Raw genomic sequence first — 72,089 nt, forward strand, 5'->3', positions numbered from 1 at the left:
TAGTCTGTCCTTTTATTGATAATAGGACAAAACACAGCATAACATAGCATGTGACAAGAATGAGAAGCACATACTGTAAAGTCAGTTTCTGAAGGTAGTGTAGTCTATATTTTGTGTGCAATACTGTGACTCAGTCTTGGCTTTGAGATATGACCAGGTTATCTTCAAAGATAATCATATGGCTCTCTTTTTATTTAGTGCTTGCACATTGGCTAGTTTGCACCTACACAAGTTACTCTCACAGTTTAGAACATAAGAAAAAATGACAAGTTTCCCATCTCTGTTCTCTCATTGGAAGGTGAGTCAATTTAAGGGCTGAACTAGGGGGTTGACTTTTAGAAGTTGCTGGGCACATCCCCTTAAAATCAAATTCTCCAGAGGTTCTCCCCTGGGGCAACCAAAACCATACAGCCTAAGATTCCTACTAACCTGCAAATGTCAGCCTATTGCAGTCTTTTCAACTTTCAGTTTTGCAGGAGGCAAGTGTCACAGTTGTTCTGTAGAGCTCTGCAGTCCCTTCGTCACTGGGGGATCTTCCTGAGTTAGTTAATATGGGCCAGGGTGTATTGACTAACACTGCAGGATGACTGTTGGGTCAGGGTGTGGACATTTGCTGTACTGCTGTTCCAGGGTTTTGCCATGCTATTTGTCGTTCTGTTTTCATACTCGAGGAGGTTTCTTCTCCCACTCCCACAGACTGTGCATCACTGATACCATGAGCTGCGATTATGTCTTGAGGCTGGATAACACCAAGGATGGTTATTCTCTCTGTCTTGGGATTTCTGTAGCCATCACAACGTACCATAGCCCTTATGTGCTATCTCAAATATACCTAAAAAATGTACTTATCATGCAGAAAATCACTAATACATGAGTTTAAGCAGAGTGTGAAACATGGAACAATAATGATTAGATAATGGCTCCATTATCTGTGCAAGTGTAGTACTACTGCAATAGTTTATCATAAGATAACATTATCTGAAATCTGCATCTGAGATTTTCAGAACTGTCTAGGGGATTGAGGTACATGTCCACCATTAATGTCAGTATATATGTCCCCTCCATCTGTTAAAAAATTCCAACCTACATTTCGAGAGAAAATAATAAGCTAAGTACAAGATGATTCCAAGGCTGAAGGTCACAGATATCACAAGGCATTCAGGCTGGCCCTTACCACAATGAAATATCAAACACAGATGCTTTCATGGGAAACCTGCTCCAACTTAGATGCAAAATTAAATCTGTCTGCAAATTTCCTCATAAAAGGATCTCAGGGAAAAAAAAAATAGTTTATTAACAGTTTGATTGCAGAATTTTTGCTTATTTTTTGAAATTTGTTTTGAGAAACCTCTGTGTATATTATTTTTTAGCATGGTATTTTAAAATGCAGTAGTACTATCATTGACGTGGGATGATAAGATGTAACAGGTGAAGTATTTTCTTTTGGAAAATTTTTACATTCATTAGCTAGCATTGATTTAAAGCCTTTTTAAGCATCAGAAAATCTAAACATGCAACAAAAACGAATAGATGGAACTGTTCTTTTCAATATGAGCAAAGAGCATTTTTTTTTAATAAGTTAGAAGTAAACAATTTTTTTCCCTAAGCAAGCTTCTTTTTTTTAATTAAATTATTTTACAAAAAACTTGGGCTTGGAAAAATTTCTCTGCATAAAAAAACCTTTCCTGAGGTGGGCTTGGAAATGGCAATATTATTGAATATTTAAATATGACATAAAATTAAAATATGACACAAATGAAATGGAACCATTAATGTCATTTATACAGGAGCAAATCACGTGTATTCACATACACAGTGTTGTTTAAAAGAGGTTAAATACAACATGTCTTTTGGAAATCAAGTGGGAGTTGATTTAGATATAACATGATATCCTATTTGAATGGCAGCTGTGTATTCAGCTCTACTGCCCTCTATCAAAGACTTGCAAATAGAGGTGTAAAGTGACTACAGAAGGAATCTCTCCATATTCTTATGATGGGAAAAGCTTTTACTCCAGATGTATTACAGGTGAGCATATCTATTGTGTAACGGGAAGCATAAAAAGTAATAGAAAGAAAAAAGTTTTTTTCCAGGCATGTTGTGTCAGCAGCTCTTCAGCTATGTCAAATTATGCAAAGCCACTGTCTGTCTAGAAAGACATGTAACTTCATGACTCCTGCTTCTGTTATTTACCTTGTTAACTGAATGACTTAGCAAATGCAAGCAAATTAAATGTCTGATGCAGGATGGGTCATAGATGGCATTACTCTGCCTGCAGAAAAATGATGTTGACAAACTTCTGATGAAGATTAAGCTGATGGGTGCCAAAGTAAAAAGAAAAGTTTGTCAGCTGTATGGTAAAGTACTTTGTAGACCTGGAACGCACTTGTATGCATGAACAATAAAATGTTTCTTGTTGATAGTCTGCCTCACAGTTCATTTGCTTGAAAATCTCTTGGCAGCCATCTGGATCAGGTTTAAATAAAATGTAATACTGAGCCCCTAATCTGACAGTGATAAGCTGGTGACAATGATTATTCATGAGTTTACAGGGAGAGTAGACCTTGAGAGGCAGATGTGAGTCCTTTCTTTCAGGACCAGTTTCAGTGTTTTAAACATATTGGAACCACTTCAGAACATAAGGTTTGTTTTATATAAAGAAAAAAAAAAAAAAAAAAGCTACTTTAATTAGCTTGACATCTAATTGCTTCCTAATTGTCAGAAGTTACCCTAAAGAAAAAGAAACAAAGTAATTTCCCAAGGCTTTCTGCGCCTTCGCGCACACACACACACACACAAAGTTGTTTTCATTAAATTGATGATCTAAAGTTAATGAAATGGCTTGTTCTTGTTTCAGAGGGCAACTGCTGTGAAGTAGGGGGATATCACTTTACTGTTTTATAGAAATAGAAGAATTTAGGGAAGGTGTTTCAGAAGCACTTAACTTCAACTGAACTTTGGTTTCAGGGATTAATCTTCAAGACTTGGCCAATGGAGAAAGCTCTTTAACCCCCATGGGCCTAATCCAATGATTTTTTTAAGTCAACAGGCAGTTTTCCATTGACTCCCCTGCATTTTGGATCGACCTTTAAATTTACTCAAGTTAAGATGGGAATTTAGGAAATAGGTTTTCCCAGGGAAGTGGCTGAGTCACCTTTCCTGGAGGTGTTTGAAAGACATGTACATGTGACACTTAATGACATAGTTTAGTGATAGACTTGGCAGTGTTAGGTTGACAGTTGGACTCAAGGATCTTAATGGTCTTTGCTGTTAAGAGATTCTATGATTCTTTCAGAAGCTCGTGCATGATGTAAGTAAAGGGCTTGCTTTTCTGCTTGCTCCAAAAGGATACCTTCAGTTGCTTCTGAGAAGGGAGAGAAATGGAAAGCTCTGGCTTGAGAGCAGTTGCAGCATTTGCATACTCCCCTGTTTGACCATGTTGCATTATAATGCACAAACCTTATGCCTCTAAAGGACAAACAATTGGGATTCTTATGGATAATTCAAGTGCTAGAAGTTCATGGGAGAAATTTGGAGTAAACTAGGGGAAGGAACATTCATATTGGCTAGAGAAACCCTCATAGGAAACCCCATCCTCTCAGAATGGAGACCATGCACACTGCTGTCTAAGTATTGGCACTGGCTGTGGTTATTTCTATAATGATGATAGCTTGGCTTCGCGAGTGAAGATTTGGGAAGGGCTTTAACCACATTTGCTACAAACACAATGACCAAGGGCATGTGGGATATCCAAACCTGGTTGGAAAAAAAAGGCTGCTTAGGCAATCAGGAAGTGTCCGACCACGACTGTCAACTCCTGAGCTAACTCAAGCTACCCATGCCCTGATCACCCACATGCAACATTGGATCTGCAGCTTCTCATGCACCTTGTCACCTGCCGATTCGACCCTCGCCTGTCCATACAGACAAGTGAGAGTAAGCCCTTCTGGCCTGCGCAGTGGATTTTTTAGGTGAGGCGCAGTGTGTGCAGGACTGGCCGCACCCTTTACCCCTGAGGTTTAACTGCCACAGCCTAGCTAGCTAGCATAGTGACAGCATCTAGACATTCCCCCTAAGAGTGGAAGCCTGCAGAAAGAAACTCATTGTTCAAAGATGTGCTCCAAGAAACTCCAAGCTTAAACCGGTGTCAGCTGTAAAGGTAAGGTTAACAGCTTACTGTCGTCTAGCTAGGCTAGGATAGACTCTAATAGAAATGAAATTTCATGGTTTAGTGTGTGATGTCCCTGTCCGTGGCAGGGGGGTTGGAACTAGGTAATCTTGGGGTCCTTTCCAACCTTAACTATTCTATGATTCTATGAAATTACCCAAGTTTCTATCTACTGCCACAGTCCTACATGGCTTTTCAGCTCTGTTGACCTTTTCTTCCGTTTCTTTAGCTTCCCTTCTCCTCTCTTTTGTTTTTCTTTTGGACCCAGGAGCAACACGCAAGTACAAAGCTAAAAGTTCAAAGTCATCAAACATACATCCAATGATATTTTCTCAACTGTTTGCAGATGTAAGGATAAGGGGTTACAGAATCCCAGTCCTAAATGCTCTCCTGGGATCCAGGAAAATATGGGAATATGGCTGGATCCAGCTTGGATATTTAACTCTGGCAAAGGAAGTAATTTTCATACCATGTGGCTAGAAGCAAAATACTCTACCCATTTGAGCTAACAAGAAACAATGGCCCTTTTGGCCTCCTTAGCAAGTCCATATGTAATGAAGAGCTGCTTCTTCCTCTTTATCACCACAGGACATGGCTTGAGATACACAGTTTTAATCTTACTCTGATGCATGAGGTCGGTACAAATTCTGCCCTCAGCCCTCTTTGAGTATTAACAGCACTAATGAAATTACTCTGGGGCTGTCATTTTTCATCTTGGTGCTCTTATGTGGCTGATCTGCATTGCAGCACTTTTCTTTGCTCCCAAGGACTCAAACTTTGCTTTGTAGTTATATGAGTATTCAGGAATGGCCTGAAGACTCAGTAAAACCAGAATTAGCAGAGGACTGACCTTTAACACACTGGGAAAGGGAGAAGCCAAAATTAATCTTCAGACCAAGTATCTTTTTTTAATGCAGAAAGCCAGTGGGGAAACAATTCATGGTTGCTAAGGGAGCTTAGCTGAGGCTAACCAGAGCTCTCCTTTGAGCACATCCATGGCACAGCCAGTCATGAACATGGAAGTCAGTTTGAGACAAGTTCAACCAGAACCAGTAAGCACAGAAAGCTGGTTTGAAGACTGTTGACACACACAAATTCACAGTAAGCAAATCAACTGGTAGAAAGCAAGACTGATAGAAATGTCTCAGGGGTGTGAAACTGTTATTCTAAGTGGACCATTGTCCTGGGTTCAGCAGTAGCAGTCATGTTTTTCCTTTGTGGTAGCTGGTGCAGTGCTGTGTTTTGACTTCCAGCCTGGGAACAGTGTTGGTGAAGCCGATGTTTTCGGTTGTTGCTAAGTGATGTTTACCCTGACCAAGGACTTTGTGAGACTCATGCTCTGCTAGGGAGGAGGGGAAGCTGTGAGGAAGCAGAGATGGGGCGCCTGACCTGGGCTAGCCGGGGAGGTATTCCATACCACAGCACGTCATGCCCGGGGTGGGGGGTAACTGGGAGTTACCCGGAAGGACACGGGGCTTCCGGGTGGGACTCGTTTCTTGGCCGGTGGTATCGTATTCTCTTCCCTTGTTATTTTCCCTTATCATTGTTGTAGTTGGTGGTAGCGGTGGTGATTTGTGTTGTACATTGGTTGCTGGACTGTTCTTGTCTCAACCTGTAGGAGTTGCACTTTTTTTCGATCCTCCTCCCCGTTCCTCCGGGAGCGGGGAAGGGGAGAGCCCCGGTGGGGCTGGGGGACGGCCCTTGATTGTTGTCAGCTCGGCACCACTCACTGGGAGTGAGTGAACAAGTTGCCTGACTGGGTTTAAACCACGACAACCATGGAGACTTTCCTACTGCTATGTGACTTTGCATTTCCAAGAGCGCAAGAGTGACAATGGAGTCATGTCATTCCTGTTGTCTGGACAGGGAAGCAGCAGGTGCTCTTCTGGGCAAAATAATGCAGCTTTTGGCCTCAGTATCACTTCAGTTATGTATCCCCCCATCCCTGATCTACTCCTTAGGATTCTGCAAGGATCCATGTCCCAGACAGCACTAGGAAAGCTAGCAGCTGAGAAACAAATTACCCATTAGAACTCAGAATTGTTGTAGCACCTTTTTAGATGCAACACAAATTGCAGAATAAACAATAAATGAAGAATATGCTCCAGAATGGGGTGACAGGGAGAACAGGCTATAGTCAGATGTAAAACAGGAAAAAACTACAATTACCAGCGATTAAGGAAAAAATGACAATTAAATCCATAACAGGAGATAACATGCTTGCACATTGCAGCTTTCTGAGATTTTTTTATGCAAAGAATTAGAACTCCCAAAATCAGAATTAAAGAAACTTCTCAGTGAGGAGACCCTTCCTGCTAAATACAGTACCTGCCACAGGGCACACAGTACTCCCAGTCTCTAGCCCTAAGCACGTTGTGTGGCATGCAGTGCTTCATGCCAGAGCAAAGCCACCTGCCTTAATGTTGTAGATAGAAGAAAACATTTATTTCTCTCCCAAAGCTACTCATTCACTGTTTGGTACTAACATACTTTGCTTTGGTTTTATCATAAAGAAGCTTTTGGTTCTGCCCAGGCGCCTGCCATCAGCCCCACCTACCAGCCCATGGGCGCATCTCTGAAACCTGAACTAGTTGTGGTGGTACTTGGAGGACATTCAGGTGTACTCAGGGACAAAAGGCAGCAGAGAGCTTACAACTTCCAAATAGATCTTCCTGCGGGTAATTAAACAAATCTGAGACCTTTTTAGATGGACTCACAGATAGAAGTGCTTTGGAATTGTTTTTACAGGGTGGAAAGTGTTACAAAACAGTGCCAAAATTAGTTTACCAAAGCACAATGACAGCAGGGGCAGAAAGCAGGTGCAAGAGCGGCCAGCTGGGCTAGTTACTGCAAATCGGATAACATAACTTGGAGGGCTGGTGTAGATAAAAAAATGGTTGTTTCACTGTTTTTTCCTTAAAATAACAGTTCACTACTAATCCTTGCTATAATATTTACCTAAAATGTGCTTGGTTGCAGGCTTTGGATTCTAAATAACTTCTAACAGCTACAAGACAGTAATGTAAAAAGCCTGAAGTATTTAGTTATGTGGCATGTTTATGGGCCTGTTCCCTCTGAAAAGGGTCCCAATACTTACAAAAAGTTATGAAAAAAGAAAAAAGAGAAAGTCTTATTTTCTTGTCTTCTGTCTACTTTTACACTGGCACACGCCCAAGGATCACTTGGAACCAATAGAACTGGCTATGATTAAAGAGCCCATACACACACACAAACAAAAAACAGATTACACAGCAGAGCAACAAGACCAAAGACCATTTGAAATGGATTGCTTACTCAAAAGGAGCTGTTTCTTGGAAGGGACATGGCTGTGCTAGTTAATCAGTACTGTCGAAATAGACGTCTCTATCGTAACCTGTTTTTTATTTTGCATCAAGAAAGCAACAGTATCTGCACAAGTTTGGAAAGAAAACACAACATTCCAAATTGCTTTTCTAGAAGTGAAAAGAGCAGATTTATGGAGGAGACTGCTCCAAAAAATGCAATGCTATATAATACTGGGGGTGAAAAGAAAAAAAACATATATGTATGTGTGATATTGCTGACTGCCCTGCTGACAGGGCACTTGTTCTGGAGAAAAGAATTTTTACAGTGCACCCAAAAAAACACAACCAACCGTCTCCTGAGATCAGATTGGTTAGAATACAAAATCTTGAGCACAAATACAAAAGAAACTTTCCTCTGGCAGCAAACCAAAAACCAAAGGGAAGCCTCTGATTAAAAATGAAATAATGTACTTCTGAGCCTCAGGTCATCTGCATGATAGTGCATCATTAATGAAGAGCACTAAGAGTATTAATATAGTTACTATGATTAATTTCTTTTTTGAATCTAGAATTTTAAATGATCACAAGTAAAATATTATCAATTCAATATATATATTTTGAATGCATATTTTACTGGTTTGTTTTTTTTTTTCTGAACTGAAATAGCTACAGGTTTCTTCAATGTATAGAAATACATTAGTATGTTTTGATTAGCAATGTTTTGAACTTATATTTTCCATTTAAATATTTCAAAACCTAAGTACATCTAAAATGAGAATGAAATGGAACATATTTTAGACAAAATTAGAGCTAGGAAAAGAACAAGATGAAGTATTAGGAGGGGGGTTTCAACATTAGACCACTTGTTAGACTCAGTAATGAAAGTTCTGCACTCTTTGTATGTTGATGACCAAGATATTGCTGTAAAGACTTCCATAGACAATGAATAAAAAGAATTGTTTTGCATGAAAGTGTTGGTGATTCCACCACTAGTAGTATTCCACTGAGATCTTCCCTCCCTCCACCTGTTAGTGGAAAGCCAGGCTTTCACCCCTACAAGATTTTGATGACATTTGAAAGATCAAAGTCCATATCTTAGCAGAGTTAGATAGTGCGGACATTGACGCAATTTCTCAAGTTATTTTTGTATCTGCTGTCTTTAGCATAAATAAATGTTTATTGATATGGAGCTTGAAGGGGCACCTCAGTCCTTCAAACCTCAGGTGAGCACCTGTTTTGGTGCTGGAAAACCTAAATAAAATACCTGTTCATACAAAAGCATATAAAGAGTAGTATAATCTGCAAGACGGACATTTCAGAAACAACATTTAGTCCATCTTTATATTTTACACAGTGATGGCATGAATGTTCTCAATATTTAGTGTTCTCTACTAGTTGTTGCTTATGAAGTTCCAGATGTCAGTAACTCAGCAGGCAGGTTTCAAATGAGTGAAATACTTAGATTTGAGCACACATTTTCCTTTCCACATCCCCCTCCCCCCCAAAAAAAAATGCTTACTGGTGAAAAATAGATTTCTCAGAGAGACAAAAGGTATTGCTTAATGGTTACATGTGAAATGAACAGCTAGGGATGAATTCTGAACTTTTCAGAAATTTAGAATTTTTTCTTATTTTTAATATCTAACTTTAACATTTACATTAAAAAGTGTTGGTTTCTGATTTAGATATGAGCTTTTTTTGAAAATGTCTGCATAATAAGATGAATTCATCTACAAAATTTAAGAAATTTTGACACCCCACCCCCTAATCTAGTTTTTGTAAGCATACTAAGAGTAAATTTCCACACATATGTTTCAATGAGGACATCAGCTAGCCAAGTACCAAGACTGTCTTCCCTGTGATTCACAAAATCCATATTCTTGTTATATTTTTGAAACAGAAAATTAGTCCTGGTAATACCAGCACAATTATACTCTCTTCACATTATAATGAAAAGAGGCAGAAGGTCCTAATTCAGTATAAGCATTAGTTTCAATAGAAGCAAAAGAAACAGGAAAATTACTCAGACTGGGTTTTTGCACTTCACTTTTCTCCTGCCCTTTAACAAGGACCATGACTTTGAATATGCACCACCTGCGTATTGGAGAATAGCTCAAGGAATATGTATCACCTAGAGATCTTTTAGTATCATGGAGCGAGAGCAAAAATCCAAAGTTAAACATTCAAATATTAACAGAATATGATGAGAAAAAAAGGAAAAAAAGGAGAGGAAGCCATGAAGAGAAGCATCTATGAAATAAAACTTGAAAGTACTCTAATTCCTCATTAAGAAGCCATAGTCAAGGCCTGAATTACAAGCTGACTAAATTCCTGGCATATCGAATTTGGTTGGAAAGCTATATTTTACAGATTTTTATATTCTTTATAGGTAGAAATGAAGCTTACAGTTTGTATGTTCTTAAACTCAGTCGGGCATATTCATTATTTCAAACAATTCAGTTATTTATTATCTTTCCTTCAGTTTCTAAACCTTCTAAGGCTGTGGTTCACCTGCAGTTCATGCACTTAGACCAATGAATCATAGGTGTAAAGCACAGATGACTGCAGCTGAGGGAGCAGCTGGTGGCTGCACAGCATGAAAATAGCCATGGGACTCCTGATTCTAGGTCTTCCAAGCATCCACCTGTACTCCAGCATCTGCCTGTATGCTCTATGGCTCCTGTCAAGGCATGCTCTTGCTGCAGAATGTGAATGCTTTGGGCAAAGAGGTCTGGCCTAGGTGCTTGTATTTTATTTGGTTGGTTGGGGTTTTTTTGGTTTGTTGTTTTTTGGTTTGTTTTTTCTTTTGCTTTGGTTTTATTTGTTCAGGGTTTTTTTAAGTGTAAGAAAAGAGTAAAAAAAGATGAACAAAAACTTACAAAAAAAATCAGATAAGAAAATCCTATACAGCTTGAAAAAGTTACCTGAAGTTTTTCTGAGAGAAGGTTTTCAGCAAGGAATTGAGAAGCTGTTATTTGAAAGAGATTTGCTGCTTTTAGCTGAAAAACTGCCTCTGGGTTGTTCAAATCTTCCTGTTTTCAGGGTCTTCCCTAAATGTCCAATGTCTATGACCATAGGAAATACTGTTAAGTTTCACTTTTTATAGCCTGCTCCTACACTCCCTGGGGCTGCTGGACCCCAGCACTAGCAGCCTTGCTTGTGTCTCCCCCTGCCCGTGCAGGTTGCTTCTCCATCATGGGTTCCTTGCTCACCGTTCCTGGGTGGAACCTGAGGAGCCCTCATCCGTTCTTTCTCCAGCTGCTCATGGCAAGGCTCCCAGCTGACACTTTGACCATTTTCAAATGAGGTTAAAAAACGAGCATAAATTTCTAATGAAGGCCAGTCAGTGAAGAAACACTTGAGGTTTTCTAGACAGAGACTGTCTTTTGTTGGATACATTTAAACTCCTAACTTTGTTAAAAATTATTTTAATATCAGCGTCTATGGGAGCATTTATGTCTTCTGCTATTATGTCTGTGCTATTATGGAAAACAGTTATGGCTTAACTTTCACTGAAGCTTGGTGAAAGATTTTGGTTAAATAACTCTTAGAGAAATTATTCAGTGAATAGCAAAATAAATCACCTATTGACATTGAATTTCCTGAATACTTTTAGCCACATAAGGCTTAAAATAGTCTTCCTTCAAAAAAAACCCCCCAAAAAAACCCAAAACCCCAAACAACCCCAAAACACCCCCCAAAACAACAAAGGGTTGATATTTAAAGAAAATTTGGTGGTTCTGTTTTCTTCACTCAAAATAATATCTAATTTAGAGAATTTTTAACAAACTTTTTTTAAAACTGAAAAAAAACAAACCCAACATTTAAACAACAGATTTTGCTTCAGGTCAAAATGAAGCATGTAATCTGACCAAAGGTAATTTCATTTCTCTTAAAAATGTTTCCTTTACTCTCAACCCAAAATTGTTTTTTTCAGAAATACCAGCAAAACAAAAGATTCCTTATTTACACAGCTGCTTTTCTGACACATATGCCCCAGTTTCACAGCTATATTTCTTATTCCTGGCTGAGCTTCCCAAGAACATTCCACTAGTTAATAGCAGTAACGTGGGTCGATTCAGGCTTGAGATAGGTAGGTGGTGTTTAGAGGATTTTTGCCCACTGCCATTGGGTCTGAATGGATTCCATTTTATTATTTTATCAGTTTCTCAAATCTGGGGTAACATTTTATGTTGCAATCTGCTCTTTGATTCTGATAGAAGTAAGGTTCAGGGTTCTAATAGAGACAGGTACTAATACAGGTTTCCTACTTTAAAACATTTTATTGCTTCCTTACCATTCTCATTATTGTGTTTTCCAAAGTAGCATACTTGCAGAAGTCTTATTCCTGGCCTAGTCTATGTTACTGGCAATTCACGTCATCATTTTTGGAGTCTACTGCACCAAACCATTGGGGTGCTCTAAAGTTTGCCCACAGACTGTGCTCTGGTAAGATAAGTTTCTCACTTTGGGAATTTAATTTGGCTGAAGTTGTGGAGGTGGAATGCCTCACTAGGATTTAAGCTCACATTTAGAAAAACAGAGTCGATGTTTTCCTTAGCATTTAATCAAATTCACACCAAAAAGCTCTTCCTCTACATGCTCACAGCTTCTCTGAAATTTATTGCTTTTTCTCTTTCACACCTTTCCATTTCAAGTTCTCTGGACACTAGCATATACTCCAGTAATTCTCACCTTTCACTACTTTATTCACCTTCTTTCTATTTCACCATTTTCTTTTCATTTATCCACTAGACATATTTCTGACACCATTTTTCTTTCCTGTCTTACTCAATGCTTTTCCTGTTTTGAATTTCTACATTAGCTTATGCTTCCCCTGTCCCCCACCACTTCTGTGTCCTCTATGGAGATTTCTTGGGATTTATTATTTCTCCATTTCCGCTCTTGTCCTCATGCTGATATACTCCCTAATGCCTTTTCTCCTTCAGTTTGTTGTTTGTTTTTCACCAAATCCTTTACACAGAAGTTGTTCAATGCCTCCCTCAATTCCCTCATTCATAATTTTCTCATGCTTGTAACACTCTCCAGATGCACATATACTATAAACTTCACTTCATCCAAAAGCTAGAATGACCAATGGCTCTTACCAATGACCAGTTCGAGTAACCACAGCAACTAGATCCCAGTCTTCCTTTGTTTGCTGTAGTGTGATACTTGTCCTTTTAGCCTTTTCTTTCTAAACAACTATTTTATTGAGCTTATAGATGTGATCAGGACAGTGGGTTCCAAAGCACTAATAAGGTATTTTGGATAATATTTAGTTTAGCTTTAAGGTATCCTTCCTGCCTTTCATCAGAAAGCTAGCTTTCTTTTGCTTCCTCAAGAAGATCATGATTACAAAAGGGATCACTGCTCCCAGTCGGAGTACATACTTCCCATACTTAGCCAGACAGATCCCTGGGTTTCTGTCCAGATAATTTTTACATGCTGGGTGGAAGAAGGGCCATTAAGTAGTCTAGGAGCCCTCAACAAAAGGAAGTAAGTATTGAAGCTTAACTATAATTTAAAAGTATTGAAGCTTAACTATAATTTAATCGTTGCCAACAACAAATTGTTATTTACAATGTAACCAGACAAAGGAGGAACTTGCTGTATCACATAAAAAAAAAGGAGAGGGAAAAAAAGGAATATATCACCATGCTATAGCTTCCATCTGTTCAGACATGGAAGGAGGTCTTTGCATGACATTTAGAACAAACATGATATTTGTTTATCCAAAACAGAGACTATCAAATTGTGCAGCCCGTTCCTCAGGCACATCTTGCTGAGAGTGCCTTAGCTGCAGGATACTGCTCCGAAGGTGACCTCATTCTGAAAGCTGAATCCAAATGAATATAAAAATATTTGCTTATTGAAATGTGTTGTAGCAGTTTTCAAAAAGTGACCTAGTGAGACTTGCAGCCGAGGAAAAAAGGTTTATTTTAGTTACTGCTCAGCTTGGTATATTATGCATCAACCCAGGGATCCTTCTACTAAGGCTCTCAAATTGTTTTAGGAAAAAGCAGAATGAATAAAATACATACATATTACTTCCAGAGAACTGTTTTTTTCTCTTAGTTATATCAGGATAAATTCAGAGTAAGTCTAATGAAGTCAATGGTTTTCCAATAGTGTAAAAGCGAAAAATCAAGCTCTGAAGCTTCTCATGTTTTATTTGCCAAGTGTTTTCATGTTATGCTGGCAAATGGACAGTGACAGGATGTACAGGTTTTGGGACCCCTTTGGCAGGCACCAAAGAAGCCCTATTATGCCCCATGACAATACAGCCATTTGCAAATGCTACCAGAACTGGACTTCCTAGCCAGATGCAGAGCAGTTCCTCTCACTGCTTTGTTGTCCTCCCATGCTTACTTGCTAAATTGTAAGGAAAAAGGCATGCTGGACATTTTCTTGAGGCGGCAACTGGGGTTGAATGAGATTTTTTTCACTAAAACCTGTCGTGGTTTAAATCCAGTCAGGTAACTCGTTCACTCACTCCCCCCCCTTCTTTCCCTCCCCCTACTCCCGAATATGAAGGAAAAACATTAAATAAAAGTTACAAACAACCATCATCCACTCTTTTCCATGGCTTGAACAGGGGCTTCAGCTCTTTCCAAACTCCCACAATGCCCAGTATCATGGCTCTTTTTTTCAGTCAGAACGGATAATTTTCTTTTGGAGATAAGCTTTCAACTTCACATTAAATTACTTGCATTATTTCTTAACAGCTTCTACGTTTGCTGAAAGAATAGTAATTTGTCATATTTAACTTCATTTGTGCTTAATGAATTAGAGAGCCAGATCCAGAAAAGACCTTCAGCACCTTAAATGCATCTTCTGGAAAAGCTGGGTTCCCAAATCTGTTTTCAGTCCCGAAAGCACCCTCTGAATTGTCATTTCACATGAGGGTGTTGACACTTCCAAGCCACCTCCCTTTAGAGGTCAGAAAGTCCTTGCTCCCAGGCTGCCCCTCCAGCCACAAAGGGGAGCCAGCAGATCAGCAGAGCTGCCTGGAGGCTTCAGTGGAAGAGCAGTAGTTTATCCCTCAATAATGTAATTAAATTATCCCTCAATAATTAAAGTACATATCCCTCAATATGTAATACATACATAGGACACTGCTTCTGGCTAAAGTCAGCTGTGACTGCCGCTTTCTTCTAAGACAGCTGCAGGAGATGTAAGCACCCACTTTAAGCCAAGCCTATCAGCTGGAGAAACTGGTTGCAACTGTTCCCCTTTAGTCCCCTTTAGTGTCCTAAATGACTCAGCACAGGCACGTTCACTGCTGGCTTTGAACCATGCAGGAAAGCAAAAGAAGAGCCACATGAGAAATAAGTATGAGCGCGATTGAGACCAAATGGTTACAGTCGGTATGAAGAAGAAAATGCTAAGCTTGGTTTCTCCTTGAAGCATTCAAACAGCTGGAATACAACCCAATGCCACCCTTTAAGGTTTCCCGCAACATCCCCCTTGAATAACCTTGTTTTCTCCTGCCTCATGTGATTTCATGTGACCCATATCCCTACAGCATCTTCATTCCTCATGAGCAAGATGAGAAGCATTGCAAGCTACCTATGGGCGAAGTTGTTGCACAAAGAACCCTGCCAGATGGCTACTCACAAAGTGAACAGAAAATTGTAGTCCTACAAGGAGGAAGAGTCCTAAACTAGTTCTCATAGCAAGGGAAGAGACTTCTTCAGTGCTGCCTGAGCTGTCTTCAAGGCTCCTCTCTTCTGTCAGCATTGACTGAATCTGGTCAAGAAGGCTCGGAAGTTATTGCAGGGAATTGCAGCAGCTTGCTTCCTTACCCTTGTACAAAACCTCACATCACCTAAACAATGTCAAACCACTCATGATCAGCAAGACCTTTTCTGTGTTATTACTTGAGACAATATAGCACAACTGATGATCTTCATCACATCAAAGAATGCCTGTAGCTCATCCTTGTTCTGTGCACCTTGGACATGGTCCTTCCTCATTCAGCGCTCCATTCTTTCCCCAAGTGAAGTTAGAATGGGGATTCAAGAGAAAGGCTGAAAGGGTGGGGATTGTGAGCATTAACTCTTGTTAGCATATCTGGGCATCAGCTTATCACCTGCTGTTAGTGTACTGAAACACAGAACAAAGCTGCATTTCTGTAAGAGACATTGGGTGCAAAATTGGACAGAAGAGCGTCAGATTGCAGTTATTCCATTCTTTCACACAAAATGTGAAATAACATGTTAACTGCCTTCTGGGCATACAGTAAGCTTCCATTAAAATAATCACCATATGGCTCTTTTTGGGACATGGTAACTTTCATGTTATTTCACAATCCATTCAGATGAACAATTTCACAATGGACCCTACAGGACCTTGAAAGGATTTTATCAGGTTACTGGATTAAGGCTTTGATAGAGATTCTAAGGAAAAAGCAGGTGGAAACAACAGCTCACACAGTGCCTCTGCAGAGTGATTACTGGGCTGTATTCTCTGTTCAAATGGGAAAAGGAAATCCCTTGAAATAAAAATCTGGTTGATGCTGATTAGCTGACAAGAAGGAAATTCAACACTACACACATAAGCTATACTCTCTATATGTGCTACCAATAGATCCATCATGTCAGCAATTCATTTCCTTATGGTAGGCATGGGTTTGGAGAGGAATTCATTAAGAGCCAAATAAATTAATAGCAAAGTATCCCCTGCCTTGCATGATTTTCTATATACATAGTTTACAAGTCTAATTTTGGGTTATTTTTTATATTTATCCATTCCTCACTTTACTGCATTATACAGTCAGGGATCCAAATATTTTGCTTTTTCCTGCTATCAGCATAAGACTTACATCAGTTTCTCCAGCTGCAGAAATACTGGAGTAAGAATATTCTCTATGGAACACATTTCCAAATCTTTGAGTGGTTCTAGTTGTACCAGGAGCTTAGTACAAGGATTAAGGGCATGCAAGATTAAGGGTGAACTCTGGTTAACATTCACCTAAAACATCATTATAGGTTAGGTTTTTTTTAAGCAGTCTATATTATCTCTTTTTCCTCCAGTTTTACCCCTTGCAGAGTCTTTGAAATGCATTGTCTGTTGGAGGACTCCAGTTGTACTGGTGATGGTGCGTTAGGTGGCAAGTCCCATGAAGCACGCTAATATGCACTAATCTTTTAATGATGATGAATATTTGACTTTTTATAATAGGGGTATTTTTTTTTTCTGTAAAGAGGTTTTCCACAAAAAAAAAAATCATCACAATGGCTGTCACAAGTAAGCTTCCCTCCCCTTTGAAAGAACTGACTGTAGTGGAAAAGATAATTACTTAGTTCCTTTATCTCCAAATTATTTGTAATAAAACCCGAAATCGCACCACAAGGTCTTTCATGAGGATGTCATAAATTAAGATGCATCGATGTATTTGGTGCATCTGTTCAGCTCTGTGCTCCTTTGTCTTCTGCAAATAGCGCAGCAGCTTCAATACCCAGCAGACAGCATTTACGCAAATGATGTCGTGGTCTGTATCATTAATATTCAGCGATTGTCTGTCATAGACACCTTACTGTACATCTGTTATGCAAATTTATGTTAATTTTTGCTCACTGACAGCTGCCTTGGTTCCCTCCCTAAAATGATCTTTTCCATTTTGAAGTTTGCAATCTGTTCCCAAAAATGTTAATCTAACAATTAACTGAAATTGCTAAACAGAAATTTTACATGTTATGTCCAAAATAGAAACCAGTGTTTTTAAATAGATGGTGAATCTTCTTTTCACATCATTTGTTTTATATGCGATTCAGAGAAGGGTAAACATTGATCTTTGCACAGCCTGTGTTGGGATAAGTGACAATCTCCCTATACAGTAATAGGTTTTGCAGGAAATGATGCCATCTTGTTTTCACATAGGCTATGGGCATAACATAAAACTGACTTTCCCATTAAAAATGCTCTTTGTACAATTGCTTTTCTATTTAGACTTTTTGAAACAGAGAGGCAACTCTTTATTAATATGTTATTCATTTAAATCTTTGATATTGAGTAATACGACCACATTTCAAATAAAGACAGCACTTAAAACATGTTTCAGAGCAACTAAAACATGATAGCATAATGTATCAGGAAAAGTAAGATATGGAGGTCTTGGAAGCTAAGTTCAGATGGCTGAGGCAAATGCTTTGACCCAGTATGCCCCCAGCCAGGTTTTTGCTTCCAGAGTCAGGAACCAGATAAGTTACACCAGGTATCCCGCAAAGAACCAGTGGGCATGTGGGCAGATGGTGTACAGGAGAAGGTTTAAGTCTGTTAGACATTAAGCGAGGTACATGAGGAGAGCCTAGACAGTAAAACAGTCTTCACCTTAAACCAAAGTGCAACTAGATTGCTGGCACAGAGTGTTTACATGTTCCAGGGCATTACTTAGATCTAGAGCGAGTGAAACTGACAGGAGCCAAGGGAGAGCTTTGGTCAGACACACACCTGCAAGAGATGTCAGAAACACCAGGGTAGCTCCTTGTCTCAGAGAGGACAGCTCTTAAACTGGGAATGAAATGGAGAGAGACAAGTTGCAGTTGCAGACCAGGCTGTTAGGGGAGAGAATTGAATAAGAGCAGGCATATTGCCCATATTGATAAAGAAGCCCTTGAGTGTCCATATACTGAGGCCAACGGCTTCAAAGCAGAAACCTCTTAACTACATTTCCTGATGGTGTAAAATATGACCATGGTTTTTTAGAAACCTATGTGCAAATCTGAATTAGACAGAATAATAGAGAACCTGACTATAAACCACAGATGAAGACAGGCTGAAAGAAGTTAAGTTATAAACATTAGAAACAGCATTACAGCACACCACAGATTCAGTATCAGTCTTCACCACAGAAAATACAGTCAAGATACCTATCCAAGCCCTACCCTTATCAGGAAATAAAGAGCATGCTATGTCAGGCTGAGCTGTCAAAATAAGAAGAGTAGGAAAATTAAACTGATAAATAAGAGCAGCATGTCACCTGACTGATGGCATCCCTCCAGGAGATCTCTTAGAAGCATAGCTGCTGTTTCTAACAAAGAATACAGAATAGTTCATTAAAAAACACAGAATTGCAGGGTAGCAAACACTGCCCTTTCCTTCCAAAAAGAGAAACAGGGGAATTCTCAGTTACAAGCTACGAATCCTCAGAAAAGTTTTTGGAACAACTCATTATGACAAAAGTACAAAATCACCAAAATAAGAGCATTATGAGGCCAAGCTAGCAGAGCTTTTGTTAAGGAAAATTGTTCTTCTCTAGTCTATTGTAATGCATCAACAGTGTTAAACAATGGATGATGAAGACCATTTTGTAAATAAGTTCACTTGAAAGCCCAAGTATTTAATTGAAAAACTATTTCCTGAGGAACCAATTAGGAAAACAAAGGAATCATGTAAGAAGAGTGAATATTCTGCTGTAGTTCAGAAAGTGATTTGACAAAGTTACAGCAAAAAGTATATAACTTACTCCTAAATTTGAAACTCATAATGAAATATTGCTGAGCTATTTCTGAAGCTGCAATTAATAAGAGAGATGGTTTGGAAAAGGGCTAAACAGCCATATCAGTATTTGCTGGTGACAACACTTTGTTTAGATGTCCAGACAAAAGAAAGTGCTTGACACTTCGGAAAGCCTTTAAAATAAATAACAAGGCAGCACTTGAAAAACAAATTCAATGTCAAGTACAAGATAAATTTATGCACATGGGATACAAGATTTCAAGGAAGCTCCTGAGGCATCAGATTCTACTGTTTGCTGTTACAGGCAACCACATCATATAACTTCATACTGTTTATCAAGTTCCAGGTTTTGTTCTAATCAGAATGATCATACACAGTTTTGATAAACAATCTTAGAATAAAATTTTAATTGTTTAAAGGAACATTCAAGCATATAACAAGCTACTATGAAACAATGATTAAAAAGAATTAAAACTTCCTTTGACTCTAGTGTTTAATGTCTTTTAATTAACTTTATAAAGTGGAGCTTGAAATATATCTCAAATAATATTATATCATCCTAGTGTAGGGAAAACCCCTACACAAAGAGATATATATGTATATATATATCAGCTAATATTGGGGATGAGGCATTTTACAATCATTCCCTTTTTTATTTTTCGGCACCAGCAGAGAATGGAAGAGCCCTTCCTGTGGTTATCTCCATGCGGCCTTCTGTGCCTTAATGTATTTCAGCACTTCAGCCTTCATAAATACTTTTTCTAATTACGATAGCCTGAAATACCCTCCTATAGAAGTTTTGGTTGGTTGGTTTAATTACAGAAAACTGGCATGGTGGACAGGAGAGCACACTAAAGATTGTCTATCTAACACCACTTGTAATGTTGGAGTAAAGCAGTGGGATGACAGCAGGACAGTGGCGCAGGCAGAAAGCTATTAGGAGTAGTAGATGAGCCCAGGGTTACCGGCACCCTAGCAAACATATCCCTGCCTGCTGGATGCTATTCCTCAGTCCCAAAGATCAGGGCTCTGCCTCTGCTCTTTTAGCTTAGTTTTGAACTTATTTCAAACATCCTAAGTCCAGAGAGGTTGTTGTTAAGTTGAGGTCCACAAGGAGATATAGCTTTCATTGTTTGAAACAGTTCAGTCACAGTAGCTCGAACAAAAATGCCAAAGAGCAGCTACAACATTACTAATCTCAGAGTTTAAATCTGATATCTCCTTGGTGACCAGATCTTCTAAAACTGATTTCCTCTTGATATTATAATTAGATGATGCTTTTGTTTTGTTGTTTTTTTTTTTTTTTTTAAATACAACATTTTACCATCATTTGCCCAAATCTTTTCTAAGGAAACAGAATGTGATAAATTGCTTTATTTAGTGTCCTTAAATCTTGGCAATATTTTGTACCATGTAAAACTCAAATTGTAGACTATATCCTCAGCAGGAGCTCAAAAGCTATGCCAGGAATTTCCACCTATAGAAGTGAGCTGAGACAAAGATGATTTTGCCATTTTGATTTTCTCCTTTCCATTTTGAAATGGAAACCATATTTCAGTGTCTCCTGGTTAAAAAAAAAAAAAAAAAAAGCTGTCAGAAAGTTGTGACAGACTGATAAGGGTATTTTAATTCCAGAAAACAAATGTTGTATTCTAGTTCTCAAGTTTCTGAACATATTTTTTATATAGACAAAATAAGTTTTTACAGAAATGGTGCCTTAATATGAAATAAATCAAAACGTTGTTCCAGAACTGGTGAAACATCTTAATCACATTTTAAAAGTGTTTCTTCCTGACTAATTTTTAAATCTTTAATGAACCATATTTCATTCGAAGTGGTGGAAGAGAATTTCAGAGGTGCCTTTAACAGTAGATTCCTGAACAGCCCTTTCCTGAGCTCTGATGTGCAAGACACTGGATTTTAACTGTCTGTAACCAAAATGGTGAGTCTGACTGAACAGAACTCATCCTATACCCAACTCTTCACACATGCTTTGTATACAAATACCATTCAAAGATAAAGCATAGTAGCTTTCTAGGTCTTACATATCAGAGAAATGCAGTAAAAGCCTACCCAAAAGCACAGAGATGGGCAGCAATTCTCCAAAGGACCAGACTGGTATGATGGCTGTTTTGCAACTCACTGCTTCTGCACTAGGCAGCGCACAATTCCTGCTCACCATTGGTGTCCCCCGGTACCCCTCACCGCTGCACAGACAGTTTCTTCCTGCTGCCACCCTGTTATTGCACAGTGGTTTTTGGAGATGATATCTGCAGCCACAAGGACAAAGGGGGCTTGTTTGTTTTAGGAATGCTGCTGAACCAGACAAAACCACTGTTATTTTCACTGTAACTTCTTTATCTTGACATCTACCTCACCAAGACAGAAAACAAGCCTAAAAAAGAGAGACTTAATTATATTTCTTATTTCTGACAGTCACTAGTGCAATAACATTCTCTCCCACATAGGTCACAGAAAATAAGATTGGAGGGATCTGAGAAGATTGGAAGTCTGATAAATTATTCACAAGAGAAGCGCTGAGGCTCACTTGTGGAGCTGAATTTTTTCATGGGACTGAGTGACTTTCATCAGTCATTTTATTGACCAGTGTAGAAAAATGCAAGTTAATGCACATGGGAATACCCCCCATCAAAACATAAAACCTGCTCGAGCACCACAACTCTGACTGTTGCTAAATCAGTAATGGGATCTTGGAGTTATAATGAGTAATTTTGTAGATCTGTCACCTCACTGATTAATAGTGATCAAACAAGCCAGCTAAATACTAAGAGTCATTAGGAGACAAGTAACAAGAAGACAGAGGGTATCGTGATCCTACTGAATAAATCTGTAGTTTGCCTGCATCTCAGGTATCATGTTTTACACTTGGCTTCAGTTCTGAAAACGTAAAAAGATGACTGTAAAACCAGGAAATGTTCTGAAAAGAGCATAATGAAAAATCACTTTTGTGTAAGGAATGGCTGAATAAACTACAGACTGCAGACTGTAATAATGTGTACAGTCATTACTGGCATGGGTGTTTAGGAAGTGACTGTTTACTCTCTATTCTATTGCAAGAGGTCAGGAGCAAAGACGAGCTGGACTGAACACAAAGGAGGTAGTTAGCAAATTAGTCCTCAGAGAAGCCACATTTGGTTCAGAAAGCCTTCGAGCTGAAGTTGGAAAATAAAACGGTGGCTAGGGAGGACATGGCAGCAGCATATGCATGCATCCTACTGCCCTCTAGGTCATCTATTTCTTTTAAATGCAGACACAAGATATTAAGGAAGAGAAACCTTCCCTTGAGGCTTAGGTACTCAGATAAATAAGACTTCCATGTTGTCCACAGGAAAAATGAATTAGTGTTCAAATTAGGGTGCAACCCCCCAAACAAAAAACTCAATATATTTTGCAGTTTTCAGCCCTAAATAGACCACAAAACATGCCTAAAAATAATCAGCCAAGCTTACCTTCAAAGGCAGGGCTCTCTTCCTGATATAAGAAAAAAACAGCTCTTTACCTACTGTTCAGAAAGTCCCAGCACAAACTAAGCCCTCAGCCTGCCTTCCCTCCCCACCTTTATAGGCTGCAGCTCTGATCTGTGACCAACCAAAGGCTGAAAAGCACCATCCCAAATGAAAAATATTTAGGCTACAGTGTCATCACGCAACCCATTTCAACTGAGAAAAGGACCCCCTGAACTTGTGGTACTCTTGGGAACTTCTCCCAGTTCCTGCAGTGCCTCTACCTCATACATCACCCCAATTTTTCCAAATACAAGTGTTTATTAGAATGTGACTTCAGCTACAGGAAAATTAAAGTCACATGTTTCAAAAGAGATTTAGGAACTTAGTAGCTAGAGGTAATGTAGAAAACAAAAACATGGAGGTTGCTAATAAATGATGATCTAAGAGAGAGTTTTGATCACTAGCTTTCATTCATCTGTTCCTTTCAGTCCCACTTAATTTAAACCATGAACTAACTGCACATTTCTTGTATTAAGATAAAACTGCTGCTAGTCTAACAGCTGCCAGTGAATCTTGAACCTCTGCTACATGTGTTTAATTGTTCTGCTCCTTTAAAAATGCTACAGTGATAAAAGAAAAATAGAAACAAAATAAAACTGGAATAATTAACTATTATGTGGCTGGGATATGGAATAGCTTAAATTTGTGAGTGTGCATAGGCTGGTACTTCCAGAGATCTTACTGAAAATGATGCTATACCAGAAGTAGTATCAAGGGGAAAATGACACAAGATGACTCAATAGCAAGTTATGAGTACCTGCGGAGGACACATCACAAATGCTGAACTTTTTGTGGCTTTGACTGCAATAATTAAGATGATTCATGGAAAAGGATGCCTCTAATATCAGAATAATGCACCTTTAGAAGGTCATTTTGAGTGGGTTTTTTATAGGCTTAAAACAATAAAACAACTCCCTAGACTCACTGGAAAAACTTCCATTAACCTGCATAGAAGAAAAAGTCAAGCTCACAGTTGAGTAGGAATAAGTGCCATTTTGATCTAGCTAATACGAGGGTATACAAAGCATAAATGGAGCTAATTTAGATGTGCAGAAGCATATGTAAGTTTAGAATTTTGCTGAGCAATTTTTATTAAAACGAAGTCTTTCTCAAATGCCAAATATTCCTTGGGAATAAATAGAGGTGTCAATGAAAAGAACAAGAAAACCCAGATAAACTTTAAGATTAATTACTTAAGCAGGTGTGTAGGTTAGAGAAATTCACAAAGAAATTCTGCCTGTGACAAGGCATGTATTCACTTTGTGAACTGCCTGGGTTTCTCTTTGGTCTTTGTTTTCCATTAATTCTAGTAAATGGAGTTATTTTAGCAAACCAAAGAAAAATACGAATTTAAGAAAAAACGATACCCCTGAAAAGCAAATTTTCGGTGTTTGGGGACTTGTACCAAGATGTATATCCTATGAGCTGTGTTCAGGACTTGGGAGAGGTAGATCTTTGCCAGGCTCTGCCTTTGTAAAGAACATAGCACACTCTAGTCATGTGCGTGTTCCTCATGCACTGCAGTTTTCATGAAACTCATCAAACTTACAGCTAAAGTAAAATGACTGAATCCAAGGTTTAATGTGCACGTCTTGTACATTTCCATCGCATCATATTTACACTGAAAAGGTCATGAGCTGAACTGTGTAAAACGTAGCAGATCCAGTGTTGTGAATCATCGTACTGTTGGTTGTTCATTTTTACATATGAATACACTGAGCTTTTGTCCACTGTGTTTTAATACAAGCCTTGGGATAACACCTAGTTGGTACCCTGTCTACCGAGCCAAGGTATGCTGCAATAAGAAGTACACTCATTTATTCCCAGGACTTTTTGGTTAATTCATCATTCTGTGAGGAGCAAATAAACATTTCACAAGGAGATCTGCAATCTACTTCATTCTGCAAATTTTGAGGCTTAGTTCTCCATGGTACTGGTAGCTTCAGTCTCCCAAGTAGACCTATTCAGGCAGCCCTACAGCAAGTAACATGGAATGGGATTACTGAAATTATCTTCTTGAAGGTGTTTTCCCCACCCTGTATTGGCACTGAGAGTTATAATGAATTTTCAGTGTTTTCCTAGAGCTTATTACTATGACACCCAAACACCTGGGTACAGGGAGTATGCACTTTGATCTGGCTGGCTAGTGTAAGGCAATTCTTCCTGTAAAATCAAACTGCCAAGGTGGGCAGTCTCTGCCATATGGTTGGATTTTTATTACTATTATTTTACTGCCTGACATCAGGACCTCTATATTCTCTGTAATTGACTTTGTTCTATTGACAGCTGCTGCAACCATTGTGCATAACTATTGGAAAACAAATTTGAAGTGAAAACTCTCACAAAATCAGACTGTAGTAAAATTTCTTTAGAGGACTTCAATAAGCATTGCTTTTGTAAAATTGTTGTGATTCTGGGGTAAACCTGCAAGGTAAAATCCAGCTACACACAGTCTATGTGACCCTTTGGTTAGAGTGTGAAGACAATTACAACCTGGAGCAAATTCTGGAGACGCATCCACCAGATAAGCCATGCAAATAAGCCTTGTCTTGCACAAGGAGTCTTTCTACTGTCAACTCTATTTACTGTCACTGTAACATTATCCATCATGCTGTAGAAAGTGTCAGACATAAAAATAAAGTGGAAATCTATAAAACTGGTTTCGAGCAAGTAAAAAAATATCCATTTTGTGGCAGCCTTTATTAATCCTATTAACTGTCATGTTTTGGAATATGTAGGATTTCAGAAGACTCATAATGCAAGCAGTGTTTGGATTAAAAAAGGCACATAGAAATCCCACAAATGTGGATGCAGGGAAACTTAAAGACATGACTCAGTGGCTGACATCCAGTTGTGTCAAAGCTGCTATAGTTGAGAGGGCTATTCAGTCTTGTTGAGCTGGTTATCTTCTCCATGGCACCACCATGGGAAATTTTAATGTTGCCGTTTAGAGACGTAGCTTCACACAGTTGACAAAGTATTGTACAAATTGTGTTAAACACCCTTTGAAATGTTTTTCCTGTTATCAGAATAATTTTTATCTTTTTACTTTATTTGTTAGATTTAGATTTACTATTTTTCCTAAGTAATTGTGTGACCTGTAACTGACCTGGAGAGTATAGAATTAAATATTTTACAGTAAGAAATTCTTAAGGAAAAGAAAAAAGTATTCTCTCTTTGGCAATGTCCTTAGCTCTAAGGATATACAATGAACTAAAAGTCTGACTTTGAACCTTTTCTTCCCTCTGGGGAACATTTTTTCACATAAGTAAACACATTTATTTACACTGGAAGTACACTAAAGATTTCGAAGGCAAGTGTCGGATAAGAGCAGTTCAGCTGGAGCTGCACATAAGACAACGGGCTGTGAACTGTGGTTTATTAATTCATTCTGGCAATGTGACCCAGTAAGTGCAAAATAACAGTAATGTGAAATATGGTGCACAAAATGTGAATAACAGCAATTATGCTAACTGTGAATCTAATCTTTGAGAAAGCTGCAATGAGGGATGCTCAGCATCCCAGGACGTGTGCGGTTAACCTCAGCTAACTGGGTTAATCTCCCTGTGCTCTCTGTTATGCCTATGGGAAAGGACAAGCTCATTCAGACTATTATTTTAGAACAGAAGTCTAACTTTACTGATTTTTACTTACTCTTCAGGACTCTCTGTGTCTGTCTCTCCCTCTCTTTCCACACATTGCAGGAGGACACTTAGACTGTCTTAGAAAAGTGGCTCTTGTAAATAACCATCTTAGTACTGTGGTGGAAAGTAAGTTTCAGTACATAAATTAATATAAGTTGCGTATGAATTTACATGTTGAATGTCAAGATATATAGATATATATAGAAAAGTCTTCTGAAGAATTTTTACTACAACATATAGATTGCCACCAGTAATGCAAAAGAGGATGTGAATGAAGCAGGTGTTTGGTAGATTTGCTTGTTGGCAAATAAGCAAATAAACAAATAAATATCCACTGCATTGGGAAGTTCAAAATAATTGTATCAGGACAGAGAAAAAGTCCAAAGGACCAGGCAGGAGGTTGTCACAGGCTGCCCGTGGCTGTCCAGTGCCAGCACTACTGTGACCTGGGATTTGGCTTGGGCTAACTAGTGCTGCCCCACAGCATGCCCAGGCAATGCTGAAACCCAGGGAAGGTACTCAGAAGCCACCCTATTCTGTGATGGTCAAAGTGCCAACCATGCAGAGAAGTTATATCAGGCTGTTTGTCATATGGGGCAGAAGATAACCTGTGACATGTTTTACCTAATACTTAAAACCAGCCTATCTTGACAAGACTGCAGCATGGCTGCCTAATGTGATACTAATTTCCATCTCTATGACAGTTTCCATGTCCATCTTCACAGGCAATATGGACTCCTGCTTCAAAACTGCTATACACAGGTTCACCACAAACATGAAATAAAACCTCCTAACCAATACCTCAGTCCCAGCCTTGCCACAGGCATGTTTCGCTGGCATAATGACTGAATTATTCCCTTATCATTGATATATTCCTATTAATAACATTCTGCTCTAACAAACAGCTGTATTTTATTGCCATGATTTGTGGCTTTCTTGCAGTCTTTAAAAATATGAACTGAAACACTCACTCCAGGAGTGGTCAAAAAGTATTACTACTTCAATACAATATTGCAGGTAGTAAATCCTTTCACATATGAAAATTAATCCCTCTGCTTGTTTAGAAAGACACATATTACAGAATAAAACCACAACTGTAAGTGATAAGAAAATCTCCACAAACGAAAAATGAAAATCTCTGCTTCCCTGTTTTCAACTGATAGCAGAGGTACCTGGCGCAAGGAAATCTGCTGCTTTCATAGAAATATCAACCACAGTTGAGATGACATTGCTGGGATACCACGTATCAGCAGAGAGAGGAAGAAGAATCTTCATTAGCAGCATCTCAGTTAAATGGAATATGCAGGTTTGATCCTGGGAATGTTGACTTCACTTGTGACATTTGCACTCTATGGACTTGAGAGAGAAAGGCAAGTCCAGTCTGAGCTCCTAGCCACTGACAATAGCTCTGATCTCCTGATGGAGAAAAACTTTTTCAGAGGAGGCAAAGCTTGCCTGGGCAAGGACTTCCCTGAAGCTTAGTCTAAGACAGTCAAGACACCTAAAGTCTCTAAGGTCTACAATAAACATCAACATATTCAACTTCAAGTCCAAAGTGTAAATCTTTTCATCTGCCTTCTCCAACAGGAACACAAAATAGCATGCAGATTTAAAAAAAGAAAAAATAAAAAACTTCACATATTTCACAACCCATGTGTATGTAACTGAAGTACTCATACACTATGGCAATTATGGTGATAAAAAATCAATGAAGCCAGAGGGGCTGCAGCTCAGGGTCAGGCAGTGCTCCATGGGTGTGTAGCCATGTGTCCTGAGACACTTTCCCAGGTGTCTGAGTATACCTCCTGCTCTGAGAAGCAGTTATGCATTGGGCAGACTCTTTACCCTAAGCCAGGACAGCATGTCTATGTTCAATAGTCAAGTTCAAAAAATTATGCTTTTTGGAGGAATCAGTCATCTCAAGGCTTATGATAGCTTTGACCACATTCTAAAACCCCTAATAATTATCCTCCTAGTTTACTCTGCAGCACCATCATTGTTTTGGTTTATATGATTGACTACTTGAGCAAATGAAGATGTTAAATTAGTCCAATGAGTAACAGGTGTCCTCTACTGTATTCCTGGTGACCACCTCTTAGAATGGGATTTGAGCTGAGTGATCTCATACAGCTCCAAAGATAAAATAATCTGTGCAAGCAAAAAACCCCAAAACCAAACCACCAAAAGAAATGAAGAAGTCCTCTACTGTGAGAATGGTGAGGCACTGGAACAGGCTGCCCAAAGATGTTGTGAATGCTCCATCCCTGGCAGTGCTGAAGGACAGTTTGGACAGGGCTTTGAGCAACCTTGTCTAGTGTGAGGTGCCACTGTTCATGACACAGGGGGATTGGAACTAGTTGATCTTAAGGTTCTTTCCAACCCAAGCCATTCTATGATTCTATAAAAAAGAAACCCATTCCCATCTGAAATTGCAGTACTTTAATAAAAACGTGAAAGAACACATGGTCCTTCCTAAAAAATAAACCAATCTCATTTTGTAGCTTTCAGGAAAGCATATGCATAGTGTGGGAATGGGGAGATGGACACAGACTCCATCTTCAGACTCCCTCTTCAAGTCACCAGCTATCCATCCTGCAGGATGTTCTTGGATTTAGCTGCTCTGATGCACAAGTGTAACCCCAGTTTAGCTGTTTTACAGGAGAAGGCCAGTTAAGCTGGACCTAATCAGTTCTGCCTGTTTAAGAACGGGTGTTGATAAAATTGCATACAATGCAATCTAAATAAAAATAACCATTCTTTAGTAAGTTGAAATTTACCATCAAGAAAGGAACTAAAAGCAGAGAAAGCAAAGCGAGCTATCACAGAAAGCATACCACTGCCACAACCAGCCGAGCTTAAGGCCATGCATGCTTTCACTTGTTTGGTATGTTCCGAAGTGGGAACAGGTTTACAAGTTGTCCTGCTCACCGTGTGACCCCGTACAGTCTGCTCCACCCTGCCTCGCAGCTGCTCGGAGCCTGCCAAGCCTGCACCGAGAGTACAACACAGCCCCCCCGTTTCCCTCCTCTGTCAGCGCCATGATAAAGTGTTTTGGGGGTTGGTTTTTCTTCTTTTCCCCTGTATTCTGAGTTACTTCCCATTCTTCCTCAGGGGATACATAAATCCAGTCATAACGGTTTATTCCTTGAGTGCAAGGGGCTACCAGATAAAATAACACAAACTAAGGAATGTAGGCCAAGTATGTGTCCCAATAGTCGAAGTGAGTTTCACCATGGACTGCAAAGGGACTCCGACTTGGCCTTATTTCTGCAGATGTGGAAAACATTAGTGAAGCTTTAGAACATGCTTGGGGCTCTGTCCTAGGCACTGCTGAGCAGCTATAGGAAAAATGTAGGAAACATAAATTTCTCCTCTTCTCATGAGCCAGGGAGGGAGACTTGTCCAATGAAGCAGCTGTGACAGCATATTTTGAAGGTGCCATACATTTTGCAAACTATCAGAAGATATAAAATGCATGTGGCTCCCAGCAGCAATTTTAACCAGTAGGCTAAAGAGGGCACCTCATGGAGGAGCACAAAATATCTCATAAGGAGCTGCAGCCAAGACACAGTCCTGATGGGAGCTGACACCATCTCAAAGGCAGAGGAAACATCAGGCTGTGGTATTTTTCTGTACTGCTGCGCGAGCTAAGCCAGTTTAGCTCATGCTTTGTAATTACCAAAGGTGATTTATTCTCTTATTATCATCACAGAAGATTAATCAAGAGAAAGGTCATAAAAAAAGGTCGAGACTTTTACACATTTCAAAAGTCTGGCTTGACATTCTGCTATGTATTAGGAGTAGAGCTTCTTTGCTCCATAGTCTGAGCAGAACTGGACTTGGCAAAGGAGAGGATGTAATCAACTTCATTTGTACTTTGCCTTCTCTCACAGAAAGCGGGAACATATGTCAAAATAAGCAACCACGGGAGTGTCCAGGATCATGGTTTTCATTTTTCTGGAAAAATAGAACAGATGGAAGGCCAAGTAACCACATTTATTCATTGAGCGTGACTTTTTACCCCGGGTGTGTAAGAGGTTAAATATTATCTTCCTCCTGTTGTTTGCCAGTTCAAGTTTAAGGAATTTGATGTGGAATTATTCTTAAAGAATTGTTCATGGGGCTGACAAAACCAGCTAAGCAATTGGAAAAATCACTGCAGAGTGTTTGGTCATGTAACTGCACTAACTGCAAGACTTGATGAGAATTACTATGGTGTAATGCAATTTTGCTATGGGAGGGAAGTAAAAATTTCTCCATATGGTTTAGTCTTATTTTAGAGCATCATGCACGCAGACACTGTAATTTCATACACAAGAAGTGAAAAGGGTGATTTCTGCATAACAATATGTCACTTCCTTCTATCCCAGGCTGTTCTGTATTCTGATCATTGTGGCATGACCTTTCTGGTGCTGAAATCAAGCAGCTCCCTTATAGCGTGTGTGAAGGGTTTAGCTATGTTTGGTGTTCAATATAAAGATCCAGGCGTGTCATTTTGCCACGGCAAATTTTGAGCGAAAGAATGGATTAGTCATGGTAAAAATGCTAAGTATAGATGGAACCCTGCAAAAGCTATGGGCTTGTTTTCTAGTGGCTCAGTGAGGGTTGTGTCATTCTATTTATCAGAGAGGGTTTTGCTAGTGATTGCTTTTCTGTTGGTTTTGGTTTTAAACATAAGGGTAGGTGGCAGTGGAATAGATGAGCCAGTGCTATAACTGAAATGGGAGCAAAGACCACTATAAGATTAGTGACTTTAGGTAAAGATAAAAGACATGTGTTATTTACATCCATATTGCTTCACAATTCTAGCTGGGGACCAGGAGTTCATAACGGTTTGTGATGGACATGGCAAAGACCCTTAGAATCTTAGAAATGAGGTATAAGATGAGAGGGAGCACATGGCTTTAGGCGGATTGCCACAGGAGTGTGAAAAAACAGCGGCATAGATCCTGTTCCTCAGAATCATTTCCAGCAGACCAGCAGTATACTCTTCAAACATGTTGGGTAGCACAAAAAGGAAAAATGAGAGGGAAGATTTTGAAGGAGAATAGCAAAGTGAGATGCTGTGAATGTTTCTTGTTCAGAGTATGAATCAGTGAGAAATTACTCCAAACATATACAGACCAGTTACTTATTTCTAGCACAGGACACAGGACACCGCATGGCCTGAGCCCTGAGTAGCCACAATTACCTTCTGCTAGTATGAGGGAAGAACTATTTTCACCTTCCTGGATGAAGGTCAAGACCCTCCAAGGCAGGGATCAGCAAACCCATCAAGTTTAGCATTGTGAATGTGTGTAAGACTCGGATTGTCCTTTTGTGAAGTTTGCTTTCTATTTGGGACATCAATGCCCAAAGTGAATTCTGTGAAGTTCATGGAGTTACAGTGTTTAATTTTGACCTGGGAGATTAAAGTAAAATGCTCAATACTTCTGAAATTTCTATGCTCAACACTTCTGTGTGCATTCCTTTGTGTTTTGAATTTTTTTCAAAAAAGAGCCTTGATTTTCAGGTTGAGATGTTAAACACTCAGAAGCCTGGAAGTTCTAAGTTACTGTTACCACAGCAACCAAAATTATATATACCAATTAAAGACTGTAAATGTAACAACCACAGAGAGTAATACTGATTCCTAAAGGAATCTCCATTCTGGCTAATAAGAATCTTTCCTTGACTTTTTGTGGGTTTATGGAAATAGAAATGGATATGCAAATAATAACACTTCTCCAAACAAAAAGTCTTCCAATTACTGTATAAGCATTTTATTATAGAATTTTCTACTTTTTCTTCTACATTATCCTTGATTTTGGTCCCTTTTCCCAAAAGCTGGAAACCTAAACATAAAAAAAAAAAGAACAATTAATCTTAAATATTAAACAATGAGGTAATTTAGATTCTAATTACCTGTGGTTTAGTTCTGCAAACCTGATTGAAGAACTTGTGCAGCACTGAAACTTTGAAAACAATATCTGCTTAGAGCAAAGTCTTATATAAGAAAGCATGGCTAACACTGGGCTGACGGATTAATTTGTTTCATAGTGGTTATTAAGTGTGTAACAATTTATCATCCTGTGCCTTGCACTGGGAGACAGCTATGCTTAAAAAAAAATACTTCTATTAAAAATTGGAATACAATTTTTTGACAAAGAAAACTGGATGCATAGGACTCATCTTAGAAAATCAGATTCTGGAAGAGTGTGTCCTTCACTGACCATAAAATGGTCTGGCTGACAGTCTAACATGAGAAGCCTAGCTTTTACGCACTAAATTTAGGTGAAATTAATTCTTTTTTTATATGGATGATGCACAACTCTTTTTTCTGTTGTTGGAAGGAAGGTCTGCTGAAACTGACCTCTGAGTCTGGCCTCTTCATGCTACCCAGGAGAGCTCATGGGCTTTAGAGAAAGATGGAGTCGCTAGGACAATATGACAACCCCTAACAAGTGGCCATTTGAAGTTCCCATTTCCTGCCCTATAAAATGGGAAATAACATGGTCAAGACAGGCATCACAGAAGGGGTGTGCACATGAAAAGGTGACACCCTAGGGATCACTGCAGGAGGTGTGACACCCCCACACAGTACCTGTGAGTTACTGAGGTGACATAGTGCATTAGCAGCTTACACCACTTCATTTGTCTGTGTGTATAAGCTTCATTGTGTGTGTGCGTGCATGCCACCGAGCAATTAAAGCTGCTGAAGACAGGCATCACTGTAATAGTTTTAAGCTTTGCTCAGTCATAACTGAAGAGAAAAACTGGTTTTTAAATGGAGAGCAGTGATAAATAATAGATGTTAATGTTTCAAATAAAATTATTAATCTGTCAGAGGAAGCAAAGTCTTTAGGTTTCAGGAACAAAATATTAGCCCATTTCAAGGCCAGGAATGTACTTCTGAAAATGATGGGGTCTGGCATCTACCAAAATTTCACCCAAATTGTCATTTCAAGGTGTTTTTTCTTTCTTAACCATGAACTGATACAGGAAATCAAAACCTCGTAAAATAATTGCAGTTATCTAAAATATGCTAACATTCAGACACTGCTTCCTGGCTTTATGGATCATCATATCTACCCAGTTACTGGTAGTTTGTTTATTTATACTCCTTGGGGAAACACTTGTGCCTCCTAATCAGATAAATACAATAAAAATCAATGTCACATGAAAATCATAGGAATGGTGGAAGATATTTTACTTCTAAACCATTTGAAGCTCAATACACCAAGATGCCAGTCTGTGCTTCGAAGCATTGCTCCTGAGATTTCCAAGAAGGTGGTGATCCTCTAGGTGGATATTTAGCAAAATCCAGCCAGTGGCACTTTTACCTGTTGCTGATTGGAAACACCATTTGCTCTGCTTTCCCTTTTTGTGGTTATCCTGGAGTAAAAGAAAATCACATGAACAAAACCACATACAGACACTAGACGTACAAACACACAGAGATGCTGGTAAGATAATTCTCACACTGTTTTTAGACTGTGCCCAGGTTTTATATCCCCAGTCATCTATACTTTTTCCTTCACACAGACACACACCGGAGGATAGAAGTAATCTCACGTATCTTTATTAATCTAAAACTTGTCTAGTCTAAACTAGTTATATAGGTTCCCTCTGGAGCCTGCAGGGAGCAAAAGCAAGAGGCAGGCACATCCAGAGGGTAATTTACTCACCTGTGTTAGACACTGAGGATAGGATGAATCAGCGTTTAGAAGTGCTCCTCCTTTCCATTGGCTGCAGATGGAATACAGACAACCTGCCTGGGGAAAATAAATAACTGATAAAGTTGGTAAGGTGATTCCCACAAAATGCATAGGTATACCCTGCTTTTGAAGATTGTGTTGTCCTATGTTGGGATTTATCACGCTAGCAGAAGAGACAAATACTTCATTAAGACAAAACCGCAGAGTGACTGAAACCTAATCTGAGCTCATTCTGCACCTTTCTGCTAGGGAGAAAGTGTTTGGAAAACATCCCAAAATTTTCATGCACCAACATGTTTCCCACCTCAGGTTAGAAACGGAAGTGGCAAAACGGCACAGGAAAATCAACTTGGTTCTGCTGCAAAGTAGCTCCCATTAGATTTCTTCCAAGGCTGAATAACTAAGGGATGTTGGAATAGTTCAGTCAAATTCTGGGTAACTGTCAACACTTCAGGGTGCAGCAAACAGAGCAGAGCATTTGTCTTCTTCAAAGATTGCCTAAGCATTGTTTGAAACTGCAGACTAGCATAGTATATAGTAGACCAGCTACAGTGAAGGACAGGGCATACAGAAAACACAGAGCTCAGTGCATTAACCCTCAGTGCGAGGCTACGAACAGCTCCTTCAGGAATTATCACTCTGCACTTGTAGCAGTAGTATTCATCCAATAAAAGCCCAATATACCTCTCACAGAAGATGAAGCAGAGTGTTATGGAAATGGAAAGTAATTTAATATGTGGCCTCATGCTGCACACTAGTCAAACACTTTCTGGAGAGAGGACTATTCCTTTCCTCCTGCAATTCCAGACAGAGCTCTGTACTGGGTGGTTAAACATGCTACAGCAGCACCATGGAGGTATAAAGGTCAAAATCTTCACTAGCTTTCTCTGTCTGTTCTAAGGCACTAAACGCCTGATATTTTCACATATGTGAAGACGTAGCACACTACATAGCATTTATCATATAAAAGAACACATCCTGTTGATTTAACTTGTAACAGTGAATCCATGGAGCTTTCAAAAGGCAGACCTTGGATGCTTTATCACAACTAAATGATTAGAAAATGGGACAAAAGAAAAAGGTTGGATTTGGTTTTGTTTTTTTATTCATGAGCTACTGTAAAAAGTTTGGTTTGAAAGGCATCCTTACCGTGAAAAGAGAATGTAATAAAAGAGACAGACAGAGATTTCTTCATATTAGTAGATGCCTTAATTGCAAGTCTTTTACAGCAGTTTATGTATATGCTCTCATTTTTGCAAAATTTCATTAAACAAACTTTTTAGCTTTCACTCCTTCCCTTATGCCCTGCATTTTAACTAGGAAGCTGAAGAATGATTCAAGACTTCACCTACAATCTTTTGAAACTTCTGCTCCACAAAGCTTCATGAATGCGTAGTCTTGTAGTTGTTTGTTTTTTTAATTTACATGTTTCCCTTTCCAGCCAGAGAAGAAGCTCTCAATGGGGCTATCTAGCTTCCCAAAAGTCTTTCATTGTCCCTTTCTCCTTTCACTGTTCAAATTCCTTCAATAATTCATATTGTCATTCCCCCTGATTAAATATCATCCAGACTTTGCCTCATTAGGCTAGGAGAAACCCTTCTTCATTTAAGAATGAAAGTAAAGTTTCTCAAGACAATTGGTTAGGGACTCACAGTCATCAGTGCTGCAATTTAATATCAGTGCTCCCTTTAAATAAATTGTTGTTACAGCTTTTGGGTTGAGAGGTTCAGCGACTGAGCTGTACAGTTCACATTGTCCAATCACTCTAACTTGGAACTAAATAAAATCCTCAACTTTAAAAAATATGAGCAAATTTGCAAGGTGAAAATTAAACGTGTAAAGGCTGCCTTGTCCCAGTCTGATGGGAAAGTTATTGGACTGATGGTCATCTCTATTTTGCAGAAAAGGACTATCGACGGCTTAATGAGAGGTGAGGTGTCTATGGCATATTTTGGTCTATTCTCTATTAACAAAACAAACCTATGCCCTTTGTGGTTATCATCACTACCAATGATCCAACTGTAAGGAAAGCTGGAAATTATTTTCTAGCTTTAGTTCTGTTTTCTAAAGAAAAGACCTTTCTAGTCTCTTTCTTTGTGATTAAAACCTTCGACGTACAAGCTGCTAGAAAACTGATGTAACCAGATTGTCAGGATGGAAAGAAACAAGCAGCTGGGATCCCCATCTGCTGCAATAAGAAGCTAAGCTAAAAATCCTCCCAACATGCTCATCTGAGGTAAAATGAGTCAATAAAACTGCATTTTTATCCATAGAAGCACCCCAGAAATTCCTTCCTCTATTTCCCCTTACCTTACCTCTTTACAACACTATTTAGACCAGTATCATCCAATCTGGTCAAGGTTTCTAGCCAAGTCCACAATCTGCTATATGAACAAAATGCATAGCATGTGATTTACATTTAATGTCAAGGACATGATTTGCCTCATTGTGCTCAGCAATGCTACACAAATGTGTCAATTGAGGTGCTTCCTTTGGTCTCTCAATAGTTCCCACAATTGCCACTCCAGTGTGATGGTTGGTGATGGTCTCACTGGTGACACTGAGGCAGCATTAGGCATTTGGTACAGACTCTCTTGAATACTAGTCATCACTATAATAGGTAATACACAAGTTCCACTGCCTCCAGAAAATGAAAACTAGGGAATACTATTTTAAACAATGTTTTAAAATAAGATAAAAGATAGATTAAGACAAGAGATGGCATTTCATTTTAGTATGGGAAAAACAAAGAAAACCAGAAGGGAACTGAGAGTTTTAGCTAGGTATAATTAAGAAGTTGTTAATGTTTAATATTTTATATCAATCAAGTTGAAGCTGAAGCCATGTGGCCTTTCTGCCTTTGTTATAATTAATTCATTTCCTTTTCAATGTAAATAACACATTTAGTTTCTCTTCCTGGTCTACTAAAATATTTTTCTTTTAATATCTTTTTTTATTCTGTTCCCTCTATTTTAGTTTTAATCTTATTTTTGCTGATTGAAATGTTTTATTCTTTAAGTACAACTATTTCTGCCTTTTTACTTCTTGACTTTGTTTTGGTGTTTCTCACTTATTATTTCAGTTCTTATTTTCTGGATATTCTAAACTGCAGCACAACTCAGGGGATGCCCTCTTATTTAGGCTATCCTATTTTAAGAATGGAAGCTTAGAATGGAAGATATTTCTTTTCACAGAACTCTAAATTTAAGAATTTGAAGATATTAACCATAGTGATAATTTGATTAGCCTATTTGATTACGTAATGTTACATTAAAATGAATATGACAGAGACAAAATACTAAATTTTTTCCAGATAAAAATTTTATAATGCAAAACATTTTTTATTTTAACACAGAAAGCATTTAATTGCAGTAATTTTAATCTACAAGACACTCACCCTACTTCTTAGCTCTCAAAATGATTTTTCTATTTGTATTGCAAACAGAGAAGAGCAGAGAAAGAATACAAGATAGAAACAAGGGAGGAAAGTGGAAACAATGTGCAGCTTTGGGGTATGTACACCTTTATACAAACAAACAAAAAAAACAAGGTACCCAAGCCATCCTGTTTCTAGGAGTCTTGGCTTCAACGACATGCTGCCTTGTTTAACCAAAATAAATGTCAGTTATCCACATGTAGTCTTTCATCAGTGTACTGTATGCTGTTGACACACCTCACAACAGACATGGACTATGTCCATAAGATCATGTCATTATGGCTATATATATATGTTCATAAACATCAGACTAACACAATTCCAAAGAGGATGCATAGACCTTGATGTCATGACTACCAAATATTTTTCAAAGCACAGCTATATTTCCTCTCTTTTGCATATTCTTCATGACAATCTTCCCATGGTTTTCATTTTCCCCAGTTTTTTCCCCGTACCTAACAGCTTCAGCTACACACATTCCTCAAGTACTTCATCCTTGAAGAGGTGTTTAAGGATCAGCACTTTGTATGTATTCAGCAATACTGAGGAAGAGCATCAGTAGGCAGCATCTGTGCTTAATGCCTTAGCGCTGCATGGTCTACCTTTTGCCAAACACCAGCAGCAACATCTTCTGCCCAAAATCTCAGTGGTTGAATGGTAGGCAAGAGCCACCAGGCTCTGCAGCAGTGTGCGTCTCCCCTGCAGCGCCATTTGTGGTGCCACACAGTCTACCAGCCACCAGCCACTTGGCCACACAGTGAGTGTTCTTGAGCACAATGAGCACAACTCAAACGACAAAATGACAAAAAATCTTAAACAAAAAAATCCTAAAGAAGCAGCATTACCCCATGGCTTATTGGCTGTGGTAAAAACAAGCTTAAGGGGTATAAATAGCAAGCAGAACTCCTCTCTACCATTCATGGAACATTGAGGGTTTTTTTTTTAAAGTGCTCTTCAGATTTGGTGCATGAATTATCACCTCTAATAGCTGATAATTAAACCACTTCAGCAAAGCTGTGAAACAGAGAGGACTAGCAATAAAATCTCAGTCTCACCTGGCAATTATTTTGAAACTATGTTCCAAATAACCAGATAAATAAATCTGTCTACATCACAGGCAATTCTCTGCAGACTAACAATTCCATAAATAAACACACACACACAGATGCACACATCCACAGCCACATCTATATGTATAAGCTTCAGTGAAATATAGAATAGGTCTTAAAATCAATTGAACAATCAAGGAAAAGAATATGCTAAAGCTAGAGACATACTCAATGACCTCTCTTGAACACTGTGTAACTGGCTCGAGAACATTATATAAAAGCCTAGATTAAAAAGAAAGAGCTAATAAGCAGATATTTTTGTTTATGGAATCTGAAAAGCTCTCTGCAATCCTGCACATTGTTCTGTTTTAGAAGTAAACCAAACTGTTCTAGGAACAAGTATCGATTTCACCATTAAAAGAAAACTACCCATTCATAAATATTAAGTGATGATATTATCTCTTTCCATGACTGCTTCTGTTTAGGCAACAAAAGAAACATACTCCACATCCAGGAAAACAAGAAATAGCTTTAGCAGCTACAGAATCTGCTCATCCAAAACATATCTTAAATCGAAAACTGGAAGGACATTTTGGGAAGCTATCCCACTGCAGAAAAAAGAAAGAGCATCCTATGAGAGACTATAGTGCCACAGATAAACTTCTACAAACATTGAAGGGACAGTATTAGGTATTTCAAGCCTTTTGATCTGATGAAAAATGTCCTCTATGATTTTTATCTTCTAAAAAAAAGAAGTTTTTGTTCTCTATAGTTGCAGAATAAAACAAAAAAAAGCCTCATAAAATAGTGTGAGAAACTTTGCGTTCATTAGGAATCTTAACATTTAGAATCTTGTGATAAAATTATGGGCTAGAGCTCTGAATTTCCCTTGTTATTCCTTAGAAACCAGGGAGTTTGGAGTTCCTTTAGGTAAGGATGTAAAACGCTTGAAAATTCTTGATGGTTGACTGTGCAGATGTAACAATTGATTCATAATCAGGTCCAAAGACCTCTTTTGATATCTTTACCGTCTTCTCAAACCTACAAAATTTGCTTTATAACTATTTGTCCTGGGTTCAGCAGTAGCAGTCATGTTTGTTTTTTTTTTTCCTTTGTGGTAGCTGGTGCAGTGCTGTGTTTTGACTTCCAACCTGAGAACAGTGTTGGTGAAGTCGATGTTTTCAGTTGTTGCTAAGTGATGTTTACCCTGACCAAGGACTCTGTGAGGCTCATGCTCTGCCAGGGAGGAGGGGAAGCCGGGAGGAAGCAGAGATGGGGCGCCTGACTCGGGCTAGCCGGGGAGGTATTCCATACCACAGCACGTCATGGCTGGGGTGGGGGGTGACTGGGAGTTACCCGGAAGGACACGGGGCTTCCGGGTGGAACTCGTCTTCTTGGCCGGTGGTATCGTATTCTCTTCCCTTGTTATTTTCCCTTATCATTGTTGTAGTTGATAGTAGCGGTGGTGATTTGTGTACATTGGTCGCTGGACTGTTCTTGTCTCAACCCGTGGGAGTTGCACTCTTTCGATCCTCCTCCCCGTTCCTCTGGGAGTGGGGGAGAACCCCGGTGGGGGGGGGGACACGGACCTCGATTGTTGTCAGCTCGGCACCACTCACTGGGAGTGAGTGAACAAGTTGCCTGACTGGGTTTAAACCACGAAACTATTGTATTCAAAATCTACTGACTTTCAAGACCAGTTGTAAGATTTGACATTTCAAGAGGTAACTGAATTATGCTTCCATCTCTTCTTTCCAAGTATGATAGATAAAGATTTCTGCTTTTTATTTTTTTATATATATATATATATATATATATATGTATATAAAAGAGGCTATTTTCCTTTAGGCACATAGTGCAAGAAAGACACTAAGTGTGGAATCATGCAAATAGAGACAGTGAAAGGGAAGACAACACTAGAACTACATGCAGGAGTAAATTAAGAGGGGAGAGAAAGGTGTCCACTGCTAAAACATGCTATTCACAGTGTGAAAACATTTGAAAACACGTTATGGGGGAAAACCCTGAAAAAGCTCGTCACTACATAAAAGGGAACATGAGGCACAGTCCTACATGAAAGCTCAGTACTAAGTGGATGATGTCATTTGTAGAGGAAGGTCATTTGAAGCAGAAAGAAACACAGATCTACTTTGCCTCCACATAAGACTGCCCTCTCCTTGATGCTGTGCTACATATTTTTTCCCTAGAAACACCTGAGATAATTTCTTTTTGCTAGTTATGGGCATACAAAACTGCCTCAAGGGAAATTGTAGTGGGAAGTAGAACTGAGAAAGGAAACAAAAAAACCCTCTAGGAATGGGAATATGCATAGACAGACAGAAAGATAAAGTAGGATTATATTAGTTTCTCTGATTTCTCTGGAGTTATTTCTAGCATGGGAAGAAGAATATCAGGCTAAACAATTCACAGCTGTTACCTGATTCAGAATTTCAGGGTAGAAGGGAAGAGCGCCAATGAATAAAGTGTTTTCCCTTAATAATGCATACATTAATGCACTATTTTACAATCAGTACAGTCACTAAAATGAAATAGAAACCCAAATGCTTCAGATAAACCCATCATCACTTATAATAATCATGTTTCATGCAGTAGCTTTCATTATAGTGTAGGCAAGCAATGACTTTGTTTTGCTGTACCTAAACCTCCCACTCTACATCAGAATCAAGCAGACAGATAGAAGTTTTCAGAATTTCTCCACCAACAAGGGGAGAACAGCAGCAAGAACAGCAAATAAAGAACATTTCAGTTTTGAAAATCTCCTGCAAAAGCTCCAAAAAAATTTTGATTTGTTATGAAAAGCATGTTTGAGATAAGTCCTAGTGCACCTGGAAGAAGTTTTTGACTGGAAAAATCATATTCTTATAGAACTTGGATCTATTTACACATTTTAAATCCAAGGCCATATTTCAAGCATCTTCTTGGTCTTGTGAAGAATGAAGCAAATGCAAGTCGTAAAGTTATGCAGCTTCTGAGGAATTTTTTTTGTCTGTGTATGGAGGTTATGTCTAGAGGATAGGCTGCAGCTGTTTTCACTGTATTTCTTCTACAATTTTGGTGCAAGTATCAGCATATGGAAGACCCTACAATGTCATTGTTTAGTTCCTTTCTGATAAGAAATATATAGTTTTTAACTCACATTCCTCTTTATCAAATGCTTTACCCATTTCACAGATTAATGTGTTTTATACACATATTTTTTTATATTTCATGGTATTGTCTCATAAAATAGCAACTCAAAATTTAAAATAAGAGAGTGTGAGGCCAAAAAAAAAATTGAAAATAAAAAAATGTTCCAAACAGGTCTACTGGCTTTTGTTCTGGTCTCAAAAGACCAAGCATACATAAGTATGACAAAGTCATGCTATAAACCAAGGTACATTAAAGGAATCCCTGAAGAAATTTATGCCAAGAAAGTATGACCTCAAATAAGCTGCACTAATGCAAAAATTAACTACACTGGTAAATTAGACAGAGATTGATGGGTTTTACAGATGGAGCAGTGAAAAGTGAGGTGCATAGTGAGATGGCAAAGTCAGTTCTAAGTGGACTTTGAGAAGTTGCAGATCTCACAATGCTGACCATCCAAGTGGTTAAATATAAGATTAAGTTCAGTGCCGCTGAGTTCAGTGCATGTGAGAAAAACAATTTTAACTGCATGTGTACTTCAAGAGCCTCTAAATTACTTCATAACCCTCAGGAAAGAGATTTTAGACTTGTGAATGCTCTTAGAAAATGTCAGCTCAGTGCCTAGTGATGGTTCAAAGAGCAAACACCATCTTCTGAATTGTCAGAAAGGAATAAAGAGGGTGAAGAAGAACAGAAAATATTATGATGGTGTATAAATCAATGGCATACCCATTTCTTGAATCTATGTGAAGTTTTGGTCCCACTATTATAAAAATGATAGAGTAAAACTAGAAAAAGTGCAGAAAAGGGCAATAAAAATCAACTTATCAAATGGCTTTTATGGGAAAGAGAGAATAAATAAGGTATGACTCTTCAAGCAGTGACTAAGAGTAAATACAATAGAGGTCTATTACACCAGACTTGCCAAAGAGAAGTTGCAGGGACAACATATATTGACATGTTCCACGAGTCATACAAAAGTGTTATTAGACAGCTGACTTAAACCTAACAAAAAGAAGTACTTTTTCAAACAGCACATAAATTGTAAAACTCATAGCCACAGGAAGTTCTGAAAGCCAAAAATATAAACTGTTGAACTATTAGAATGGCTTTTAAATGCAGTAGTATGGGTGTGACCTCCAACTAAGACAGTCCCCAAGCTGCTGATTGCTGGGAAGCAGGAAGGCAAGGCTGGAGAGCATGATTTCCAATATGCCTTTTAAGATCAGAATATTGAGAAGGTGTTATTTTCCTTTCTGGTTGGTGAACAATAAAAATCATTACTCTGCATTTTCATTCTCTCTCTGGATTTAGCACCTATTAAAAGATTCCTGTTCCCTTTAAGGCAAAAAAGCTAAATATCTGGTTCTTTAGTTTTGTTTCAGGCTGAAACTGCCTCTCACAGAAAGAGGATAGAGAAGTAAGGGGACCTTTTGGTTCCTAAGTTCTTGCAAAATATCTCGTAAAACAAGGGTCAAAGAATCACAGCCTCCTTAATTGTTTTTAAACAAACACTGAAGGGAAAGTAACCTCCACAGTGCATTAAAGTACAACTTTCTTAGAGTATCATACAAAAGTTTTCTTCTTTTTCATGTCAGCTTCACCATTCTTTTATGACTTGCAGGAGCTTTGTATCCCTCACAGAAAACACATCTGAAGTGTGTAACTCAAAATGTTCTGTCATTATACAGCAGATAAGTCTAAACTCAAGAGCTAGGGAAAAGGGCAGCAAAAAAGTATAATATCTTCCTTAATGGTATCATCAGACAGTTTTACTTCAAGTGCCCTGCAATGCCTTGGTTTTGTCTGACATAAAGTCAAAGAGCCAGAAATAGCTTCAGAAATGTTGTCAGAAAACCATTTCTTTAGCTTTCCTGTTACGAAAAGAACAAGAATTTTCTTGTGATTTATATTTCCATTTCTGGAAGTATATGGTACTTTCTATGCTGTTCATAACATCAGGTAGAGATGACGTTTCTTTAGTCCTCTCAATATACTGATCTTAATGGAAACCTAATGGATCCTAACAGTACTTCTGCAATAAAAATGTCCTGCTAGCTATCTGTTGTAGTTTGAGTTTCTTTGCTTTAAGACCTTACTGCACTTTTTCATGTCCAGCAGCTATAGAGTCTGGACACAAACCCAGCTGAGTGTCCTGCCTGCAGCAACTCTGGAGAGGTCATTAGGCAAAGCTTACAGGGAAACCATTGGAAGGAGGCAGAAGTAACTGACTGAAAAAGCATTTATTTCTGGGCTGTGATTGGAACTCAGCCTCTTATAGAAGCCAAGGCTGTTGATTACACAGGTCTACATGTAACCAAATAGTGTTAACAGGGGAAGAAATGCATACTGAAATGCTGTTATACCTAGAAGCTGCCTTTGTATTTTAATCATTTTTTATTATCTGATAATCAACAAGGAACAACATTTTTTCTTTTTTTTTCTGCTATATACAGCTTGAGAAGGTGAAGGTACTGAGCAAGTGATAGTAAAGATGAACTTTAGAATTTCTGGACACATGCTGGGTTAGTTGCAGATTTATTCCATGTCTCCTTATGGGGATCTTAATGGAAGAGCACTGCCCTTCAGGGTACAGAGCAGTGTCTTGCTGTCCCACTGAAACCTGATGGAATGACCCATACCTTCACCTATGGCTTGCACAGCCACCTCTGAGCAACTCTGCACCTTTAAAGCAAAGAAACAGACACATCTGGGGCATGATTCATCTCACACATTCTGACTGTTTACTTGAAGTTGAGATTAATTACACTCTAAAAAGGAATTTTTTATTTCTACTGAATTTGGAGGGAGTCTGGATGACTTGCTCAGGTACAGCCATCTGTATATCTGTATAGCCATCTGTAATGACTACAGTTAGGTGAGATGGATGCCCCAGATTTCTTTTGTTTGCTTTCCTGCCAAGGCTACACCCACCAAATCCCTACTTTGGTTTCCTTTGTCCATATCTTTTTTCCCTGGTGAAAACAAAGCATCCCAATCCTGTTTTTACTGTGAGTCTTGCATTTGAGACACAAAACCTCAGTGTCTGTCTGTCTGTTTCCACTCTTAGCTCTGCAGATTCTAAACCATAATCTTCACCTGCTAGTCTGAACTCACATTAGCTTTGATGCCAGTTACATTGGTCCTCTCACAGTTTTCCAGGTGGCTGCCTATGCCCATAAAAAAGAGAGACAACAGCATGCCTTGCAATCATTCCCATTCCCCAGGGGGGCTGGTTAGACAGGCTCTGCTTTTTGCTTCCCTTAAAGCATAATTCTTCTGTCCTTAGTCATGGACACAGTCCCAGTAGTGTCCAGGAGAATTACTCCCTTGAGTTAATAGTGCTGAACCCCTGTTTCACTTCTCTTTAATCATGCTAATCTTCATCTTTTATTCACTAACTGATAACAATGGAACTGCAAGCTCTGCCATACCTTCTTCTAAATCTCAGGCAATGATATGTAATCCATTTAGGAATTCTAGAGGAGATGGGAGATTTAACTGTTTGTTAGTGATGCCATAGGTGAGTTAGTCATCTGCTGAATCACAATTCAGTAAAGAAAAATCCAGTAAGCAAAGCATTATTTGTTTGTTTGTTTGTTTGTTTAATTTTAGTATATTTTTCTGGCTTGGAAGTAATTTCTTGTCCTGCTTTGTACAATACTTAAGGTAAAAGTGGTCTCCAGACATTAGAGTGTTTTACTGGGTGACAGAAACAGACAGACTGCTTTTCTAAAATGCTGCTATGGTTATTCTGAGGGTCTGTCAGGAAGCCAATACTATTCAACACCTATATGACCGATTATACCTCAATCCCTCACCAGACAACTAAACAGATGTCACCACCAAGGATGCCTAGTGGCTACTGAATAGCATTTCTGCTGCAGTGACATGGCCTCAATCTGGAGGAGAGGGGATTTTTTCAGGGAGGTAATTACTTCTTACCGATATGAAATCTGGACGCTGAAAACAGTGAGCTCCCAAACAGTGCGGTAGAGGGAACAAATTTAAAAAGAATAGAGGCATCCGACCGTACCTACAAATGGTGAATAGGAGCCTAGCAACAAATATTTTGCAGAACTAGGCTGAACTCTATTTGAACAAATATCGTCTCAAAGTGCTGGGGATGACAAATACTATATTCTTGACTGCACTAACACATTATTCAGTCAACACAACACATTCAAGTGAAGAAATGCTCTGTGCTTTGAGCTGATATGCAGGAATGCTACCAAGACTCAGACATAGCATTCAAATATATTTCTAGTTTGTTTTGCATAAGCCATTTCTAAGGAAGAAAAAGGCTTCTGAAATACAAAATTTACACTAAAAACAATGAGCATGTTGAAGGTCTCATAACACTGCAGAATCAGAACAGTAACCTCTGTGTTTTCCCACCTCCTTGAAACGCGCTGTGATAAACGGGATGAGTTACTGTTAATGATAGTGATATGTAGCCCATTCACACAAGAAAAAATATATTCCAGATATGCATTCATCACAGCTTTAGTCAGCTCTGGAAATAAAGCGGCATTCTTACCTCTGTGTAGTCAGGTATCTTGCTAGAGACAAGAGTGGCATTTTAACTATCTGCTGAGTTTCTACTTCATTTCACTGCATTGCAACTTTGAAACCTCTTTTTCTCCATCTGACCTTGCATGGATTTTTGTTTCCTGGGCAGTTGTTTTTTTTTTTTCTTTTTTCTTTTTAGGCTCTCAGAAAACTAAGGATGGTCGATATTTAAATGTGTAAAATTTATTTGTTTAGTGTTTTGGCTAAGTCCCAGGTAGCTCTTAAAATCTGTTTTACTACTTCATTTGTACTCAAAACAGCTATTATTATTTACAAGGATTTGGGCTAAAGCTGTTTAATGTGAATGCCTAAAACCTCATGTATAAATCCATACTGACACACCCCCAACCCCCCCGCATAAAGAGACTGACTCAGAGGAGGTAAAGTTCCTCTGAAAGCAAAGGCTGTGATGAAATCCTGCCCATAGAGCAAGCACATCAAACTTCCTTCAACTATATTGGAGTGACTTACCCAAACTTACACCAAATATCTGTGGCAGAACATGAAACAAACATTACAAGCTTTAGAAATTCCTGGTTCCTGCACCTCCATGGAGAACAAAGATTTTGTTGTTGTTGTTAATGGCTTTCATATTGAAATACTTACAGAGAAAACAGCCCCTCAAGGTACAGGGTATCTCTGCAGAGCACCTCAAACAATTTTGCATTGTTAAAGGAAACTGTCTCTATCTAGCACACAAAGACTGTTGTGGCTTTGGGCCCTTTTGTTGCCTGTGCAGCACTTTGGTCTCTCTTGCTCCATCTGGGCCAGGGTGACAGGAGCTTGTGGCCAAGCAATAAGAAGGAGTCCCCATTTATTCCAGACAGTGGAAATAGCACAGACTGCTGCAGCCTGGGCTCCCCTCCATGAAACCGCCAGATCCACTTGCTGTGGTCTTCCTAGGATTGCTTGTACCATGGAGAGGTCAAGTCATGGATTGCTTTCTTTCCCTCCAGTTGCTCCTGGGTTGTGGTGGTCATTCCTGTAGACAGCCCCTGCCCACTCACTTTTATATTCCAGACACAACACATCAACCACACTTGCCTCTATCTCAGGAAAACAAGAGATAAATGTGACCTTGAAACCTAGGCTCTGCATAGCACCAGCCATCATCTTAAGGGAGTTTTGTACCTCAAAAAAGCAGTAGGATCAAGAAACTGAGACAAAGAAAAAAAAGCCTGAACCAGACTATATAAAGGCTAGGTTAATTTTAGTGTTAATTTAAACTGACTTTGCACCAGGCCCAAATTGTACAGAGCTGTCAATGAATCAGATACTTAAACGAAGTCAACTGAGAGGACCTGAAGAGGCTAAGTGCAGGAGACATTGCCAAATTCCACACATACAGCAATGTGCAAAGTTAAGAGGCCAAATGTTTCTTCAGAAAAAACAGTTTGTAGAAAATATGCAGCTTAAAGCCAACCTGTGTTACACACTAGGCGTGAATACTTTGAGCACAGAGGAAACCTACAGCTATCTAATTGCAGATCTCCCAACTCATCTGCACTGATTAAGATGTGCAGGTATTTATGTTTGACAATAAAACAGGGGCCAAAGACTGGTCTTTCAGCTATCACTTGAAAAAAACATGCCTTCTTGTTAGCCTTGCGTGATCCCTGATGGTGTGATGGAGAGGAGCAAGGGACATCTGTCAGTTTAGACTGCATGCCCAGGCACACAAATGGCACAAGCATTGAACTATAGCTGTGACAACAGGGAAGGCTGAGTCCAGGTTTACCTCCCAAGAGAGGCCCAAGGGAACGTGTCATTGCCTTTTCCACTGTTTTTTTTTTTAGGGGTTTCATAGCTCCTCCTCATGTCCCTTAGGAGCATGTCCTGCTGCCCTGTTCTGAAGATCTCCAGCAGGTCACATGAATGGGTCACACCAGGTCACCCTCAGGCACATGTCCATGTGGGGCTGGTTACGATTTCTGAGGCGCTGGGATAGGAAAGTCTACAGAGCTTTGGGATCATCAGTGCCTTGAGGCCACAACTCTGTCTGATTGTAGGTGTGCTGCAGTCACTGTAGACTTGGTCATATTACCAAAATATCATGCCACCAGGGTTTATTTTGCACTACTTATGGGCTTACTGTTGTATACATAATACAGAAAATATCTTTTTAATTCCAGTAAATATCTAGTTTAGTACACATCTACAGCAGATTTCTACAGTGAACGTCATTAAGATGATTGTGAATTAGTGAACTAAAGATGTTACTGCATCTGCTACAAACCTGGTAATGAAACACGTTGTCTTTACTGATACCAGCACAGCAAGGTTGTTGAAGAGTTGATAATGAAATTTTAGCCTTTATTCCTCAATAAAGAAATCATAACTTGACAGGGAGGAGAAGGTAGTCAGCTCCCATTACTTAAGAAGCTGCAACTACAGGAAACCTTTTGCTCTGTGAGCAGAACTATTTTAGGCTTTACGCAACACTATGTAAGAGCTGTAAGGGAGATGCTTAGCCCAACACAGCCTTTTTTAAGACTTCTGGGAGAAAAAGAGATTCAAATCGTGAACTGGACTTCAGGGCTTTGCGATGTCTGTAAGAATCTTGTACAGGCTTCGAGATGTGATGATAAAGCTCCCTTCTGAGCTTAACCTCAAATCCTTGGTGCAAAAAGACTGAAAAGGACATGCTGAATTTCTGATAGTCCTGAGGTCAAAGAAACAGACAGACACCACTTAAACATTTGCCTAAATTCCACATGGGGCCTCTGCAGCCCAGCACAGGACCCAGGGTATGACCAGGAAAGAAAGTTTCAGTGAAGAACCTTGCAACAGTGCAGTATAACTGTGCATCATAGGATGTTTTCTTCAGAAGTAAACTTGTGGTTTTTTTCAGACAAAGTAATTTTTATTGTAGGTTAAAGAAAAAGATCAGAATTAAAGAAAATGCAAACTATTTAGGAGAGATCACAGTCCTTCTGCAAGACCTGAAATCCTGAGCAGCACCAAAACATTTACCCCTGCACAGAGTAGTACACTAATGTACACAATGGCAATTGCAGTTGCTTAGCTGATTGAGCTAAAAACTCACATGATGTTAGCTGCTTTGACTTAAATCCCCGTTTGGATGGTTTCCAGGAAAGAACATAAAAATTATGGCTCAATGCTTTCTATTCTTTGTGTTCTTCTGAAAAAAAAATTTCCTTCTAGTGTTCACCAAAAATTAAAATCAATAATTCAAATCAGGCATTTTCAGTAGAGACAGAAGAATACAGATGTTGTCATAAAAGATGAAGGTAAATTGTCAACTGACTAAATGTAAGCCCGTGTTCATATAAGTCCATTTAAAGTGAAATAGGTTCTGGGAAGGGCATTACGATCAAGGCAGAAGAAGTTTAAAATTTGCTGATGGTCCTTCTTTTTAGATGAGTGACAAAGGTGATACACATCTAAGGAATGAGAAATACAACAGGTTTTAAGGAGTTAAAGAATATTTGTGGTACAGATCAGCATAAGAACACCTGTGAAAACTTTGCTTTTCCCAAGTTGTGGACCAAGTAGTTATAATGTGACTCAATGAACTGAGGAGGTTTCCTGCCTGTTGTTACTATTTTTTATTATGCGCTCAGTGCTGACAAGGCATTCTCAACTGTGCATGACACAAAGATGGCCCCTTTCCTACACAGTAGAGGGTGCTTGCAAGATTTATATCTGTAATGTATAATTGATACTCATACACTGTTATTAACTCTGTTCTCATGGGCTTTGCATACAATGAAGAGTTATTAGGAGGGCTTTGAAAGGGAAGTCATAGGTAATTTGGCAAACTCTGAATGGGAATTTGGCTTCCTGCATGTTTTCTATGCTTACATTCCACATCCATGTCTAGCCTTCTTTCCTCATTAATATAATTTCTTTCTGATTTCTCCTTGCTCCAGCTGTTCTTTTTTTTTAATGAGAGAAATAAAGATAGAGGTATTTAAAATTAGTTCAATCTCATTGCACAGAAACTAGAAAAATGTTCCAAGATACCCATAAAATAACAAGTTCTGGCTTTTTTTTTTTTTTTAAGTCATAAAAAAGCTGCTGAAACTACCCAGCTTTGGGATTTTTTTCATAGAGCCACTGTTTAATTTACAGTAAGTCAAGAGGCAGGAGGGATGATAAAGTTAAGCTCATGCTGTTGAAAACAATTATCCTGGCCCAGAGACATATGTAGCCCCAGAAGGCTGAACAGACCACCATAGCTTAAAGGCACTAAGATAAAAGGGCACGTGCTGTGTGGGCCCAGTGGGAACAAGGCCACAGCCTGCAGAGCCCACTCGGCTTTCATTTGATTTGTGCCTCTCTCTTTCCCTGTCTTTCATTTTGTGTTGGATGGGTTTTGTTGTGGGATTTTTTTGTTGTTTTTTTTTTTGTGTGTGTTGTTGTTGTTGTTTTTTTAAATTCGATTTATTTAATAAGACACTGGTGCATTCATTGGAAAGAAAAAGAGAATTGTTGCTGGGGCAGCGTGACAACATCAGTCTAGCATTTACTACAGACAAAAACAGCTAGTCCAAGAACCATGGCAGCCATTCTCTCTAAAAGATTGAAGACACTCAAGCAAGATGTAAAATAAAATAGATTAAGTCTATTTTAAGGAGACATTTAGATTCTGCACCAACAGAATAGCAGCAACTATTCTTTTTTTCCCCTGTCTCATTAATCATGCTGGTTAATTGTTGAGATAATGATTTCACAAGTTCATGTAGTACAGAAAAAGATTATCCCTGAGCTGTGTGTAACGCTTGGCATTTACTTCTACATATGCCAGTATCTCTGCAATAAAATGAGAAGATATTTTTAATTTTCCTTTCTCTACTGCCCAGTGTTCCTGGAGAACTGATTGTATGTTGTTCTCAAGGACAGAAATAAAGAGAGAAAACTTCAGATAGCAATTAATAAAGGAGATCACATCCTTTTAAAATGAAAACGGTAAAAGAGATAAAGATAGAAAAATGAAGAAAAAAGTTATGTAGTGTAAGTGGTTAACTCATAGCTCTCAAAAGGATTCCATCTTTTGTTAGGGGTGTAAGTATTTTTTTATTATTCTTTTTTTTTTTTAACAAAAAACAGTGGAATTTTTCATACCTTTTGGCAGTGAGTTCAGATTTCTAAAAATAACAGAATATCAAGACCGTCATTCCTGTGATTTCAGTTCATACTGTTCAGAAAAATATGATGCCTATTTGTCACTGAAGCTAAAGGAAATTTGCTTCTTGATGCCTGTAAGAAATGGTGTGCTTACCTGAATTCTAAAGCACTTAATGTTTACTGATTAAAAACATACATGTTTTCTACAAGCTGAGATCAATTAAATTCTTTGGATCTTTTGATTGATAATATTTTATTACTGGTTTACTCTAGTGCTTTTCCCCATTTTCATGTTGAATTTAAAATGACTTTTCTTCCTGTTTATTCTTTTTCCCTGAAGAACACTGCCAAACCCAGTCTAAACATTATTGATTCCCATTTCTGAACTGTAAGAAAGATACATCAGTTTTCTGTGCACTATTCTGAACTTCCAAAACTTCATAGTATTCCAGCAATGTGACTTGTGAGACATATTTTTTTCTAATGTAATCACCCAGAGAAACACTGATTCCACAATTTCGCAGTTCAAAACCTTCCCCTTGTAATTCTCAAACGGTACAGATTTATTGATAAAAAACCTGCCCACCAAAGGAAGCGTGGATACAATAAGAGACTCTGGTTTCTCATATTTGTACTATTTTCTCCACTAAATTGATATTTAAGCAGACGAACAGTGGGCTGTTGCTGTAGTAGTACTTTATGATGTCAAGCATAGTAAACTCACACTTCACTCTCTCTTCTTGGTGGAAAAACAACTCAGCAGTAACCCTCTCCACTAACTCTTGTGTGCTTCAAGCTGCAGTATGAGAAACTCTTTCGGGCATTTTCTCAGCTGAATATTTGTAACTCTTTCTGCCAAAAGTTTGACCCTGTGTGAGGCAAAGCAACAATCTCTCAGGGTGAGATCACAGTCACACATTTTACCACAGCAAGGAAGGAAAAACTGATAAAAACACAGCTCAGAGCGCCTTGTTTTGTCCTCTGCTTTGTAGTGGAGGCATCAGGAAATCCTTTACTTTCCCCATTGACATAAAGGTCCATTTCATGATGCAATGTAAAAGGTGTAATTTATTTTGGAATAGGTCTCAGAGTGTTCTGTCTCAAGCAATGTCTCCTTTGGATACAACCCTGTGTTAAGTATCTAGAATTAATGATTCAGACAGAAATAGTCTTGCTTGTTTCTATAATGACTCCACATTAACCTTCCCATGCAAATTATAGAGATATTAATCTTTTCAAAAGGAGAAATTCATGTTTTGTCTCAAAATGACAGATTTCACTTTGCCTCCTCACTGTTCCACCACAGCCACAGGGAGGACAAGCAACTTATGATCAGTTAAGAGTGTCATATCACACTGGGCACATCACAATAAATATCACCTCCTTCCTTTCATCCCTAAAACTTGCATGATCTTGAAGTGCAAGGAAGTTTAAAACCACTGCAGTCAGCATGTGGGGACTCCATGAGCTGGAATGAAAGTTAAATTAAAAGGCTAAATTATTTATTTCAAACTATTTGCTTAGCCCCGGCACCGGAGAACAGCGGAACAAATGGAATTGTTAGACGCAACATGTAGTAAGAACAAAGGCTGCAATCCCATTTCTAGTATTCCATGCTTAAATTTCCCCTGTGCTTTAAGAACTGCAGTGTTAGCTTTTCTCTCTCATTAAACTGCCTTTATTCTATATTGAACCTAACTTGCATTTTTTTTTCTCATTTTCAGTTTACCTAGAAATCACATGCTCTGAAAAATTCAATGGGTATAATGAATGAAAACAGAAATGGTCCACAAGGCAGAGTATACAGACATTGTATGTACAGACATGGGACTGTTTAGAGAGGGCATCTCATTGTTATTGTGGCAATATACTATAGAGGTTATAACTCAGCCAAAATGTAGATGAGCTGTTTGCCATGCTGCAGAAAACCTGCAGTGATCATGGACACAACGCAAGTGCTGTCTTTGGAAAGGTGGTGAGCAGTGAGCTGAGACCACTGTAGCAGCAGTCCTGCACCCATGCACATGGTCCAGCCCACCCTTCTGCACCTAAGGTGTCAGCACAGTCCTTTTAATTGACGAGGGAGCTGCTGCTGGTTTCTGAGTGTGGCATCTCCCCAGCGTTATGCCTGTACCTCTCGGCTAGTCTGTGTAGTCCAGCTAAGCAAGACCAGCTGAAGGCGCAGAAATCTTTCTGCAGGCCCCTAGGAAGAAGGAGGCATGATAGGTTGGCTCAGCCCCCTCTTTCTGCTACTTTTGAAGCTTTCATGATCTGTGTTATTTTTATGCACTCTCTCAGCATCTCACAGCCAAGGGAGTGTAGCATTTTAGTCATTTAGAGCCAAGCTCTGCCCTTGCTTACACCCATGCAACTCATCGCCCTGGGAGACAAATAAATCTGTCAACAACCATCATTCAAAGTTCCATTTCTTAAAAAAAAAAAAAAGAAAAAAAAATCACTAAAACAAATAGACGGATTTTGCAGCAAATGAAGTGTGGTCGGTCAACTAATACTGAGCTGAGCTTTGAGTGAGTTATGAGCTAATTTGCTGTGATACGATGCATTATAAACCCGGTAGACTACAGAGGCTTCAGGAATCTGAATGAGTATAGTCATTACTCCCAATTAATGAAAATAAACCACCTTATTTCACTTTTACATACAGGTTCTTTCTTCCTCCCCTTCTCTATAACAAGTCAGTAGTCATAGTTACAATGCTGAATTTCTTAAGGTAGAACACATGAGTACTATCACATGTCTTCTCAGTAAAAACATCTGAAACCTTATCCTAAGGATTCTCAGTAACACCAATGCTTTTAGAGATAAAGTCCCTCAAGTGTCCTGCATCAAGCATCCTTTTCACTTTCTACTAAAGAAAGCATCCCATTGACCTCAATAGGCTATATTTTTTCACGTTTATCAGTCAAGATTGTAAGCACAGGACACAATACGTATGATATCCCACTTCCAAATTTACTTTTTTACCACTTTTAGAATAGGCTTCTTTACTAAAGAAAAAAACTCAACTCTAACATGCTGGTTTGTAATGGTTTGTAAAAGTTTTACCGTTTGTAACAAACTGTAAGAGTTGGTTACAAAACAGTGGCTTTGCTCATATAAAAGCAATTTTTCGAAATGTTCTGAGCTCTGTTTTCAGGACATTCTTCCCAAGAAGTGTTGAGTATTCGAAAACTGGAATAAAGCCTCAGCCCAATGTTCTTTAACCTCTTACCAGCACTAAGATATTCAAATCCATTTTCTAAACAACTGCTGCAGGTTTATGCTGCAGAACAAAGGGGATGAGAAGGGTGGTCATTCCCTGCTGAAACCTACAAAACTCCATAGGTGTGGAGCCAAATACCTCCTACTTCAGATTAGCAGATGTGTGCATGGAAGGACTCTTTGATTCAGCTCACTGGTTATTGCTGATCTCTTCAGTGTTGATTGCATAGTGATGTGGCCAAAAAACAGAGCTTTCTGTCTCCTGCTAGAGCTACTGATGCAAAACCCTAAAAATCCTAAATTGAGTTAATCATACTGTGGTTGTGCTGCTATCATCCCACATTTATTCATTTCATGTTTCAATCTGGCATAATATTGATATTCATCCTAAATTATCACAGCACTTACTTTTATTTTGGTCTAAAGTTCCTAGTTTCAAAAAAAGGTTTTTAACTTTGGTAGTTTTGTCATAGAAAATGCCTTCTAACCAGACATTTCTTTTCAGGGGTTTTAAACACTTCATAACTCAGGAATAAATTAACAAGAAATTGAAAACATTCAAAATTCCCCAGTTGAAAGTATTATAATGTCTTAACAAGTTTGGGTTGGAGGTTTTTTTTTTTTTAGTGCTGGTAGTGCTTGTAGGATGCGTCAAACATAATTATGGAATCATAGAAACTGTGGTTGGAATAGTCCCCTCTGAATGTTTCAAGGACACCTTTCTGTTCAGAACAGGCCTCTCATCAGCACGAGCAGGATGGCTGTGCCCTTGTCCAGCTGGGCCTTGCAAACCTCTGCAGATGTAGACTCTGCTGTTTTTCTGGGTAATTTCTTCTAGTCTCAAACTAGAAAGTTTGCAGCAGAAGCCGGACATAGATATTTATGCGATGGGACAACACTGCTAATCTTTCTCAAACTGAGAGGGAGACACTTAGATGTGACCCCCAATATCCAGCTGGTTGGTTTTTTTTTGTTGGATGCTTTTTTTCCTTTGTGGTTGCAGTCTCATGAAGGCATGAACCATCTAAGTGCAAAATGGAAGGTGATCGCCAGCCTCCCAGCATTTCCACTTGTTTTAGTTTGACTTAACATCCGGCCTAGACCAACTGGCAAAATCTGCAACACAGGAAAATTTTACTCCTGCAGAATTTTAATCTCTAAAGAAACTGAGAAATGAGTATGCCAGGCTGTTTGTGACTACACTGATTTTTCTGCCACACTTTGACCATCATAGTCTTATTTCAGGATGATAACGTTCTGCCTTTTCCTTGACTTGATAGTGAATTCCTCTTTCTTTCTGAATGCCTTTTGTGCAGCTATTATGGAAAATTAATTCCAGCATAGAAGTGGCTGAATTTAGTCATGAAAGAGGGCAATTCACATGCATTTATGCACTTCAAGAATGCACACATTTACATCCACATGTGTGTGTATGATTTATATAAACACGGATCTGTAGATAAAATTGGAAATATATAGGTAGATAGAAATAAACAATTATAATTAACATGTAATTTCATATTTGTAAAAAAAATACACATTCATTAATAAAAAATTCTAAATATTTAATTGTTGAAGAATTTATTTAAATTATAGTTTAAAGATACTCACTTCAAGCAGCCACAGACTTACTCTTTCTAATTCTTCACTTCCTTTTTTAGCTTCTTCTTCCTTCTCCCTTTCTTCTTAGTCCTCTCAGGTATAAGAGAACAGTTCATGCCTCCCAAGTGCATTGAGCCATATTTTAAAGTACCCTACAAACTTGTATTAGGTATCTATAGTCATTATGTGCCCCTAATGGAAGTATAGTGAGATGCCACTAACTGATAGATTAGACTTTCCAATCAAGATAAAGTAAATACAGAAATCTTTAAGGTGAAATATGCCACAAAATAACACAATGCAGATATTTCAAGATTAAATGTGGCTTGTGCCCCACTGAGTAAAAATATACTGAAAGACAATCTTTTTTTTGTACAAAGAATATTTTGTAAAGCAGCATCCCAGAGCCCTATCTATCTTGTGTAGGGCAAGATGCTCACTTTGGGACCTCAACAACAAGCATGCTCAGAATCTAAATCTATACTGCTAAGTGTGGGTGAGCTCCAGTGGCCAAGCAAATGGTTGGAGCTATACTGCTTGGAGCTACCTGCCTCTAAAGCAAACAGCACCAGTAGTCATGTAATACATACGCTGGGTCTCCTCTGGCCCCTCATTGTCCTAAAATGTAGAAATTCCAGGGAGAAACAGGTTTCAACTAAAAGCTGTTTTACAGCCCTGTGGGGAGGTGGTGGAGAATAGATGTGGGTATCATGACAGGAGGGAACGTATGAGATGCTGAAGGACATAAAGCCTGCAATAGTCTTGTAGGACAACATAGGCTACTCAGAAATAAATCAGGTACAGTCTCATCCATGCTGCCTTTAAAAGTGGTTCTTGGAGTGAACTATCCCCAAAACTATACTTTACCTTTTTTTTTCTTTCCAGATAAAACTAGTTGATTGATTCAAATAATAAAGAAGCCAAGAGCAAACTAACAGACCATCAGACACCTAATTTTATTCACTGGTACCTCAAGGGAGGGGGGCTGGAGACAAGTTTCACCTGACCTCCTTTTCATCATGTAATTGAGTCACAACTGTTATGAACTTTGGGTGGGAGGGACAGCCAGATATTGGAAGTGCTCGTTAAGATTTCTTAATATCCCAAGCAGAACATGCTTAGTGTGGCAGCAATAAATGGACTATTCGTATGCATGTTCATGGTGATAAATAATATTCAAAGCAAAAAATTACCTCGGTGAACATATGTTCACCATCAAACCCACACTTCTGCTCAAGATGAAGGCTCATTCAGGACTCCAACTTACTGGCTGAAAAAAAAAGTTCCTGAGAAAAACATACTGAGATCCAACGTGGCAGTAACATACCCACACGTACTTTTTAAAACATACATCTTAATTATGGAAACATGACCTTTTGACTTGTATAGACATATTCTACATAGGTCATAACCCAGGAACCCTAGAATTCCCATCTCCATAACCAGATACAATAGCTGTTGATAGGGAGAGCATGGTATATCCTTTCCAATAGGACTGTAGCTTTCCTTCATATGAAAATCTCAGCAACTTCACACTCAGAAGGCTTTAAGTTTACACAATAAATGCTGGGAAAAGTAACAGCTATGAAGATAGGTGTATTCTTAATTTTCTCCTACTATATTTTAATTTCTTTTAAGAGTTTTCCATGGGCAATCTGAAACTTAATGTCACACAAAACCTAACATCAACTGCCTTATCTCTTCTATACATTGTAACACAGAAGTTCAACGTATTTCCACAGATACTGCTCAGTAAGTCTGTCTTTCCAAGAGACAAATGTTGCTCTGCTAAACTTTATCTGATCCTCAATATACATGTTGACCTAAGCTCTCCAGGCTTTACACTGGCAGAGTTCTCAGAGAGGTTTTTTCAAAGAGCTTTTGGATCATGTTTTGTGCTTGTGATTCATGAATAAAAAGCTCCCAGTCCTTCCCGTAGCATTTCACTCAAGGTTAATAATTATGTAATACAGAGAAACCCGAGAAAAAGACTCCTCTGCCTCTATATTCTCCAGAATACTTTAAATTCTAAAATCCTTGTCTTCTTCATCAAACTCCCTAATTACTTAAAACTAAAGCATGTGCCTAAAAAGCTACTGCAGGCTCTAAGAAATTTAGCTTGTAGTAATTAAAACAGTGAAGCCCTTATAACATAATACACCTGAAAAGATTCTCTTTTCCATCCCCTTTCTTGCCTCAAAATCTTCTTGTCTTTCATTTTGCTTCTTCCTAATATCTTTGTTTTTTAGATGGTTACTTCTGCATTAGCAGGTACCAAATTTACATAGCTCTTGCCTCTGTCACCTAAGTCCCAGTGTGCAGTGCTGTCTTGGGCTGGTTTCAGGCTGCCAGCATCACCTGGTCAAGAAGACACTGCTTTTTCAGGTATTTCCCAACCTAGCTAGGAACAGGACTATGAGCACAGGGCTCACTCTCCACCCATTGCTTCCCAGCATCACAGTAGAGGTCTTCCTCAAAATTTGAGGATCCCCCTGCTCTTGATAAGCAATTCAGGAGAACCCTGCTTGGGCTTCACACCTGGTTGCAGCCATCTACCGCCAGGCAAATGAAACCATTTCCACTTCCTCATCTCCCTGCTGAGGTTAGTGCAAACCAGCACCCCAACATATACTGAGGTAATTACCAATCTACATGACCAAAGAGTTAATTGAAAATCACAGGCTCTTTCAGCTGGTATCAAGCCTGCAATTCTCCAGAGTATCCAGAAATAGTAATTACTCAATGAGCATTTTTCCCTGTGCTCCACCCCCTGAGGGTGACCTTACTCTACAAAAAAATCCATCCATCTCTTGCATGCTTTATGCATCTTCCCCACAGAGTATGCATTTTATGTAACAGAAAGATTAATTCTTCATCTCCACATCAGGGAGAAAGAATTCCTTGAAGAGACAAAGCAAAAGGATTGGGGTGATGCAGTCCTTGCTGAAACAGACTTTCATGAGGCTTTACTTTGTTTTTGTGTTTTGAGTTGTTGTTATGTGAATGGACTTGATGTTGGTAATTCAAAAACAGAGGAGGTTTTTGCCATGCTATTTGAAGATAATTGATTTTCAAGTTGTCCTACTGAGTATTTAGTGCCTGCTGGGCATTATGTGATAGACTCTGTGCCTGCTCCTCATGCTGATTTTACCTGTTTACAAAGCTATGGTGTACCTGACTCTGGTATTAAAAGATAGTCAGCATGACTGATCCGTAAGAACTTCAGCCCCATGTAAGCTTTAGTTGTTTCACTGGAATTAATGCCACTGAAGGGATTCTATTTTTATGTGCCCTCAGCTCACCTTCTGCTTCTCCTGAATATTTAGCCAAGAGTTTCATTCACGTAGATTACTATCTACAGTCAGAGGGCTGTCTCAATATGGGAGCACTATCTATAACCTTATTCCATGCATTTAAAGAAGCATCTAAAATTAGGCACCTAAATTTGCATAGTTATAAGTGTCCTGAATGTAAAAAAATAGCCCAGCTAAATGAAAAAAAAAGGTATTTACTGGCTTCAGAGAAGTTTAGTGTCTTTCTTTCACACTACTTGAAATAAAATCAGTTGTTTATCCTGGGTCACTCCGTGCTGTGATCAGCAGATCCTTCTTGTCTTACCCACCTTCAGCAAACAATACCTCTTTCTTGAACCTTGGTATACTCACAAACCCCAGATGCTTCCTGGCTCAGGACTACAAAAATACATCCTATCAACTGATGAATGTTGCAGGTAGGAGCTCCTGCATACAGTCATTCATTGCAGATACCAAAGATATTTGTTCTTAACAGCTTCTGCAGGTGCTATCACAGCTAGACTGTTTCCAGTACCTCATCTAAATTGCTAACATTTCCAAACCACAGTCCTCAATGTAGACATGCCCCCAGAATGAAAAGACTTTTGAAATTGTGTGGGAAGTCTGTGCCAGAACAAAAGCTTAAGTTTATATCTCCTGATACTCATTGCAGTCCCTTAATCCACCACTACTAGTTTTATTTAAAAAAAAAAAGAATAAGAGAAAAAAAGTATGAACAGGCAGAAGAGTAAATGCACCTTAAGTGAATTCTCAGTGTATTGTAAATTAATTGGAAATATGCTGTGCTAACTCAAGTAACTTAGCTTATTAAGCTCTGCAGTCTGTGTACTTATTTGTTCTTAGATTACGTTACCCTTCTTTTCTGCTTTATTATGATGAAATTAATTTTTTTATTTAATTCTGAAGGGAATCGTTAGCAGGTTGCTAGTGCATTTATATATTTAAATGCATTGTGTTTATACATTTATATGCATTGTAGGCAACAAAGACACCACATCTGTTCTATCTCTTTGTCACAGCATCTAGGAAATCTCTACATTCTTCATCTGGCATGACTTACTGCATGGCACAGCTCAGGGCAGATAAATATACAGAAATGGTATAGAACTTCTTGGGTGTTCACATCAGCTCAGAGTCAGCATTTTGCACAGTCAGAACCTACTCTGAATAGATTATTCCTGTGATACATGGATTAGGCACCTATAATCAGTACTTATTTCTGTTATTCAAATAGACCATTCACTAAAAACCAGGAATGCTAATGCCACCCTGGATAATGTGTCCACCCTGGGTATGTGTACATTGTGCAATGTCAGCAAAGGTAAGTGAGGGTCTCATCTTACAGTGTAAACCTCATTGTGTTTGAGCTTAGTTTCCTTTAACCTCAACTTGTTTAGAGCGATACATCTTCCAGTCTTTCTATTAACAAATATCAGTTGAACAAATAAATAGCAGATTTTGAAATAAAATATCAACATTAAATGTAGTTTTTTACTACATCTTTACTAAAATCTTTTGCCAGATTTTACTTGGAAAGTTATTAAAACAGAGCATTTGCACCTGACCGTTTTCACTTCAAAACGTAAAAGAAGCTAAAGCAGTTATAGGGACATTATTAGCTGAAAGACTGAGGCATAATTTAACTTATTCCTGTGAAACATCTCTAAGGCTGTAGCGACCTCAAAGATCAGCAGTTTTGTTCTTAACACTTAAATCTAGTGTTAAGCTAGTATTTGTCCTCCAAGAGAAATGCCATATTGTAGAGTGAAAAGTAAAGTATATTTTCTCATCTAGAAGAATTTTACATGATATATTCAGAGTTATAACACTTTTTTAAATTTCATTTTTGCAAAGGTGACTTTAAAACTGTGTTTCTTCCGAAAAACAGCTGAAGGTGGGGTCCTAAGAGTTTGTGGGACATCATTAATTTATCTGAAGAAGAGTCAAGAAAGTTCAAACTGAGGTCCTATACATAATAAGTCTCAGGGCTGTTAAATAATTCCCAGTAGACAGTCATGAACATTATTAATGAGGCCTCATTAATAGTTTAGAAAACCCTTAGTTGAACTCTACATGCAGTTCCATTCATTAATTGCAGTAATTAACATTAAGGACTGCAAAAGCTTAATAAATGGCTTTTCCATTAATACAAATGATGCTTATAGTGAAGTCAGGTACTTAGAGCCATAACTGTGGAGTGCATTTGAAGCAACAACAGCAACCAAATAGAACACAAAACTTGCAGATTATTCTTTGATATTTGCAGAAAGAGAAATCATATCTGTGAAACTAAAGAGGCTTCCTATCACACTGGTAGCTTAGCAGGATTTATCTTTCCATCTGTTCCTGTCTGCAGTTACACGACTGGGGTTTTTTGCTAATATAATGTGTAAACTGCTGGGACAACTTGGTTGTCCTTCATTTCTGCAAATCATCACAATTATGACAATGATTGTAATATGGATTGGATTTTTCATTATTTGAACAGAATGTAAAGCCAAGGCAGAAAACAGCTCAACTGAGAGCAAAAAAAAACCCCAAACTTGCTGCATAGGTTAGGCAAAACTCTTCAAACAGACATGGAAAGAATTAAAGGTTGGAGACTACCTTATCAGTCATCAGTACAAAAAGAAAGGAAAACCAAACACCAAAGAAAACATAAACCACATTAAAAGAATAGATAGAATTAGCTTAGTTGATTTTCTCTAAAGACTATAGAAATCTTAGAAATATTCCAGCATGTAAAATAAAGGCAACAGGCAGTATTACCACCAGAATGAAATGCTGGGTGTCATTTTGACTGGTTCTTGTTTAAATGCAGAAATGCATAAATGTCTGTGAGAATATGATTATAGAACCCATAGGATATTATTAAGACAAATTTAGAAATAAAGTGTTAGGAGTGAAGATTCTTCTTATTGTGAAGTTGAATTATTTCAATGAAAAAAAAAAACCAAATCCCTGATGTAGCCATTCTTTTTAAGGTATTTCTAGTCTCTCTAATATGTAGATCCACCACTTCTTTAGAAAAACAATAATGTTAATTATAAGGTCCCACTCAAATTCCAACTGGATAATTGCATTTTGTCTACTTATGCCAAAGCTGTGACAGGAAGAAGTTTTATTCACCTGCTGTTTCAAGCTTTTGTGTATTTTTACTATTGATTAGTTGCTACATTTCCCCCAGAAAAAGCTGGATTTCACAAGTGGATTTCAAGACTCCTGGACATTCTTTGTACATATATGTATAGAAGTGCTTTGATCCTTTAAAGTATATGGTTGTAAGATGATTTTAATTAACTTATAATTCTGAAAAGCATTTATCTGGTCCTTTGAAAGCTGGAGTAGCTTAGGAAATGGAATCTTTTTCTTCTTTAAAAATCTGAGTAAAGTACTGTATGCAGTAGGTATTTATAAGCAGATCCCAGCTACTAATAGAAAGATGAGGTATCTATTCCTGTTTTTATTCAGTTGCTGTGAAAAAAAAATATGGGAATTGAAGTATTTTTACCTACTTTTAGTTCTTAAGCTCATATTCAGTACAAAGATTTAGCACATTTTTACTCCATTAAAGTGACACAGGTATTTTTCCTTCCAGTTTAGGGGTTAAATATTTCCAGAATAATCACAGCAAAAGAAAGCAAGTATATCTTTCATTAAAATTGATTCACACAGTGTCAGAATATAGTGTCATAAAATCATCTTTTCACTACTCTCTAGAGAACGTAGTGTTCTGGGCCTTACAAGTAGCGTTGTCATCTTTACCTTGTTATGCCACAGCTACTTAGACATCACGTCGCTTAAGCAGAGCACTTTTGTGAGATTCAGAAATCTTATTGACTGCAAATTAGAGATGAAATGGTCATAGAAACTAGCAGTCCAGGTTGATACAGACATTACTAGATTCTTATTAATACTTCATCTAAGTATTAATCATCTCTATTATTCCGCATATGGATTCCTATCTACATAGAAAACTTAGTTCCTTCTTAGGTTTGTGTGTTTGTAACAGAATTTAAATACTGAAGCTAACAGCAACAAAACTCTGTTTCCCTGCCAATATAAGGAGAAAGATGTGAAGGCCTTTGAATTGAGAAAATCACAGTCATTATGCGGTGACCGGGTGATATCTAATTTCAGTGCATTTTTACAGAAGCCAAGATTCAAATGAAAGCTTGTGAAAGGAAAGTTCCTTCCACTACTGCCTCAGGTAATACGCGATTGTCCTGGGTTCAGCAGTAAAAGTCATTTTTTCCTCCTTCTTAGTAGCTGGTGCAGCACTGTGTTTTGACTTTCGGCCTGGGAACAGAACTGATAACACCAATGGTTTTAGTTACTGCTCAAATGCTTACTTTGACCAAGGACTTTGTGAGCCTCATGCTCTGCCAGGGAGGAGGGGAAGCAGGGAGGAAGCAGAGACAGGACATCTAACCCAAGCTAGACAAAGAGGTATTCCATACCACAGCAGATCATGGCCAGGGGAGGTAACTGGGATTTACCCGGAAGGGCACTCTCTCTTCTCGGTCGGGCTCCTTTCGGTGGATGGTATCGTATTCTCTTCCCTTGTTATTTCCCTTATCATTATTATTACTGGTGGTAGGAGTAGTGATTTGTGTTATACCTTAGTTACTGGACTGTTCTTATCTCAAGCCGTGGGAATTACATTCTTTTGATTATCCTCCCCATCCCTCCAGGAACGGGGAGTGGGGTGAGGGGAGGGTAGTAGAAACTATGTGGCTGACTGTGTTTAAACCACAAGAGTATTTTTGGCACCCAACATGGGGCACGAAGGGTTGAGATAACGACAGATCTGACCGGAGTGTGTCTAATCGTATTTGTGATAAGCATCCATTGTTTCACATATATTGGCTCTCAAAGTTGTTTCTCTTGATCTCACAGTTCCAGCATATTGTACCTTACTTAGAGCCAGTATTTGCTATGTGTTTATTGGCTGGGGGCCTTGGGCTAAGGGTCTTGTCTCATTGTACTTTATGGTAATGACTTGTAATACAATAGAATCATTGATTGCGAAACTGATCTGGCTTATGTTCCCAGCGTGGTCACCACCTTTATACTTTGGGAGGTATATAATAGAAGTGGTTAGCAATTACACATCTTTTTTCCCCTTCTCAGGTGGTCAACCTGTGAAGGAGACATTCTCTTATCCCCCCAGCAACACCCCCCCCCCCCCTACTGTTTACAGCATCGTTTTGAAGATTTTGAATGGCCTTTTAATACTGTTGAGACCTGTTTGCTGATTGTGATGGGGATCACCATGTTGGCATGCATACAGAGTGTGTTTTGCCCATGACCATTTTGTCTTATTTCAAGAGTTAAGCAGAGTCAGGTTAGGGGCTTGTCTGGGGTTAGATGACAATATAGGAGGAGCAAGAGATTTTCCCTGAGGTTGGACAGCTATGAGTGGCAGGGTGTGTGGGATAGTATGGGCAAGTATCTAGGTCAGTGGGCCCCTCCAGTACTTTGGAACTTCACCACCGAACAACTGCAAAATCCGGAAAAGTTAATAAAGCACTTAAATGAGGTGTGTGGTCATTCTGGCCATACCAGAGACGGACAAATCATGGCAACATGCTGGGGCTTGGCCTATGCTTACAGGGCCTTGTAAAACACTATCCAGAACCTTCAAAAGGAAAAGAATGTCCCTGGATCTGAGGGCAAAGCAACAGACAGCGCAGCTTCACCACCCCCAACAACAAGTACAGTTACTACTCAAACTTTGACTGCAGCAGATAGCACAGCTACCCCAGCAACAAGTACAGCAGCTACTCAAACTTCGACTGCAGCAGACAGCGCAGCTGCCCCAGCTCAAAGCACAGCAGCTACACCACCCCCAGCGACAAGTACAGTCACTACTCAAACCATAGTGATAGTGATAAGACGAAGAAGAAGAAGAAGAAGAAGAAGAAGAAGAAGAAGAAGAAGAAGAAGAAGAAGAAGAAGAAGAAGAAGAAGAAGAAGAAGAAGAAGAAGAAGAAGAAGAAGAAGAAGTAACTTCTCGACCTCGGACTTTAACCAAGCTACGGACAATAAGGCTGATGGTCACGAACTAGAAGGTACAGAAGCCAAGCAGCTGGGATCACGTGCTAGAGAAGGGGGAATTGACAAAGCAATTGCAAGAGAGAAAACGTCCCTCAGTCTTTGGAGGCGGCTCTTGACAGCTGTGAAGGAAAGGCTTCCATACAAGGACAATGTTATGAGTCGTTCAGCCAAGTGGACTGCTATAGACAAAGGCATCCAGTCTCTGAGGGAATCAGCCATATTAGAGATGCTCTATCACATCAAGCCGAATAACGGGGATATACCCATAGACCCAGATGAAGTCAAATGTACATGACCCATGTGATGAAAACTTACACAGAATGCACCATCATCAAATGCCCATTCATTGGCAACAGTAACCTGGAATGACATAGTACCACTAACAGTGGATGAAATGATTCATAAACTCTGAGAGTTTGAAGACAATCTCACCCCTTCCATCATCTCAGCTGTGGAAAAACTGTCCCAGGATATCAAAAAATTGAGGGACGATTTCTCTGATTTATCCAGATCCTCACGTGCACCAACACACGTCTCAGATATTAACAAAAGGTGTCCTATTGTTCAAGAGAGGAGATACAGGAGGTATACACCATGGGGTACCCTATGGTTTTACCTGCAGGATCACGGAGAAGACATGACAAAGTGGGATGGAAAACCTACTTCAGCTTTGGAGGAACGGGTGAGTGAATTGAAGAGGGGAGCAAGGGGCAAGACTGATCATCCTATGAGGTCTGCAGCTTCAGTCTCTGGTGAGCAGGCTCCCAGATGGAGTGGAAGAACTGATTTTACTCCAGCTCCTGATAATGAAGAATAATGCCTTTCAACATGACTTAAGTGTCCAACGTTGTGATGACTATTAGAGGGGCCCCGCCTCCAGCCAGGTGGAGGTAGGAGACAATTGGATTTACCGGACTGTGTGGATCAGATGGCCTGGCACATCAGTCCCACAGAAGTATAAGGCTCTAGTAGATACTGGTGCACAGTGTATCCTGATGCCATCAAGCTGTCAAGGGGTGGAACCCATCTGTATTTCTGGAGTAACAGGAGGATCCCAAGAGTTGACTGTGCTGGAGGCTGAAATCAGCCTGACTGGGAGGGAGTGGCAAAAGCACCCTATTGTGACTGGTCCAGAGGCTCCATGCATCCTCAGCATACATTACCTCAGGAGAGGGTACTTCAAAGACCCAAAAGGGTACTGATGGGCTTTTGGTATTGCTACTTTGGAGACTTAGGAAATTGAGCAGCTGTCCACCTTGCCTGGTCTCTTAGAGGATCCTACTGTTGTGGGGTTGCTGAAGGTGGAAGAACAACAAGTGCCAATTGCTACCACAAGAGTGCACCGGCGGCAATATCGCACCAACCGAGACTCCCTGATTCCCATCCATCAGCTGATCCATAGACTGGAGAATCAGGGGGTGATCAGCAGGACCCGCTCACCCTTTAATAGCCCCATATGGCCAGTACAAAAGTCTAACAGAGTGTGGAGACTAACAGTAGACTATCATAGCCTTTATGAAGTCACACCACCATTGAGTGCTGCCATACCGGACATGCTAGAACTTCAGTATGAACTAGAGTCAAAGGCAGCCAAGTGGTATGCCACGATTGATATTGCCAATGCATTTTTCTCAATTCCTTTGGCAGCAGAGTGCAGGCCACAGTTTGCTTTTACTTGGAGGGGTGTCCAGTTCACTTGGAACTGACTGCCCCAGGGGTGGAAACACAGACCTACCATCTGCCATGGACTGATCCAGACTGCACTGGAACAGGGGCAAGCTCCAGAACATCTACAATACATCGATGACATTATTGTGTGGGGCGATACAGCGGAAGAAGTTTTTGAAAAAGGGAGGAATAACAGCAATGTCTCCACCAACTAATAAGAAAGAAACGCAAGCTTTCTTGGGTGCAGTGGGGTTCTGGAGAATGCACATCCCAAATTACAGTTCGATTGTAAGCCCTCTCTATCATGTGACCCGGAAGAAGAATGATTTTAAATGGGGCCCTGAGCAGCAACAAGCCTTTGAGCAAATTAAACGCGAGATAGTTCATGCAGTAGCCCTTGGACCAGTCCGGACCGGGCCAGATGTAAAAAATGTGCTGTACACTGCAGCTGGGGAGAACGGTCCTACCTGGAGCCTCTGGCAGAAAGCTCCAGGGGAGACTCGAGGTTGACCCCTTGGCTTTTGGAGTTGGGGATACAAAGGATCTGAGGCCAGCTATACCCCAACTGAGAAGGAGATACTGGCAGCCTATGAAGGGGTTCGAGCTGCTTCGGAAGTGATTGGCACTGAGGCACAGCTCCTCCTGGCACCCCGGTTGCCCGTGCTGGGCTGGATGTTCAAAGGCAGGGTCTCCTCTACACATCATGCAACTGATGCTACATGGAGTAAATGGGCTGCGCTAATTACACAAGGAGCTTGAATAGGAAATCCCACTCATCCAGGCATTCTAGAAGTCATCATGGACTGGCCAGAGGGCAAAGATTTTGGAATGTCACCAGAGGAGGAGGTGATGCTGAAGAGGTCCCTTACTGACATTTGGGCCAAAGAGCATGGCATTGAGTGAGTATATCACATCCCCTACCGTGCACCAGCCTCTGGGAAAATCGAACAGAACAGTGGGCTGTTAAAAACTACACTGGGAGCAATGAGTGGGGGAATTTCAACCACTGGGATACACACTTACCAAACGCCACCTGGTTGGTCAACACCAGAGGATCTGCCAACAGGGCTGGCCCAGCCCAGTCAGAACTTTTACATATTGTAGAGGGGGACAAAGTTCCCGTGGTGCACATGAAGAATTTGCTGGGGAAGACCGTCCGGGTTATTCCTGCTTCAGGTAAAGGCAAACCCACTCGTGAGATTGCTTTTGCTCAGGGACCCGGATATACTTGGTGGATAATGAGGGAAGATGGAGAAGTCCGATGTATACCTCAAGGGGATTTGATTTTAGGGGAAAACAGCCAATGAACTTAATTGTATTCTGTTGCCTGCTGTGTAATACTTTTATAGCCCGCCAACTAGATGTCTTCAGGTCACCAGCGACTAGCCCTGACTTCCCTCCAACCATCATCCCAACAGAGAATGAGCTTTGATAGAATCAGACGAGTTGTGTGGTAAAGGAACGATCAGCATCAGCAGGCAAGGATCCAACACTGCACACAGCCTTTCCTGCCCTGAAAGACTGTTACAAGAGTTGGAACCTGACATCCTGGACCGAATGGACTCGGCAGCATTATAGGGATTGATCCATGAACTAAGAAATGATCTTTTTCTCTCTCTCTCTGGTTGTGTGGATGTTCATATTTAAGAGCGATGGTGTATTGAAAATGTGGGATCTGAGCATGATGTGAATGGTATGGAATAAGGGGTGGATAATGTCCTGGGTTCAGCAGTAAAAGTCATTTTTTCTCCTTCTTAGTAGCTGGTGCAGCGCTGTGTTTTGACTTTCAGCCTGGGAACAGAGCTGATAACATCGATAGTTTTAGTTACTGCTCAGATGTTTAGACTGGCCATAGGACTTTGTGAGTCTCATTCTCTGCCAGGGAGGAGGGGAAGCAGGGAGGAAGCAGAGACAGGACACCTGACCCAAGCTAGCCAAAGAGGTATTCCATACCACAGCACGTCATGCCTGGGGGAGGTAACTGGTATTTACCCGGGAGGGCACTCTCTCTTCTCAGTTGAGCTCCTTTTGGCGGGTGGTATCATATTCTCTTCCCTTGTTATTTCCCTTATTATTATTATTATTGGTGGCAGCAGCAGTGGTTTGTGTTATACCTTAGTTACTGGACTGTTCTTATCTCAAGCCATGGGAGTTACATTCTTTCGATTCTCCTCCCCATCCCTCGAGGAGCAGGGGAAAGGGAGGAAAGAAAGATGGGGGGGGGGTAGTAGAAACTGTGTGGCTGACTGCTTTTAAACCATGACAGTGATTTACTATCAGTTGATTATTTTTTTTTTCTGGTAATCCATGACAGTTTAGCCTTGGGCCAGCCCAAAGACATAATGAATCCAATGTGTTATGCACAGCATGCGTACAGTCAGTCACTACCAGTTCCCCAGGTAACTAACACCCTCTGTGGACTTAGGTACTGCTCTCATTTGTATGTCTTGGCCTGCGAAAAAAACACAAGACCTAGCAATCTTTCTGCTCTATTTCAGTGATTTGGGGATAATGTGTTTTGAAGAACTACTGGAGGCCTAAGTTTAGAGAGGATTTGTCCTCCAGGATATTCGGAAGATCTATGGAATAATTGTGGATTGCAATGTGGATTACAGCTGCTTTTTACCCATGCAGATACAGCTCAAACACTGCCTAAGGTACGAGACTTATAATGGTAGGCATTGACTTAAATCTTTTGGGTCACATCCAAACAGAGGGTGTGTAAAGGCCAGATGCTTCAGCAGAAAGATGCTGTAGGTCTGGCTGTGTAAGCCTAGGCTGTGCTCTTGGGATTTACTTTTGACTTCAGAGATAATTCTCATGCCAGTTGTCATGGTCACAGACAGCCAACAGTGCTGTGCTCAGAGTCCTAGAACCTGAATTCAGTCCTGCTCTCCATGAGTATTCACGCAAGTCACTTCCGTCTCTGCTTCATTCGCTGCATACCTCCTATCTGAGTTATGTCAGCTGTAACATCAACTGTGTCAGGTTGCTTTCCATGCTTACATGCAAGAGCTTCGCACAGCAGAGAGCTCTGTGCATGACTGGCACTGGCCTAAAACAAGTGCCAGCATCAAAATACAACGTTGTTCTTAGAGAAAAATTCTGTTCCTTCCTCTCCTCTAAGCTTCATCTGAAGTTTCTCATCTCATGAGAAATAAAGGGTTAATGTCATGAAGGAAAATAACCTGTCACCCTGGAGAATAATGTTTTGTGAGGTTTATCTATTCCTTATCAGTGTTGGCACTTAACTAATGTTAACTGAATGCTGATCAATGGCAGTAGATCTTCATGGGAGCTGTGACTTGCACAGCACTATTTTCCAACAAAAGTTTTCTAGATCTCTATTTATTTTATATCCTATTCTTCTTACCTCTTCTTTTTCTTTAGCAGCTTTTATTCATATGTGAGTTTCTGGCAGTTTCAATATGTTAAAACCCATTTAGACAACATCAAGACTGAGAATTCTCCACTGTATAAATTTAATTCAAATTACTCTTATTCCCTTGTTATCTGCTGGTTATAATGTGAAGTACTTTCAAAACTGGCACATTAAAGAAGCTATAATTTGCTCAACAGCTGTGCAAACTGTGTTAATTAAAGGAAAAATTAATTGGTTTTATTTTGATGTTTCTTTTATTATATTGCAAGTATGAGAATTTTCTCTTCAAGGTAAGAAGTCATCAATTCTCATCTGTCCATCCATCTATATACATACCTCAGCATCACACTTCTCTGAGCACCTTCCAAAAATGAAAATGTGGAAATCATCTTTATCTCTTTTTTTCTCTCCTCAGCCTGTAGAATAAATGGATTTTAAAGTCAACAAGGACCACTAGGTTATTTAGTATGAGATCCTTGATCAAGCATTGCATCTAGGCATCTCTTTATTGAGCACAATGATGTGATTTCAACTCAGGCAATTCCAGACAGGCAGGCAGTTTTGATATGAAAACTTCAAGAAATGAAAAATTCAGCAATTCCTTCAGTAGTGTCTTCCAATGTGTGCTGAGCACCCTTGTGCCTTCTTTCTGGTTGAATTTCTACCTGTTAGTTCTTACAGCACCTTTCTCCAGTAGATTAGAAAGCTCTTTAGCAGTGATTATATTCCAAATGACATACATATCAAATCAAAGCTTATCTTGGTTTCCTTTTAATTATGTTTTAATTTCTGTCATTTCCATTATAAGAGAACTTTCAGACCACAGGTGAAATGCATTGAATATCTTACGCACTTTTTAAAATTATGAGCTCCAAAACTAGAAGCAGCAATTTGATTCTGTACAATTACTACAAGGTGAATGGGCCAAACCATTTTCCAGCTCTAATTTCTGTTCCTTTTGCACATTAAGGGGCGGTGGGCCTTTGGTGTGGCTTTAGGCAGGTTGTTCATGGGGAGCTGTTTCACCTGCATGATTCCTAAAGCATTTGCATTTGAACAGCCCCAACTTTCTCAGCCTATCTTCATATAGGAGGTGCTCCAGTCCCCTGATCATCCTCATGGCCCTCCTCTAGACTTGTTCCAACAGTTCCATGTCCTTTTTATGTTGAGGACAGCAGAACTGCACACGATACTCCAGGTGAGGTCTCATGAGAGCAAAGGGGCAGGATCACCTCCTCTGACCTGCTGGTCACGCTCCTTTTGATGCAGCCCAGGATACGGTTGGCTTTCTGGGCTGCGAGTGCACACTGAAGCCAGCTCATGTTCATTTTCTCATCGACCAACACCCCCAAGTCCTTCTCTGCATGCCTGCTCTGAATGTCTTCTCTGCCCAACCTGTAGCTGTGCCTGGGATCGCTCTGACCCAGGTGTAGGACCTTACACTTGTTATGGTTAAACTTCATCAGGTTGGCATATATGCCATATATATGCCAATATCAATGTCATATATTGATTCTTGCTATGCAGGGCACTATGATCTCTAGAAGAAAGTTGCAAAGAAAACTCAGTTCAGCCAAACCTAGCTCTAGGGATGCTTACATGAGTATAGACTGCACCTATGTGACTGGACTCACAACTGGAGCAGACCAGCTCACTTTTTAAAATTAAGTGGTGCAGATCCCTCCAAAATTATAATTAAAGGATCATTGACTCATCTTGCAGATATCGGCTCAAGCCTTTCTCTTCCTTAAACTTCCAATCGA

The 72,089-nt window shown here is 39.3% G+C and overlaps 1 long non-coding RNA gene across 1 annotated transcript; it reads right to left on the minus strand.

Moving 5' to 3' along the window:
• Nucleotides 1–17,657: 17,657 nt before the first annotated feature.
• Nucleotides 17,658–22,450, minus strand: LOC130608614 (uncharacterized). The gene is made up of 4 exons (XR_008974584.1): nucleotides 22,386–22,450; nucleotides 18,923–19,088; nucleotides 18,437–18,487; nucleotides 17,658–17,967 (listed from the first exon to the last, which is right to left on the minus strand). It is a non-coding gene; the product is annotated as an uncharacterized LOC130608614 (long non-coding RNA).
• Nucleotides 22,451–72,089: the final 49,639 nt, after the last annotated feature.

This window comes from Pezoporus wallicus, unplaced genomic scaffold (assembly GCF_028554395.1).
Source record: "Pezoporus wallicus isolate ANWC-B61680 ecotype Strahan unplaced genomic scaffold, APGP_CSIRO_Pwel_v1 scaffold_13239, whole genome shotgun sequence".
Lineage (NCBI taxonomy): Eukaryota > Metazoa > Chordata > Aves > Psittaciformes > Psittacidae > Pezoporus > Pezoporus wallicus.